This window comes from Silene latifolia, chromosome 1 (assembly GCF_048544455.1).
Source record: "Silene latifolia isolate original U9 population chromosome 1, ASM4854445v1, whole genome shotgun sequence".
Taxonomy (NCBI): domain Eukaryota; kingdom Viridiplantae; phylum Streptophyta; class Magnoliopsida; order Caryophyllales; family Caryophyllaceae; genus Silene; species Silene latifolia.
In genome coordinates this window covers 19,199,994-19,262,584 of record NC_133526.1, presented here as the reverse complement: position 1 = coordinate 19,262,584, position 62,591 = coordinate 19,199,994, and the positions used below count along the sequence as shown (strand labels likewise).

The window sequence follows — 62,591 nt, the reverse complement described above, 5'->3', positions numbered from 1 at the left end:
CTGAGAAGGGGGTCGACAATCAGTCGGGAGTAACTAGATGCTCTCCCAGTCATGTTTACAACAATTGAATACAATCAACAATCATTAACAATTGAAATGTAAAACCAGTAAACATGCGAGATCATCTATACTCATGAAAACCCAACAAAGCTTACCATGTCTTATCAACCTTAGACGAATGCAAACCTAGACCATATGCAATCACTAGACCATGAATACTCACAAGACTAGTAATGACAAACGACCCACAACAACCTAAGGCACAAAGCTAGCATTAAAGCATAGCGAACATGGTGACACACAATCCTCAGCAACAGAAGGCATAAAGCTAGCAATCGAGCATAGCGAATAGAGCGAACGCCCGTTAGAGCGTATAACCACTGCCTCTAACTGATGGAGCGTATAACCACTGCCTCCATCGGTACTATGTATAGCGTATAACCACTGCCTATATGTCTAAGACCTGGCCAGACTCTCGGTGCAATAACTGTACACCGAACGACACTCGGGAACCAGAGCGTATAACCACTGCCTCTGGCTAGTTCCGAACATAGACCCAATAAATCCCGCATCGACGGGTGACGTTAGTTCGTTCCGATAGTATATAACTGATACTACCGCCATCTATTCAAACTAGCAAATCACAAACGCACAGTATAACTGACTGTACTAACATGCGTGAACAACATCACGACTCAACTCGTAGAATAGTATAACCGACCATCGTACTCATCATATGAACAAGAGTAACCAAAGATATATATATGCAAACATAAGGACATAACATGTTGAACACAATACAACATATGAAACAAGTATAAGCAACCAAAGTTATAGTAACTTCAGCTATAACTTTAACAATAACCATTCAATGTTATAGTAATCCTAACCATAACATGGACTCTGGATGCGAGGTTATAGTAACCTCTACTATAACTTCAGCCTTTATAACTTGAAGTTATACTTACCTCAACTATAACCTTGACACGAAACTCAAAGTTATACTAGTTCCAACTATCACCTTGAGCCATAAATCTCAGGGTATGTTAGTTCCAGCTATAACCCTATCTCGTACTTCAATGTTATAGTAGCTTCAGCTATAACCTGGATTCATATTTCCAAGGTTATACCTGTTTCAGCCATAACTAGAGTAACATCCCAAAGTTGTACTAACTTCAGCTTTAACACTTGAATCATCATCAAGGTTATACTAGCTTTAGCTATAACTTTAGAGAGAACTCTTGGCCGCCTATCACGCAGCCACTAGGGTTCACTCGTAAACCCTAATTACGCTCATGACACCCATAATAAACATATAAACAACATACGATATATAATTAATGCATTGAAACATATACAAACATGCGAAACATATTTAATCATGATAACAAATAATCAAACATGTACCAATCATGCAAAACAATCATTAAATCATATTAATTACATCAATTGGCATAAACACAATTAAAAGAAAACACCTAGTTACCTTATTAAGCAAGTAAAACCCTAGAGATCTTCTTCAACGATATAAACGTCTTCTCCAGGAGCAACTTCCACGCCTTCATTGAAATCATCCACGTGCCAAAGATAACGAATCTAATAAATATACTAACTATATATATAAAAACTATAAAAACTATAAAACTATGCGAAAACGTAAAACTTACGAAGAAGATAGATAAATCCAAGAAGGAGGATCGATCTAAGCACGAAAGATGATGAAGAACAAAGGAGGAAGAGGCGCGGCACGAAACCCTAGGTGAGGGGTGGCGCGCGGCACGAGGAGGAAGAGAGGAGGAGAGAATTAGGTTTAGGGTTTTTGTGAGAATTATAAGAAAAGAAGAGCAAGGGTTTGGTTTCCCTTCATATATATAGAGAAGCTCATGGGTTTATTCTAGGTTTAGGCCCAAAACTCACTCATCAACACTAGGATTCACGTGAGACCCAAGAGAGAAACGGGTCTTCACCGTTTTTCGAGGCCAACGAGCCCAAAAGACGACAAACGGATATTTTCCCGAAAATAAAATATAAAATATGGGAAAATAAAATTATAGAATTATATTATGGAAATTAGGGGTGTTACAATCCAACCCCCTAAAAAGAAGTTTCGTCCTCGAAACTTGATAAGAGAACTACCTCACTCGAAAAGATGTGGATGCTTCTCTCGCATAGACGCTTCGGTTTCCCAAGTCTCTTGCTCAAACTTCTGACTCCTCCACAGAACCCTAACCAAAGGTACAACCTTATCCTTAACCTCTTCTCCTGACGTTCCAAAATGCGAACAGGACGTTCCTCATAAGTCAGGTTAGGTTCAACCTCGATAACGTCAGCCTGTAGAACATGAGAAGGATCACTGCGATAACGACGCAACTGCGACACATGGAAAACATCGTGAACCTTCGACAGATTCGGAGGTAAAGCCAACCTATAAGCTACCTCGCCAACTCTCTCGAGCACCTCATACGGTCCAATGTACTTAGGACTAAGCTTGCCCTTAAGTCCAAATCTCTTAACACCTTTCATTGGCGAAACCTTAAGAAAAACCTTATCGCCAACCTCAAACTCAATCGGCCTACGCCGCAAGTCTGCATACGTCTTCTGTCGATCCTGGGCTGCCTTAAGCTTCTCACGGATCAACCTCACTTGCTCAATCGATTCCTGAACCAACTCTGGGCCAAGAATGACAGCCTCACTAGAATCGTCCCAACACAAAGGACTACGACACTTCCTTCCATAGAGTGCCTCAAACGGAGCCATCTGAATACTAGCTTGATAACTGTTGTTGTATGAGAACTCCACAAGCGGTAAACTCTTCTCCCAACTAACTTGAAACTTCAAAGCACAAGCTCGCAACATATCCTCAAGCGCGATCGAATCGTACGCTCGGTCGACCATCGTTGCGGCATGAAAAGCCGTACTCATCTTAAGCTCACTACCCAAAGCTAACTGAAGCTTCTTCCAAAACTGAGAACAAAACCTCGGATCACGGTCAGAGATGATATCCTTAGGAACCCCATGAAGACGAATGATCTCACGCTGATAAGCATTCGCTAGTTCCTCGAGACTCCAAGTCTCCTTCATCGGAATGAAATGCGCGACCTTAGTCAAACGATCAACCACGACCCAAATCGCATTCATTCCCCTCGGCGACCTCGGCAAACCCATAACGAAGTCCATCGAAATAGAATCCCATTTCCACGTGGGAATCTCCAAGGGTTGCAGTAGACCACCAGGTCTCTGATGTTCGAACTTAACCTTCTGACAAACCAAGCAACGACTCACAAACTCGGCGACCTCTTTCTTCATACCCGGCCACCAAAACTTCAGCTTCAGATCCTTATACATCTTATCACCACCGGGATGAACCGAATAGGGAGTACTATGAGCCTCTTTGAGAATCTTACATTTTAAGACCTCACAGCTAGGCACACACCAACGACCATGGAATCGTAGACCATCATCAGGTCCAACGTCGAAGTCTTTGGCGCGCCCTTCGCTTATAGCGACTCGAACTCCTTCTAAGTATTCATCCTCTCTTTGCTTAACTCGGATCTCATGAAGGATCTCGGGTTCAGCAACCATCGCACTCAAATCTAAAGTACCAGGAAGAACTACCTCAAGGCTCATCTTCTGGAACTCTCGACTCAAGTCATCAGGTAACACCAACACAGATCTCATACCATGGCACACCTTGCGACTCAAAGCATCGACAACCACGTTTGCCTTACCCTCATGATACTGCAGTTCAATCTTGTAGTCATTGAGCAACTCCAACCAACGTCTCTGCCTCATGTTAAGATCTTTCTGAGTGAAGATATACTTCAAGCTCTTATGATCCGTATAAAAGTTGCAAGAGACTCCATACAAGTAGTGTCGCCACAGCTTAAGTGCAAACACCACTGCTGCTAACTCAAGATCGTGAGTCGGGTAGTTCGTCTCGTGAACTTTCAACTGTCGGGAAGCATAAGCCACAACTTTACCCTTCTGCATCAAGACACAACCCAACCCAAACTTTGACGCATCGCAGAAAACATCGAACTCAACACCCTCTTCTGGTAGAGTCAACACAGGAGCGGTAGTCAACCTTTTCTTCAACTCCTGAAAGGCAGCTTCACAAGCTTCTGTCCAAATAAACTTGGATTCCTTCTTCATTAACTGAGTCATCGGTCTCGCGATCTTAGAGAAGTCATGAACAAACCGACGATAATACCCAGCTAGACCAAGGAAACTCCGAACCTCGTTCACATTCTTTGGACTTTCCCAATCGACCACGGCTCGAATCTTCGACGGATCAACCATAACTCCATCGCCAGATATCACATGGCCCAAGAAGGTAACTTCCTTTAACCAAAACTCGCACTTCGAGAACTTAGCATACCACTTCTGCTTACGCAAAATTTCCAAGATAACACGAAGGTGATTCTCGTGTTCAGCCTCATCTCTCGAGTAAATCAGTATGTCGTCTATGAACACCACGACACACTTATCCAAGTACTCAGTGAAAGTGCGGTTCATCTGATCCATAAAAACAGCAGGTGCGTTCGTCAACCCAAACGGCATCACCACGAACTCATAGTGGCCATACCTTGAACGAAAAGCAGTCTTAGGAATATCCTCATTCCTAACTGGAATCTGATGGTAACCAGACCTCAGATCGATCTTCGAGAACACACTAGCACCACGGAGCTGATCAAACAAATCCTCAATCCTTGGCAAAGGATACTTATTCTTGATAGTAACCTTGTTCAGCTCACGATAGTCAATGCACAACCGCATACTACCATCTTTCTTCTTGACGAACAAAACAGGAGCACCCCACGGCGAAGCACTCGGTCGGATAAAACCCTTATCGATCATCTCCTCGAGTTGCTTCTTAAGTTCTTGTAGCTCAGCTGGTGCCATACGATAAGGAGCTTTCGAAATGGGACCAGTTCCAGGCAGCAACTCAATCGAGAACTCTACATCTCGCTCAGGAGGAATACCAGGTAGATCCTCAGGAAAGACATCGGAAAACTCCCTAACCACAGGGATATCCTCTAGCTTAGGCTCAGCTAAAACACCATGGACACTACACAGATAGATCTGATGACCCTTTCTACCCATGTTAACCATCTTCATAGCAGAAACCCACTTGACCGTAGGTGTAACCCTAACACCCTGATAAGAAACCCTCGAACCTGTAGGACTCTTAAGCACGATCTTCTGATCACGACACAGGAACCTAGCGTCATAGCGAGATAACCAATCCATACCCAAAATCACATCAAACTCTCCGAGTTTGAATTGTACGAGATCGGCAGGGAGGATCGCCCCTGCGATACTGACAGGTACGTCCTTGAAAAGAACGGAGCAAGAAACAATCTCACCCGTAGGAAGGGATATAGAGGTATGAACGGATGAAGAAGAAGAAAGTCCAGCACGGACGGAAAAAGATTCGGATACGAAAGACATCGATGCACCCGTAACAAAAAGAACAAAAGCAGATAGAGAATGAACGAGAAAGGTACCCGTAACCACATCTGGATTAGCATCTGCTTCGGCACGACTCATAACGAACACTCGTCCAGCCTTTGGAGCTTCAACCTTCGGCGTTTCCACCTTCGGTTTCTGGGGACAATCAACAGCTTTGTGTCCCGGAGCTTTACACGTGTAACATGTGATCGGAGTATCGGAGCACAACTCTTTCCGGATGGTAAGGCTTAGGCATCGAAACAGTCATACCCTCCCTAGCTTGATTCGATCACGCGGGGTATAAGGACGAGCCTCATACTGTTTCTTCCGGGAAGAACGGGAGCAACATAAGGCCTCTTCAAGAACTTATTCTTCGCACTCTCCTCGGCCTCGGTAGCAAGGACAGAATCATAGATGCTAAGAGCACGATCGTAAGCTCTTTGGAAAGAAGTTGAAGGAATGCCGGACATAGCGATCCAGGACCTTAGGAGCTAGATTCTTCTCATAGCGACGAGTCCTCGAAACCTCGTCCATAGCTATGTGAATAACGAAACGTGACAGCTTCACGAACTTGTTGGTGTAGTCCTCAACGGTCATGGAACCTTGCTGTAGACGAAGGAACTCCTGCTCCTTCTGCCAGCGCATCTCTTCAGGATAAAACCTCTTCTTCAGAGCTTCAGAGAAAAGAGCCCAACCATATCCTGGTTGAACTTCCAGACCAGCTCTAGCAAGAGCCCACCAGTTGTCGGCCTCGTCCTTCAGATAATAGGTGGCGATATCCACCTTCTGATCCTCAGGACAACCAGTAGCCAGGAACAACTTCTCGATCTCTCGAATCCAAGCCTCCAAAGCAGTAGGATCATTCGCACCATCATAAGTCGGAGGACGATGACGAGCAAAGCGATCAAACACAGTCTGCTGCGGATGGTTGTGGTTGTTGTTGTTGTTGTTGTTGTTGTTGAGGTGGTTGGTGAAACCTTCGGCCATAGATGCCAAAGCGGCCTCTAGTCTTCTGATGCGGTCAGCATCGGTCTCACCATTAGCGTTACGCACCATCTGCAAGAACGAAGTCTCGTTATAAGTGGTAGAACCTAAGTACCACTCCAAACAACTACTCAACCACTCTACAAACATAAGAAAACCAACGAATCCTATTGGTTTCTACCCCATTTACTCTCACTCATTAACTAGGCCATTTATTTTAGTCATCAACTAAGCGAGAGTTGGGAGCGTGTTCGCTCTGATACCAACTGTAACAACCCGGATTATAAAACAAAGGAAAAACTTATATAAAATAAATATCAGAGTACGATACTGATAAAAGGGTCAAGGTGGCGGAAACACCAAGCCCAAATCCGGTTCGCTACTAACTTCAAAACAAACTAATACATTATTCGAAAGGTTCTTAAAACATAAAGTAAAATCCTAATTTATTATTCATCTCGCCGCACAGAACTTCCCAGCAAGATATCATCCCAAAACAGCAACGAACTGAACAACCTGAGAAGGGGGTCGACAATCAGTCGGGAGTAACTAGATGCTCTCCCAGTCATGTTTACAACAATTGAATACAATCAACAATCATTAACAATTGAAATGTAAAACCAGTAAACATGCGAGATCATCTATACTCATGAAAACCCAACAAAGCTTACCATGTCTTATCAACCTTAGACGAATGCAAACCTAGACCATATGCAATCACTAGACCATGAATACTCACAAGACTAGTAATGACAAACGACCCACAACAACCTAAGGCACAAAGCTAGCATTAAAGCATAGCGAACATGGTGACACACAATCCTCAGCAACAGAAGGCATAAAGCTAGCAATCGAGCATAGCGAATAGAGCGAACGCCCGTTAGAGCGTATAACCACTGCCTCTAACTGATAGAGCGTATAACCACTGCCTCCATCGGTACTATGTATAGCGTATAACCACTGCCTATATGTCTAAGACCTGGCCAGACTCTCGGTGCAATAACTGTACACCGAACGACACTCGGGAACCAGAGCGTATAACCACTGCCTCTGGCTAGTTCCGAACATAGACCCAATAAATCCCGCATCGACGGGTGACGTTAGTTCGTTCCGATAGTATATAACTGATACTACCGCCATCTATTCAAACTAGCAAATCACAAACGCACAGTATAACTGACTGTACTAACATGCGTGAACAACATCACGACTCAACTCGTAGAATAGTATAACCGACCATCATACTCATCATATGAACAAGAGTAACCAAAGATATATATATGCAAACATAAGGACATAACATGTTGAACACAATACAACATATGAAACAAGTATAAGCAACCAAAGTTATAGTAACTTCAGCTATAACTTTAACAATAACCATTCAATGTTATAGTAATCCTAACCATAACATGGACTCTGGATGCGAGGTTATAGTAACCTCTACTATAACTTCAGCCTTTATAACTTGAAGTTATACTTACCTCAACTATAACCTTGACACGAAACTCAAAGTTATACTAGTTCCAACTATCACCTTGAGCCATAAATCTCAGGGTATGTTAGTTCCAGCTATAACCCTATCTCGTACTTCAATGTTATAGTAGCTTCAGCTATAACCTGGATTCATATTTCCAAGGTTATACCTGTTTCAGCCATAACTAGAGTAACATCCCAAAGTTGTACTAACTTCAGCTTTAACACTTGAATCATCATCAAGGTTATACTAGCTTTAGCTATAACTTTAGAGAGAACTCTTGGCCGCCTATCACGCCGCCACTAGGGTTCACTCGTAAACCCTAATTACGCTCATGACACCCATAATAAACATATAAACAACATACGATATATAATTAATGCATTGAAACATATACAAACATGCGAAACATATTTAATCATGATAACAAATAATCAAACATGTACCAATCATGCAAAACAATCATTAAATCATATTAATTACATCAATTGGCATAAACACAATTAAAAGAAAACACCTAGTTACCTTATTAAGCAAGTAAAACCCTAGAGATCTTCTTCAACGATATAAACGTCTTCTCCAGGAGCAACTTCCACGCCTTCATTGAAATCATCCACGTGCCAAAGATAACGAATCTAATAAATATACTAACTATATATATAAAAACTATAAAAACTATAAAACTATGCGAAAACATAAAACTTACGAAGAAGATAGATAAATCCAAGAAGGAGGATCGATCTAAGCACGAAAGATGATGAAGAACAAAGGAGGAAGAGGCGCGGCACGAAACCCTAGGTGAGGGGTGGCGCGCGGCACGAGGAGGAAGAGAGGAGGAGAGAATTAGGTTTAGGGTTTTTGTGAGAATTATAAGAAAAGAAGAGCAAGGGTTTGGTTTCCCTTCATATATATAGAGAAGCTCATGGGTTTATTCTAGGTTTAGGCCCAAAACTCACTCATCAACACTAGGATTCACGTGAGACCCAAGAGAGAAACGGGTCTTCACCGTTTTTTGAGCCCAACGAGCCCAAAAGACGACAAACGGATATTTTCCCGAAAATAAAATATAAAATATGGGAAAATAAAATTATAGAATTATATTATGGAAATTAGGGGTGTTACACCAACGACTGAAATAACCTTATCAAATTTGGCGCCGTTGCCGGGGAGGCAACAATTGTTTTGTTTGTTTATGTTTATTTTTGTCTTTTGGTTCAGGGAACTTCAGTTCCTTGAGACAGTTTTTTCTTTTCTTGTTGTTTTCATGTATGCCCAGGTCTAACAGGTTAGAGATCCTACCGTTTGATCCCGAGCAAGAAAAGACTTTTCGGTACAGACGAAGATTTCAAAGAGAAGTAAGTCAAGTGGAAGACTTGAGTACACTTGACTACGAGCGGTATACTTTCGCAGAAGACTCGTCCTTAGAAGAGGACACACTTATTTCTGCAGCTGTGTCTTCTACAACACCAAAGATGCCTACATTAGCAAGTCACTCCGAACCCACGGTTGATTCTATTCCTAAAGGCTTCAAGCTCTCTACCGCTGATAAGGGAACTTTTGAGATCAAGCCTTCTTACATAAGCTTGATAGAGAGGAATTTATTTGGAGGAAAAGCAGGAGAGGACCCCGCAAAACATATGAAGAAATTCGTTACTTATTGCTGTTCTATTCCTTTAACAAGTTGGGTGGGGTGTCTCAAGATCGGTCAAGCAAACTCTCTTCCCTTTCTCTTTGAGAGATGATGCAGCTGAGTGGTTAAGGGACTTAGACATGGAGACCGACGCGATTACCAACTGGACTTCTCTAGCTCTTGCATTCTACAAAAGGTATTTTCCACCACAGAAGACTAATGCATTGAGAAGTCAGATTACAAGTTTTAAACATGGTCCTACTGAGGCTTTTAATGAAGCTTGGATACGGTTCAAAAGACTAGTGCGGTCCGTCCCTCACCATGGTTTTGAGATTTGGTTCCTTTGCAACCAGTTTTACAACGGGTTGTATGATGATCATAGAGCTCTACTTGATTCTGCTGCTAATGGGAGATTCCAAGATAATACTAATGACACTAATGCTTGGAAGTTGATTGATCAGATAGCTACTCACACAGCTGAGTATGGTAATCCCAGAGGAAGTAAGAGAGGAAGTGGCTCAGATAGTGCGGTGGCGGAACAGTTGGAGGCCATACTTGCTCAAATAGCCGAATTGAAGACTACCCAGTCCTTGGGTAAGCAAGATATGGTTCATATGGTTCAACAAGAAGTGTCCTGCGAGAGATGTGGTATAGATGGCCACACTGCGGCCAAATGTATGAGTACTATTGAGCAAGTTCATGCCTTCCAATCTTTCAAGCAAGGTACACCATATTCTAACTTCTTTCAAGCTCCTCAACAAGGTACCTATATTATTCCTCCAAATCGTGGTAATCAGCCACAAGGAGGTTATCAAAGGCCAAATCAAGGGGGTTTTCAACAATTTCAACCTCCTCCTCAAGCTCCAAGTAATGAAGTATCGGAGTTAAAAGCTCTATTGCAACAAACTTTGATGATGCAGCAAAAGCAAACGGCTCAAATCTCCGAACTTATGGCTCATAATAAGATGTTGGATACTCAAGTTGCTCAAATGGCGGCTCAAAATCCATCAAAACAGTCCGGTCTTCCTCCTCAAGGTAAACAAGCTCATGAGCAAGTTAATGCAATTTCTTTAAGGAGCGGTACTTCTTATAACGGTCCGGACATGCCCATTAAAGATGATGAAGCTCCATACATGCATCCTAAGGGGTTGGGAAATTTGGAGCTAAGTGACGATGAAAAAGAAACTTGCAAAGATGAAACACGAGATTTGACGAAAAGCAAAAAGACGGAGCAAAGCCAGGTTCCTCGATCGAGTAGACACGGGCTCGATCGAGGATATTCCTTACTCGATCGAGTGCACCCCGAGCTCGATCGAGGCACCTCTGTAACTGAAGTTGATGTTTCCAAACGTACTCCTAATGCAAAAGAAGCCGAGCCAATTAAAATTCAACTACCTTTTCCTCAAAGATTGCAGAAATCCAAACTTGAGCAACAGTTTGGAAGGTTTATGGAGGTAGTAAAGAATCTTCAAGTGACAGTGCCATTTACTGAATTGGTAACTCAAGTGCCGGCGTATGCTAAATTTTTAAGAGAAATCTTATCAAAGAAGCGGTCTTTTGATGAAGTGGAGACAATAGCATTTACTCAGGAGTGCGCGGCCGCATTACAAGCTAACTCACCACCAAAGCTTAAGGATCCAGGGAGTTTTTCTATTCCTTGTCATATTGGTAGTATAGCTATTGATAGAGCCCTTTGTGATTTAGGGGCTAGTGTTAGTGTCATGCCGTATTCAATTTGCAAAAATTTAAATATGGGTCAACTCCATATTACTAATATGACCTTACAAATGGCCGACAGATCTTTAAAGAAACCTATGGGTGTCTTAGAGGATGTGCCCGTTAGAGTAGGGAAGTATTTCATTCCAATTGACTTTATTGTTATGGATATGGCTGAGGACTCTCAAGTACCCATCATTCTTGGTAGACCATTCCTTCACACTGCAGGAGCGCTCATAGATGTTAGGGATGGTAGTCTGACACTAAGAGTTGGGGATGACACTATTAGATTTGTTCTTGATAATGCTTTAAAACGTCCTCCTGATTTAAAAGCTTCTTGTCATATGATTAATGCTCTTGATCCTACTTTTGACGATTGCCTTGCTTTATGTTTTGACAGAAATCCACATGACGCCCCTGCTGCTGCGTCATATCCATGGAACAAGGAAGTGGATGAGATAGAGAAGCTTATTTATGGAGAATATCTTCCTCTTGAGATGGTTTACAGCTGTGATGAGAATGTTGATATAAAAGCTGAGTTGGAGGCTTTGGAAGCTGAAATTTTCAGAGAGGAGCCAGTTAGAGTTTTTGATGAAGCTTCTATAATGCATTTAAGTGCCTTATCTCCTTCCTCAAGAGGATGACCTGAAGAACAATGGCCATTGCTCTTATTTTACATTAGATTTTGAGTTTGATGAGCCAGAACATTTTACATTGTTTTTATTCTTTGCTTGGACTTTTTATTGGTGCTACTTATGTTTGTGTGTAGCACATGCGCTACTTTTTGATTTACTGTTACGAGCTTTAACTTGTATTGATTATGACTTGTATGCGCATTTATTTTAAATGCAGAAAATCTGCTCGACATGAAGGTTCCTCGATCGAGTGTCATGGGGCTCGATCGAGTCACCTCGTCTTTTGGGTCAATAACGTAGCCAGACGATGATAGGATTTGCGAGGATGATTATTTACCCCTGTTTTGCAGCTGGTTTGGGGGAATCATAAGCTCTTACCCGGTATTCTCTTCCCTTGTACCTTCTTTTATTGTATTATCTAGTCATTTCCCATTCTTTTTGTTAGTTGTGTCCTTTAGGTTGCTGGATTTATGTGTGATTGCTATGTTGTAGGCGTCACAATGAGGACACTGTGACATTTAGGTTTGGGGGAGGGTCTTTTATTATGTTGTGTGCTTTTTATTTATGTTGTGTGCATTTATATAAAAAAATCCATAAAAATTAAAAATTTTATAAAATACAAAAACATGTTTTTCCTTTGTTTTAGGTCGAGTCTTGGTGAATTGAATAACAATGATGTTAAATTGCATTGTTTTTGCATTTGAATCTCAAATAGTTGTCCATGTACATTGTTTTGACTCGTTAGCCATGAAAACAAAGCTCATAATTCAAGTCTTTACCGTATTGACATGCCTTATATTGATTAGATTTGACATAATTACGTTGGTAAACTACTTAAATTCTGAGGTCTATAGAGTTTCTAAGGCCAGAAACATCAATAAACTGGTCTCATTGTCAATTAGGCTTGAGTGTGGTTTCTCCTTGTGGAATGTGTAATATCAAATTGCATAAGTGTGACATTGATTTCTTGATACTTTTATTGCTTTCATTTGACTAAGTACATGTGGATAGGCGATTCTTATCGTTCAAATAAGCCTTACATTACCTTTTGTTAGCCCGTTTGAACCCATGTAGCCAATATTAATTACATCCTATGAGCTACAATCCAAGAATTTGCCTACCTTTTCGGGACAGTCGCAGTTGCTTGTTTATCATGTTTATTTTGCTATTATGGTTGGGTTGGGACTTATTGTTGTCATGTGGGTATAGCACAATACTTTTAGCGATTGTGTTGTATCCTTGTGTTGGAAAAAGAAAAATATGAAGCAAAAGAAAAAAAAAAAAGAAAAGAAGAAAAAAAAAATCGAAAAAGAGAAAAAGAGGAAAGAAAAGAAAAGAGATTGCTTTATTTGATTTTGTCAAGGATCAAAAAGATGGTTGTTAGAGTCTAATGTATAATTGGAGAGTAGTTTGTTAGCTCTCATATGTTGTAAAGTTGAGATCATTTCTCTAAGTTGGGTTCATTTGTTATTTTAAGATTTAGATTTGGTTTGGGTTAGCGCTACGACTACCGTCTTAGCTCCACATATCCATAACGTGCTTTGGCACAAACCACTTCTATTCCTTTAACCCATTTGTCACCCTTATTGTCCTTGATATATGTACTTTTGTCTACATATGATGATTGCATATTAGTTGGGGAAATCCCTATCACATTAGATTGCATGCATGTTTCATAAGTTGAGTGAGTGTTTCTACTTCTTCCTATCTTCACATATAACTAACCCTATATACTTATGAGTGCATGAGTGAATCCGCGAGAATCCGACTAATTTGTCTTGCAAGATCGAAAGGTATTTGGCATTTGTATCTAGTATGGTGACTTGAGACTTGAGCTACGTTTTCTATTTCCCGTACCTTTGAATTTGTTTTATTGGTACACTTTAGTCATTACTTTGTTACAAATATGGATAGCTTGGGATTTGTATGTGCATTAAACATTAGCTCTGAGTCGTTTATTCGCCATTTGTATGATTGCCTTTTGTATTGTGTGTTGCTTTGCTTGAGGACAAGCAAAGAGATGGTTTGGGGGAGTTTGATGAGTCATAATTATATACATATTTATGCCTCCCCTTAATTACGTTTGATACGGTTTTCGTGCTAGTTTATATCATTTACATGCCTTTTATGTTAGAATGTTGATACTTCCGCCTTTTGATGTTTAATGCAGGAATGATGCATTTGAGGAGCAAAGGAATGAAATGGGCATCACGGAGTGAGCATTAAGGGATACACGAATCATGGCACGAGAATTCATAAGAATGAAGGAAGAGAAGTTAAGAAGAAAACACGAAGAAAAGAGCTTCTTATTATAAGTACCTACTTTGAAGAGCCATATCTCGAGTTCTACAATAGATTTTCAAATGATTCTAATTGGAGGTGAAAGCTTATCTTCTTAGCTTTCCAACGCCGCAAAAATCGCTTGTTTCTGACAAGTAACGAAGAAATGGCGGCCGTTTGAAGTTCAGTGCGCGAAGCAGGAAATTGGTGCCTCGATCGAGTCAAGCTTGGCTCGATCGAGGAACTTCATGCTCGATCGAGTCACCTCTTGACTCGATCGAGGAACCAACCTAATCAATAAACTTTGCAATGTCGAGAGTTGGGGTATCTGGGAATTGGTGCCTCGATCGAGTGCACCTTGGCTCGATCGAGGAACCACTAGTTTCCGCAATATTCGGCAAATTTCCTTAAGTCGGTTATGACTACTATAAATACCAAAACTCGTACTCTAGGTTAGATTATGCCTTATTTTACATAGGTTTAGTATAGCTACCTTAGAAAACTCTCTCAAATACTTAGTTTAGTTTAATTATTGTTCGGATCTATTGCCTTTAATTACGGTATTGTTCTAACCTTTCTTCAATTATTATTTCAATTACTTGTTTATCTTTATTATTGTTCATCATGTTTTTCCATTACTATTATTGTTATTCTTTCTATTATGCGTAGCTAATTTCCTCATCTAGGATGAAGGAGATCTAGGTTAATTATGTTCCGGGTGTAATTCCAGAGCAAGTATTGTTACCACCCGTGGCTTGTAGAATAATGTCTTGGGTTGAACCCTTCTTGTCTTTATCGTTCCTCTCGGCCTCTCCTGCAACAATGAACGAACTGAGGGCTTGGCTTTGTGCCAAGCGTACTCACTCCGACGCTCAAGTCAGTAAACTTATGGGATAAGTTGTTACTAGACTGAATGTATATTGTAGAGAGATAAGGAAGATAATACCAGATGAATAGTGTTTCTTATGTTAAGTTCTGGATCCTTTCCTCAATGAAGGTTGAGGAGTATTTATAGGCTTTCACCTTTTGTCACGTAGTGGCCAAGTGGCCAAGTGGCTAGCAGGTGGAAAGACCGATCTACCCCTCGGCCGAGGGACCTATGTCAGGCCGGCGGGCCCTGTTGACTCGCCGCCGAGGGGTCTTGGATATGAGTACGCGGGTATGTGTCCCGGCTGGCAGGTTGCCATGCCGAGACCCAGGCTGACAGGCCGATGGGCTGCATCGGCTAGGCGGTTTAAGTCGTTGACTTGCTGTGGGTATCTTTGACCTTGCTCGGTATGTTGACTTGGTCAGCGGTGCAGAATATGCCCCATCAATTTGCCCCCAGCGTAGTCTATGCCGTGGTATGGGCTCCGATGTTCGTTTGAGCGTATATTCTGCGCAAGTAATTTGTACAAAATTTTCTGCATCGGCTTCTTCTGCGGCGGCCTCTTTTACCTCGGCTTGGTTCTGCTTAAGCCGTACCATATCCCCCCTCCACATGGATGTGTAAAGGGCATCCGATGTGGAAAAGAAAGTGACGCTGGCCGAGACCAGGGTTGAGAGTGCCGGTTGTTTTTGATTGCCCCCGGCCGGCGCTACCTAGCTTGGTTGATCAAGTGGTCGGCGGAGAACAGATGCTTGGGAATTTGTTGAGGAAGGTGAATAGGCGGAGAGATATGAATGGGCGTGTTGAAGACGCTTGGTCACTGTTGCATTGATTGACGTTCAACTGTTGCAACGATTGACATCCCGTGGTTGCATGTCCGACACGTGTCATTGTCATTCGATTGGATGACGCTTCATGTACATTCTCGATTGGTCCTTCTTTATGGGCTTTTCCCTATAAATAGGGCAGTTATTCCGTGAAATGGGCCACCAATTTCATTCTCCAAAATTTTCTTCTCTCTAAACTTTCAAGGGCTTCTTTGTCTTCTAATTTTCAGAGTTGTTACTCCGGCGAGTGTTTTTCTTCAAGGTAAACAAACAAACTTCCCAATTTCTTAACTTTGTAAGTTTTTATTGTAAACATGTCTTTCACTGCGATGCCGGGCCTAGTAAACCGGCGCCGGGGTTCCCGTCGCGTCTTGATGAGGAGGAGAAGTTGGACGCCCTCCCGATAAGGCACTGGGGGCCCTAGGTCTCCTTCTCCTGAAGTAGATCCTCGAATTTTGGAGGAATGGGAGGATGACGACGATGTCGATGATGACTTGACGATTTTGGTGATGATCTTTGAAAAGGCTCGTCCCAAAGAGAGGAGCGATGCGTTATGGATCACGGTGACGTCTGTAAGGCAAGCGTTGACCGAGCTTGGACCCATAAGTTGGCCAGTTGTTCCGGTGAGAAATTTTTCGAGGGCCATTTCTTCTTTGGCAGGGGATACAAGATTGTCATCCCTGAGGAGGGTCAAAGATACCCACAGCAAGTCAACGACTTAAACCGCCTAGCCGATGCAGCCCATCGGCCTGTCAGCCTGGGTCTCGGCATGGCAACCTGCCAGCCGGGATACATACCCGCGTACTCATATCCAAGACCCCGGCGGCGAGTCAACAGGCCCGCCCGCCCGACATAGGTCCCTCGGCCGAGGGGTAGATCAGTCTTTCCACCTGCTAGCCACTTGGCCACTTGGCCACTACGTGACAAAAGGTGAAAGCCTATAAATACTCCTCAACCTTCATTGAGGAAAGGATCCAGAACTTAACCTAAGAAACACTATTCATCTGGTATTATCTTCCTTATCTCTCTACAATATACATTCAGTCTAGTAACAACTTATCCCATAAGTTTACTGACTTGAGCGTCGGAGTGAGTACGCTTGGCACAAAGCCAAGCCCTCAGTTCGTTCATTGTTGCAGGAGAGGCCGAGAGGAACGATAAAGACAAGAAGGGTTCAACCCAAGACATTATTCTACAAGCCACGGGTGGTAACAATACTTGCTCTGGAATTACACCCGGAACAAATTAAAAGGGGAAAATTGATTAATTGCTAGAGAAATCATATAAGTTGTCGTTTGATTATTGTTCTTATTCTAGTTAATTAACTTAGGCCTGAGTTGTTAATTAGTGTAGCGAATTAATCCTTTCACCGACCGGGTTAGAATTAATATAGGTTGCGATAATCGAATAGATTGTATCTAATTATAGCGACCGCATGTTAGAATCGATCTAAAGGGCATAATAGAGTCGACCGATCTTATGACCTTAGACAACTTGGTAGATCTAGCAATTGATTAATAGACCCCATATAATTGACCTAGTGAACCGGAAATCCTAGACTTTTAATATTATCGTTATTCATCTTTTATTTACTTTGCAATTAGCTGTTAGAAACAAATCAAACAAACCCCCACAATTGGTTACCTTAAGACACTATAAACATCAACAAACTAGATAATCACCGCTTCCCTGTGGATTCGACCCTGACTTACCGCTAGCTATTTTGTTAGTAGTAGTTTAGGTTTACTTTGATTAAGGCCAACGACTGAAATAACCTTATCAATAGGTGTCCGACACGTTTTGGCATGTGTCCGAGAAGTGTCGGTGTCCGACACGAAGCCAGACACGAGACGACTGATTAAGAGAAGTGTGCGTGCTACCTAGCTGGTAAACATGGTCTTTTAAAATTGTACGGAAAAAAGTTGGATATTTCAGACAAAATATCGTGCATTTTCCTTTTTAACTTTTTCCATTTGGAAGATATTCGATATACCTAAACGGGACATTTGGCGCCATATACTCTTCATAATTTGACACATCAAATTCCAATTATACCCTTCACACCCAAAATGCACCAATTTACCATCCACAATTGCAACAATAATCCCCAAAATTGCTTCCTTTAAAAAAATGAGTGATAAAAAACCAGTAGAAGAAGAAATTGAAAAACTAGTGATATGCATAGGAGACATCCATGGATTCTACAAAAAGCTCCAAACTTTATGGTCAAATCTTCAATCCCAAACAAACCCAATTCAATTCAACAACGCATTAATCATATTCCTCGGTGATTACTGCGACAGAGGTCCGGATACTAAACGGGTCATCGAGTTCCTTCTCCAATTACCCGTAAAATACCCGGATCAAACCCATGTGTTTTTGGCGGGTAATCATGATCTTGCTTTTGCCGGGTTCGTCGGGGTTTTACCGGAGCCGTTAAACGGGTTAGGGTTTCAGGCCGGGTGGGAGGAGTATGCGCAAAGTGAGGAGAGGGAAGGGTGGTATAATGGTGAAGGGTTTGAGAATATGTATTTGCAAGGGAGGAGATGGGGTGGGAAGATTAAGGTTAAGTTTAATAGTGTTAAGGGTGTTGATTATCAGGGTTCTATTTATGATGCTGCTCCTACTTTTCAATCTTATGGTGTCCCGCATGGCTCTTCTGGTATGTTACAGTTTCGATTCGATATTATGTTAATATTGTGTAAAATGGATGTTTCTATTTTCGATGGAGCCAACGATTCGTTCTTTTTTGGTCCTGGATTATGATGGAATGATGGAAAGTAGCTTACTAAACTGTTGCGCTTCTTTTTATTGTGAAGTAGCCGTTATTGGACGTGGTTGTTGACTCAATTTTTTATCTTGAGTCATTTAGGGTGTGTTTGGATTGAAGGATTTTGAGGGAAAAGAAAGGGAGGGAGAGTAGAGGATTTAAAATCCCTTGTTTGGATAGCAAATGGAGGGGGAGAGAAATGGAGGGGGATAGAAATGGAGGGATCCAATTTCCCTCCTCCAAGCCTAATCAAAATCTCTCCACAATAGGCAAGATTTGGAGGGAAATTGTCTCCAAACACCCATACTCCATTCCCCCTCCCGTTCCCTTATCACCCTTTCCCTTCCCTCTTTCTCCCTTTCTCTCCACTTTTGCTATCCAAACACACCCTTAGGGTGTGTTTGGATTGAGGGATTTAGAGGGAAAAGAAAGGGAGGGAGAGTAGAGTATTTAAAATCCCTTGTTTGGATAACAAATGAGGTTGGGGGGAAATGGAGGGAGAGAGATTTGGAGGGATCCAATTTCCCTCCTCCAAGCCTAATCAAAATCTCTTCACAATAGGCAAGATTTGGAGGGAAATTGTATCCAAACATCTACACTACATTCCCCCTCCCCTTCCCTTCTCTCCCTTTCCCTTATTAGAAAATTAGAAACAACCTCTTTGTGTTGATACTTGCTAGCATAAGGATAAGGGTAAGACTGCGTACATCCAAACTTCCTACCCTCAATTGGAGGAGTCCTTGACTTGTTGAGGCACTAGGGTAATGTTGCTGTATTGTGTAATGCGGATCTATGCAGAAGGTCATGACCCATTTGAGTGGAAAATAGTTGCCTAAAAATATTAGCTTTAAAGGAAGTTTGTGTAAGGCGGTATTATACAAGAATTTGTGTTTGATTTTGCTGGGTTTATGATGGTTTGCGTTATTTTTGTTGATACATGATGAGCTTGCAACTGTGAGGTGAATTGCAAATTGGTTGTTGTTGTGGTTTGTTGGATTAAATGTTTATTGTGTTGTGATACTTGAAGTACTGTTCTTTGCTTTTGTTTGAAATTTTAGGGTTTTATTGCTTTGATTGGATGTCGCATGGGGTTCGTTTGTTAAGAAGATTTAAATAAGTTGGGTTGGTGGTGATGGAGAGAAGGTTAACTGGAATTATTTTGACAATGACACCATGGTTTGTTGGTGTAGTAGCACTTATACGATGCAATTATTGACCCAATTTTCATTTTAGACTATCTGAAAATATGGTCGTCATCTCACAAGTAAGCTTATGTGCATTACACCCCTTCTCCATCATTTAGGGGGGAGCCCTTTAGGTAATGGGATTGCTCTTGCTTTTGAATGCTATATTGTGCCCCGTGGCTCTTCTGGTATATGTTTGGGGATTACATTGAACTTTTTTGGAGTTGTTATGTTTTGCATTTTTTTGACGATTCATGATGAGTTGCAAAGGTATGGTTAGTATATCTAAGACAGCTACTGAGGAAAGTTTGGAACAGAATGAAAACGGGCCCTGACGCTAATTTGTGGGGACGATTGGCTGACATGTTTGGTTAACAGGCGCACCCAAAGACTCGAAGATGGGTATAGTGAGGTTTTTGAGGAAAATAACCGACGTGGGAGAGCGGTTGTGGAGAAGTTTGGTGGGTAAAATATTATGGAGATAGACAACAGTTGAACAGTGTGAAGGGCCGCAACCCAACACTTTGTTCTCGAATTCGGGACCCATATCACATTGGAAAAATGGAAACTTGTAATGGCACAATTAAATTGCGTACGAACATAAGCATGAAATTGGATGAATTTAGCAAACACTTCAAATGTAGCTCGTAATGGATAAACTCACACAAAGGTGATGTCCACAAATCACTATAATTTCAAATGGCAATTAAGTACCGAGAATTGCATTCAGCAAAAGGTAAACGACGATGTTTACTATTCTGACAAGAATGACATAAAGAAGAATTTTTTTTCTTTAATACAATCTATACTAGAGCATTGCCTAAGATAATCTATGACGACAATGCCACACGTCAGAAGTGAGTGCAGCAAGAGGTGGGGACAAGGCATGTTTAGATGACGTAGGGCTGGTGGACACGGGATACAGCTGGCCGTGGCTATTGCTCCTCAAAATCGTATTGCTCCTCAGTATCGTAGTTCCAGTCCGAAGGTCCTTAACAGAAAAACCAACAAAGGTCAAATTTTTCGACAGACACATTACTGTCCCTTGTAAATTGACGCACAAAAATCAAATTTTTGGTTACATTTGGGGTGTGGAGGACGCGTTTTAAGTGAAGGCTACGGCTAAGGAGGTCAATTCGGGTGTTACCCGATCCCCGAACTGGAATTTGCATACCACTGCCTACATAAATAGAATCGATGGAACTATTATGTAAAGGGTGAGTAAGTGTACCTGCATCGGAAGTCAAGTGAGAGGAGTCCCCGGTGTCCATAAACCACTGTCCATCACCTTGTTCTACGGATGTGGCCTGAAACTCACTGTTCAGTCCCATAAGAGCTCCTAGCTCAGTGATGTATGCCTGTGCTTGCTGCTGTCCAGAGCATGGCCGTGAATGAGTAGATTGCGGGCGAGCCTGTGGTGGTGGGAATGGTGAAGGCCATGGTCCATGCCAAGGTTGAACCCACCCGGATGCAGCAGGGTAGGGATACGGTGGAGGGGGTGACGGTCCCATCCATGAGTTGGGGACCCACTGAGCAGTAGGCGAAGAATCAGGGGCAGCAGGGGCCGTGTTTCCACCTTGATTGTTTCGCCCACCCCTGGAGTTTGATCCCCGCTGGCTGTTCATCCGACCGCCATTGCCACGGTGGTTGTTGCACGAAGTTTCCTTCGGCTGCTCTGACCACTTGGATGTGTCTCTGGTGGGGGAGGAAGGGGCAACAAGCACTTCCGCAGAGGAAGGAGTGTCACGAGCAGCCTTCCTGTGTTGCTCTAACTGGAGCATGCGGTGAGCGGTTTCGAAATTGGGAAGGGTTTGATGGATGTATGAGGCAACTGTGTCATAGGAAGGAGGCAGGCCACGCACAAGTTGTAGGACTAGCCGTTGTTCCGTCATGCTGGCATCGACATCCTTCAATTGCCCAGCCAATTCACTAAGCTTTTGACAGTAAGCGTCAAGAGAAGGCATGGATTCAAGCTTTAGGTTATCGAATTCGTGCTCCAGTGCAGCGCTGCTCTGAGACCCCTTGTTATTGAGGAAAATGTTCTTAACACGAGTCCACGCTTGGAGGGCAGTTGAATTGTCCTCGAGAACACGCGCAAGAAGATCATCAGACAAGGTGCCATAGATCCACTGCAATACGTGCGCATCAATTTCAGACCACGACTCGTAAGTCGGGTCAGTGGTGGCTGGTGGTGGGGCACCATTTATGTGGTCCAACACCTTGTAGCCCTTGGCATGAAGGGTGAAAAGCTTGACCCATTGAGCATAAGTAACCTTTGTGCCATCGAGGACTCGAACTTTATGCTGTATGTTTGAGACTGTATAGACGGGATGAAGGTTCGATTTGGTACTGTTGGTGGCTTGTTTGTCTTCCTCGCCGGCCATGTGGAAGGATGGCAGTGCGCGTAGGCAGGTGGGGTGAGGAGGAGTAGGCACACGAACAGGTTGGAGGCAGAAAAAGAAGAGGAGAGAAAAAAAACCTAGACTCTTGATACCATAAAAGATATTGTGAATTAGGGTGATTGGATTAATCTCATATATATAGTGTTTACAATAGGTTTAACTCTATAAAACTAGTGCTAATTACATAACACTGGAAACTAATTACGGGAATGAATAATTTAAATTATTTACATTCTATTACATACCCCTCACCGGCTTTCACATATTTCGTACGCAGAATTGATGAAGGCCGTTCCTGATGACCACAAGAAATTTCTTGCTGATTTGGTGTGGGTCCATGAAGAGGTTTGGCTTAATCCTTCATTTTCTTATTGTTGAAATCTAAGTGTAGGTGTCTTAGCTAGTTATTTCTAAAAATGGCGTTTCTGGTCCCGCCATTGTGCTTAGTTGGTTGGTCACTTGGTCTTGGACTCACATTTTGTTAACGTGAGACCAGTTCTCAGTAGACTAATTCGACGACATATCCTTTGTTACTTCGACTCTTCACATTACCTCGCGTTCCTGTGTCTGACACTCGACATTGGGCACTCAGACATGGATTTGTCACTTGAGCACCTCTATTTAGGCCAATAACATTGAGTATATGAATTTTTTTTTATATAATAGCAACGTAGGTCATATTGTTTAAATATGGACTGAAAAAATTTGGTACTTTGTGATGTGAGACAATTTTTTTCCCCAGGACAATGTAGCTATAGAGACAGCAGAGGGCCGGAAAATCTGTAAATTAATAGCAGTTCATGGTGGTCTTCAACAAGGCAAACCCGTAAATGAGCAACTGAAGCTTTTGAAAGCAAGAGATACAAGCATTTCAAAGGTGGAGTGTCTAAGTGGCAGGAAAACCGTCTGGGATATGCCAGAGGTACTGATAGTCGCTTGTTTACGCCTCTTTCTAAATCCTACTCCCTATGTCCCAATCATTTGTTTACCTTTGAATAAAATATGAGTGAGGATCCTCTTCCATTACCTCAAAAAGTAATGGATGGTCCATTACTCCTAATACACCATTATAAAATTATTATACTCTCTTCACCTCATCAAAACACTTCACCCCTCGCAAAGAATATAAAAAGGTACGTAAACGAATGATTGGGACTGAGGTAGTATATCACAGAAATCAGTATGTCAAACTGGTTTTAGTTACTGATCTGTCATTATCCTCAGGAATTGAAAGCAAGCTCAACTATTGTGGTTAGTGGTCACCATGGAAAGCTTCATATTGATGGTCTCAGATTGATAATCGATGAAGGCGGTGGCTACACAGACAGACCGGTCGCTGCCATCATTCTGCCATATATGAAAATTGTCCGGGATACTGACTGCGAAAATTGAGCACATTACCCCCATAGGTCCCATTACTTGGACTTGTCTAGTTTAACCGAGGTCTCAAGTTCGAAACCTGGGAATGCAACAGTTTCTCACACCAAATGACTGAATCCATGGAATGCGGTTAGTTGAAAGAAGGTTTTTACCTGGAAGTGAAAAAGTTTCTATTTATGGTAAGGTGCTGAAGGACATGAAACATGAGTCATAAACATATACTGTACCGGTGGCCCTCGGTATCAACCCGATTGTCTTCCACTCATGTGATCAATTCATCTTTTCATTTACTCATGTGAGGGCCTACTTAATTTTTCCATTCTCAGAATTAAATATCTTTAATACAACCCTGTCAAACTATCTTCTTGTTCACTACTGCTCAATTGCCATGCTTAAAACTTTACTGTGCTCTGATTTTGCTAGGGGTAAGTATGCTGGTAAAATATAGGGGCGCTTTAATTACGACCATTTTTTCTTTTGTCCAGTTTGAAAGGAATAACGGATATAATGTCGCGGGTATTGTTGCAGTTTTTTACTGGTTGGATTCGACTTAGGCCAGCCTTTATGACCTAGTTAGTGTACATTTGTACTAACGTGACAATGCGACTCTTACCCCTACCAATTTCATTAATTTTGAAGTCTGTATGAATATGATACGCAACGCTTGGGCGAAATTCAAAAGCTACGTAGTCATTGCTCACTGAGTAGGTTGAAAAAACAAACCAATGGTTTAAACATTGAAGCAATAGAAGAAAATTAGCTCGAACTAAACCGTGGGTTTATAGTCTTATACAACCCATTGTATTATGTGCGGCCGATGATCTGTTTCGGACCCATTGCATTATGTGCTGCTGATGATTACTGTTTCGGTTGATTGCACGAGACCGTCTTATACGACCCATTGTATTTCATTATTTTGTGTTCTGCACGAAATGACGCTTTTAAATAACGAATAAGATCACATTGTGCCGTAAGGGTTTATGCAATGGAAAAGATCCATCTTGTGACATACATGTACGTAAACAACATAATTCCCCTAACAAAACATGAGTGGTTGAGGTCATAGTGAATCAGAAAACACCCAAAAACAAAGCGTACAATTTGTGTCTATATAAAGTGAAGAATCAACGGATGAATGAAGAAATGAAGAGTACTTTAGTCAGAAGATGTGTTGGGGTGTGGGACCCTACCCAGAAATGTTACATGCAAATATGCAATCTACGCAGCAAACGTTTCAACAAATAGTACGTGTACAACCGTCATATACTCGTATGGTGCGAGTGTGACGGACAAACAATAACCACTTTTTGATAAACAGTGATCATTTTACGTTTTCAATATAAAATGATCACTTTGAAGTGGTCGCACCATCTTATAGTATAACTTGCGTTCAGCAAATGTTTTCGTGCTTCACTTCCGTGTGTTTGGCATTTTCCTGGTATTATACTACAACTGTCAGCATTCACTCTTGTTACTGACTGTTATATCACTCACTCAATCACCCTTTTTTCCCTTTTATTGTTGCTGTTTTCTTCTATTTCATTCATTCTTTTTCTTTTAAAAAATTGTGCAGAAATCTTTGTGAAAAACTAGAGAAATTTTAATAGAGATATAAGGGGGAAATGGTGTGTACATTGTCAGGAATTGCATTGCCTTCTTCTGTTCCTTATGTTCATCAGCTTTCCGGGTCGAATTTATTTGGCAGTATCAGAAGTTCTTCCCTTCCTTTCTTTCTTAACAGCAATGTAAACAACACTAGTAAGTCCTTTCTTTCTTGTATTTTTTTAGCTTTTATGATTTAGTTGTTTTTTTTTTTGAATTTGCATGCTGTGATTATACTGAGCAGTATAACTCAAAAAAAATTGTGAAAAGTTCGGATTTTGATGCTCATTTTGATATGGGCTTCAGAAGTAACTGTAAAATGTAATGTGGGATTGATTTCCTATTGATGCTGGTGGATGGTAATCTTTTTTTCAGATGATATAGTCCAGTAGCTTGTCAAAGGCATGCATTTTGATGTTCACTTGTCAGAAAATGGTCCAACATTAGTTGAAAGTTCGAATTATAATACTCATGATAGGCACGAAAGATGATGTCATTTTGGAAATTGTTATAGAGGTTTTGGGGAGCTCGTGTGTACATCTTGATGACCATGCTTAATTGAAATAGTTTTCGTGTTTTTATTTGTTCAGTTGCTTTACGGCTTCAGAATATCGATAATAGAAATAACTTCAAACAGTGTAGTTTTATTGTTTGGGTGCACTCGCGTCAGTGATCTGTAAGTTTTGTAGTAGTGTGCTTTGGAGCCGAAAAAAAAAAAACTTCCACAATGGGACAAGTCGACTGAGTCAAGATATCAGGATTCTACTTTGAATGTAAAATCATTGTTGTTTGAATTTGAACAATCACAAGCACTTTTGGTTCAGAAGTGCCGAGAGTTAATTAACATCTTTGTTGGCAAACATAAAGAAGGATGTAGCATACAGCATATGGTTTGCAAACAGTTGAAATATATCTAGAGGTCACTTTGAGGAAAAATCATAGTTCCATACGTTTAGAGTCTTTGAGGCACATGTGTAATGTTGTTGAACACGTCTAGAAGTCTGTAACTCTGTACTGGTGATTGCCTGAATCTTTGCGGGATTCATTTTGGACGGCTGACTAGCTAAGCACTAAGACCATTGAGGCTCGTTGACTAAATGGTGTATATAATCACCTAAAGTGATGTTGCAAAAGTTGTTGGTTTCGAGTCCTAAACTTGATGAGGACGTGAGGCGCCTGATTGTAGGTGCAAGAAGCTCTTCTCCTGTTAAGTGATCGACAATTACTCAATTAGTAACTGACGTGAGTGCATTTTTTGGCAGACTGTTATTTTAGCCATGGTATCGAAACCAATTTGATTATTTTAGTCTTGATCCCAAATTTTCTTGTCGCGGTCTAATTGTGGTCGTTGTGCCATTAACTGATAAACATGGTCAATAATGGATTAACAGCTAAAAATGTGACCACGATGTGATGCATTTATAACATGGTCCTGTGGTTGTCTTTTCGTGCTTAGGCATATTCTGTAAACTTTAACCCCTGTGGCCTTGTTGTTTGGCCTGCCACTTGTCCTGTTAACAGATGCTATGCTACTCCATGTAAACCTTTTTGCTGTTTGTTACCACTTCTTAACTTCTAATAATTGGCCTGTTTTCCAGGGAAGATCTTTGCTCAAAAGTCCTCGTATGATCCTGATTCTCTGTCAGCAACACTGGCTGAATCTCAAAAAGTACTTGTTCCTGGTGGTGAGGTTGAAGGTCCCTCATTTGATGATACTATGGAATCTAATCCAGTCATCAACGACCTAGAGGTAACGAATATCTCCCACTTTAATCCCAGCTGTTTAGAACTGAATGCCAGTCCGGTCTCAGGGTCATTTGCAGATAACATTATGACTCTGAATGTCGCCAATTTTTGTTTATTGGCTATAATAATAAATCAATAGCTCTGATTGTTTTGTTCACGGCTATCTTGCTCGCGTAAGTAAATTTTGAGGTGCGGTTGTACCAAAAAAAATTCCTTGCAGATGTTCAAACTTTTTTCCTTTAATTTCAAAGTCCCTTTACATTTTGTTTCTCACTGTTTGTGCTCTTTACAGGGCGTCCACACTTTAGATGTACATAGAATGAAAGCTGATCAGACTAGCAAGGGAGAAAAGGAACATCTAAAAGCCAATGTTGTGGTTGAGGAACAGCAAGATTTTGAGGCTGGCTCTTCTATTCCTCAAGTGACAGCAGTGAGAAATTATGTGTCCAAAAGAGAGATTCCTCCAACTGGTGATGGGCAGAGAATATATGAAATTGATTCACGTTTGAAAAATCACCGTACTCACCTTGATTACCGGTAAGATTGCTACCTTGCTGTGCTGCTTTTACGGCACTCGTGACATGTTTCGGATTCCTTCCTTGATTCCGCTTTGAAAATCAGGATAGTTTCTTCTTTATTTTGACAGGAATATTATCAATACTGCTTGCACTAGTTAAAATTTTCTTACCCTCTAAAATAAAAGATCATAACTTTGTCCTTGTCCTGTACTCAACAACATTTGACTACAAACAAACCAATGCCTTAACTATTATTACATATATATCCTCTGATAGCTTTATAATCAATTTTTTTTTTTTTTTTTTTTTTTTTTTTTTTTTTTTTTTTTGGAAAACTAAATGTCATATTTGATTGCGACTCTTTCTGCAGCTATTCAATGTACAGGAGATTGCGCGAAGAAATTAACAGATTTGAAGGTAGCCTGGAGGCATTTTCTCGTGGATATGAAAAACTGGGTTTCACCCGCAGGTAAAGATCCATTCTGCTTGGAGCATATGTGATACATACGACTTATAAAGCCAGAAAGAAATGCATGATAATGACTTTTTTTGGCCTCGACATTAGTCAACTTTGTCTCTGTAGACCTGTCACCTGTCCATGATACGAATGGGTCAAATCACCTAGGCAGCTTATCACAAAGTGAAGATTCCTATAGTTCCTGTTTCTAATATTGTCAATTATGATTTTGCAGTGAAACAGGGATAACATATAGAGAATGGGCCCCGGGAGCAACGGTTAGTGTTCTTTATGTGTCTCATAACCGAATATTCCTAGCATTTTCGATAATTTTTAAGTGTATATTATAAGAAAGATAAATATATTGAATGAATGTATATTACAATGAGCTATGATACATGGTATATATAGGAGAGGAAGAACCTAATTAAGGAGAATATACATAGCTTATTCTAGAGGATATAATATTGCTATATGTACAATAGAATCATATCTTTAATATTTGTTCCTATTTACTTGTTTATATGATTTGATATGGGTATATTGTTAATACGCCCCCGCAAGATGGACGTCGGAGGGAGAAGGCCAATCTTGTCTCGTAGTTCCAGAAAGCAGCGTTTGAGCAGGGGTTTGGTTAGAGCATCTGCCAGCTGGTCTTTGCTTGCGACATGTTGAATTCGAATGTGTCCTTGGTGGAGGTGTTCCCGGACGAAGTGAAAAGATAAGGCCATATGCTTCATTCGTGAGTGGAAGACCGGGTTTTTGGCATAAAGAGTGGTCGACATGTTATCACAAAGTAGAGTGCGGGAGGTTTCGTGATGACTATGTTGAGTTCGGCGAGTAGATTGCGTAGCGAGAGAACCTCGGTGGGTGACGGTTTGCTAAGGCTCGAAACTCGGCCCGGTAGTAGATAGGGCAAGGCCACGTTGCTTTTTAGAAGACCGGGAGATCGGAGTCCGACCAAGATATATGATGTAGCCTGTTGTGGAAATATAATTATCTTTGTCACCGACAAAATCGGCATCGCAAAATGCATGAAGACAGAGAGGAGTGGTGCGATAGAGTTGAATGCCATAGGATTGAGTCCCTTGAAGATAGCGGAGGAGGCGTTTGGCGCGGACGGTGGGTGGAAGTAGGGTGATGTAGAAATTGTGCTAAGCGATTGACCGTGAAAGCAATGTCAGGTCGAGTGAGAGAGAGATATTGAAGGCTCCCAACTATGGTTCGATAGTCGGAGTGGTCTTGGATTGGTTTATTGTCTTCACGACAGAGGTGCACATCCGTAGCAATAGGGGTTGTAGTTGGTTTGGCATCGGCCATTTTATGCTTGACAAGTAAGTCATGTATGTATTTAGCTTGGTTAAGATGAAGACCAAGATTGTTAGGGGTGACTTCAATGCCTAGAAAGTAGGACAATGGACCAAGGTCCTTAATAGAAAAGCGATTTGAGAGGTTGTTAATAAATTGTTGTAATTGATGTTGGTTTGGGCCAGTAATGATAATGTCATCGACATAGACGAGCATGTAGATACAGGTAGTTTTGTTATTAATAATAAATAATGAAGGGTCCGATATTGATTGACGAAAACCATAGGTAATAAGGTATGACTTAAGCTCGGTGTACCACGCTCTTGGAGCTTGTTTTAAGCCGTAGATTGCCTTTTGTAATTTGCAAACATATTCAGGTTTCGAAGCATCAACAAATCCTTGTGGTTGGGCCATGTATACATCATCAGTCAGTGTGCCTTGGAGGAACGCATTATTGACATCGAGCTGACGTAAGGACCAGGACTTGGTGACGGCAAGCGAGAGAATTAAGCGAACAGTTGTGGGTTTTACGACCGGACTGAATGTCTCTGTATAATCTATACCCGGACGTTGGTGAAAGCCTTTGGCAACGAGGCGTGCCTTGTGTTGTTTTAGTGAGCCATCGGGGTTGTATTTGATTCGATAGACCCACTTACATCCAATGACATTTTGAGACGATTGTTTTGGGACTAATGTCCAAGTTTGGTTGCGTTCGAGAGCCTGAAATTCATCTTGCATAGCATTTCGCCATTGAGGAGAAAGGAGGGCTTGTTTGACCGTGGTTGGGAGTGAGTTGGTTGTAGCGGAAGCAAGTGCGAGGTTGGCGTATTTAGGATTGGGTTTTCGTATATTATTAGCAAGCCGAGTGACAATGTTGTGTTGTGGCGGAGGTGGGTGAGGCTCGGGTACAGCCGTGCCCAGAGGGGAATGAAGAGGAGTAGAGTTGCAGTTGGGGGTGTTGTCGGTGGAGGGAATGGACGGTGAGGTGGTGGATGTGGAAGGAGGAATGGGACGGCGTGTATAGACATGGGTGATAGGCGGTCGTGGTCGAGGTATAGGGGTAGTGGGTTTGTCGTTGGGTGAGGTGGCAGGTGATGTGGCAGGTGGGTCTGCCCGTAGGACAGGAATAATAAGACGGCACCAATCATCGGGATTAGTATTGGTGTTGTCATCAGTGGATGGTGTGGTGTTGAGGAGACGTGTGTAAGGGTATTCATCTTCAACAAATTTGACATGGCGAGAGGTATAAAGGCGATTTGTTTTGGGTTCAAGACAGTGAAATGCACTTTGAGTGGTTGAATATCCGACAAAGATGCAAGGAACGGAACGATAATCAAGTTTATGGTTTGTATAGGGTCGCAACCATGGGTAACATAAACATCCAAAATTGTGTAACTTGGTATAATTAGGAGGAACATGGAAAAGCATGGAGTACGGGTTTTGTCCATGTAGTGTAGATGTTGGTAATCTATTAATTAAATAGGTTGCCGTACTAAAGGCGAACGGCCAAAATGTTGTAGGTAGCTTTGCGTGAGAGAGGAGAGCTAGACCGGTTTCAACAATGTGACGGTGTCGGCGCTCAGCATACCCATTGTGTTCAGGGGTATGTGGTGGAGAAGTGAAGTGACTTATACCATTGTCAAGTAAGTATGGGGTTAGTTTCTGAAATTCACCTCCGTTATCGGAGAAAAATTGTCTTACGGGTTTTCGGAAAAAATTTTCAACAAGAGCCTTGAATCTAACGAAGACCTGCATGGTTTCGGATTTTCGTTTTAACGGAAAAAGCCATATGTATTTGCTAAAATGGTCAACGAAAATAACATAATACTTATAATTTTCGCGAGAGTGTACCGGGCTTGTCCATAAATCCGAAAAAATAAGGTCAAGTGGGGCGTTTGTTTTAAACGATGAAGTCGCAAAAGGCAGTTTTGTGCTTTTGCTAATGAGACACGATTCACAGGTTGAGTAATTAGCAATATTAAAAGGTAAATGTTTATTGATAATTCGTATTACATCATGATTCGGATGACCTAATCTATGATGCCACGAGAGAGGAGTTGAGCCTTTCTTTGTAAAGCGAGGACGGTTGGTGGTGACGGACTCAACTCGTAAATGCCATTCCTAGCTCGGCTACTGGAGTATTGTTGCTCCGTCAAGATTTCCTTAATAACAAACGAGGTTGATGAGAAAACGACATATGCATTATTATCTCTACATAATCGAGAGATTGATAAAATATTGCGCGAAATTTGCGGGACATGTAAAACATTATTTAATTTAAGAGAAGAAAGGGTGAAATTACCTATATTAGCAATGTCTAAAGCAGAACCATCACCAATAATAAGATCGTCTTGACCAAAGTAGGGCGAGTGGAAGGCGAGGGTGTCGAGGTCGTGTGTGACATGGTGGGATGCTCCACTGTCGAGCAAGTAATTAGGGTGGGGTTGGCGACACCGAGAGAGCGGCGTGGGCTTGTGGTTGAGGCGGCGGGTTTGTGGCTCGGGAAAGACAATGGTGGGGAAGAGTTTGCGAAACAGAGGACGATCCGCAATGACATGGCCTACCTGTCGACACCACCGGCGGCCTTTGAAGGGTCGTGGGTTCGGGTTAGTGGTAGGTTGTTGGTGGGATTGATAGTGGGGTGAGGAGTTGGTGTTGTGGTGATAACGGTTGGGTTGGTCGGTTGTTGCTTTGTCTGTGGTTGTTGTAGTGGTCTCGGTTTTGGCGGTAAGCCGGGTTGGCAGTGGGTTGAAAAATATTGGTTTCAGATTGTTGAGGTTGTTGTTTGAGAAGGAGTTCATGAGACAGTAGTTTCTCATGGAGTGCTTCGAATGATATAGGGTTGTCTCGAGCACGGACCGTATCTAAGACGGGTTTATAAAGTTTGTAATCAAGGCCTCGTAAAACCTTGGACACAATATCTTCGGGATCGAGAACCTTGCCCATTAAAGCAAGTTGGTCGATACATGCTTTAATGGAGTTCATATAGTCAGTGATCGACTGATCGGTGGTTTTGACTATCGACTCAAGACGGTCTTTTATTTGTAATATGTGTGCACGCGAAGGGTTTGCGTAGGTTTGTGCGAGGATGTCCCAGGCCTCTTTCGAGGTTTTGGCCCGGACTATTAGGGCTTGGACAGCCGAGGATAGGGTCCCCATAAGGGCACCTAAAATCAAGCCATCTTGTTTAAGCCATGTAAAATAAGATGGGTTTGGTTTTTCAACTTTGTCATCACCGACGATAGTCGGAGATGGAGCAGGATAGGATCCGTCAAGGAAACCAAGGAGACTATAGCCAAACAGTATATGGGTAAGTTGGAAATGCCATGAAGTGTAGTTCATGGGGTCGAGTTTCACGCAGTGGTTAAGGTTCAAAGAGGTGAGAGGTGCTGCAGCATCGTGAGGATTGCTGATGGTGGTTTCTTGTGAGTTAGTCATGGTGGAGGCGGGTGGGTATTTGTTTTGTGGGAGGCGTTTGAAGGTGGCTCGGCGGGGTTGCAAAGGGTTTTTGGAGGATCGTTTGAAGCTCCTAGATACCATATAAGAAAGATAAATATATTGAATGAATGTATATTACAATGAGCTATGATACATGGTATATATAGGAGAGGAAGAACCTAATTAAGGAGAATATACATAGCTTATTCTAGAGGATATAATATTGCTATATGTACAATAGAATCATATCTTTAATATTTGTTCCTATTTACTTGTTTATATGATTTGATATGGGTATATTGTTAATATATATATCTATAGTGCAGCATAGAAGCCTTTTTCTAGCATGTATGTTATGGTGTGATCACAAATAGATTCTTCAAGAACTTAAAAGATCTGAGAACTATCCAATCTTCTAGGTCAAAATTTTGAAATATCACTTTTTGGAGGGGGTGCTGGTATTTGGAGTAAAATGCTTATTTGCTGGTTATTGCCTAAGAAATAACCACAGACATGCATACATACCATAAAACCTTCATAAAATTGGAATGACTGCTTCCTTCTTTCTTTTATTTTGTTGTTTTAGAATTTGAGTAACTTACCTGAATATTTCTCTTTCGTTCCCTTTGCGAGGTTTACTCACTGTGATGCATTTTTTCAGACGGCATCATTAATTGGAGATTTCAACAACTGGAACCCGAATGCTGATGTCATGACTCGGGTATGTTCTTCATTTCACCTTTCATGTATTGACTGGTTGTTACATAATTTATTACTCCGTAATACATTATGCTGTTGACATGTTACTTTTCTCGGTAAATTTCCTTGCTTGATATCTATAAAAATTCTGTATTGAAAATATTTTAATCCAAGATCAAGCTACCAAACTTTTCCATGGTTTCCCTTGGGCACCTGTATTATAGTATGCTGATTGCTGAGTAACTATTTCTCATAATTTCGTACACAATTCACTACCGTTTCTGTGAAAATTGGTTGAGGTGGTGCTCTAGTGGTTATTTCAGTGCCGCTTTTTTTGCTTTTTCCTATCATTTTGCAGTATTTGCACCTGGTGGGGTATCCTAAACATTTGCAACTTACACCATTGTTTACTTCTATGCAGAATGAATTTGGCGTTTGGGAGATCTTTTTGCCGAATAGTGCTGATGGTTCACCAGCTATTCCCCATGGCTCACGTGTAAAGGTAAAGTAAGGGAAATTTATATTTACGTTGCAGACAACGAACATTACGGGGCATAAATTTTTCGCATCATCTAGGTGTCTTATTAAATCTTGCATGGATCTTTGATGGAGCTACCCGACTTCCTCTATAAGAAGATTAAGAACACTAATCATTACGTAGTATATGTCAAAAAGGTAATTAACGTCCTACTGTTTGGGAGTTATCGCCTGATGAAGTTGCTAATAGATGAACCATCTCAACCAAAACCTTAAGGTGATGATTGAGGCTCAACTGTTATAGTTATTCCTATTACGCTCCCTCACTCAAATGCCCGTTGGGCTTGAAGAGTGGTTAGTTGTGCACCGGCTCCCCCGTACCGTGTGCTGGGTTTCCACTTCGAGTTTTTGAGGAGTTTTGAGGTTGCCAGGATTTGAACCCGTGACCTTCGGTCACACTGGCTCTGATACCATGATAGATGAACCATCTCAACCATCACCTTAAGGTTTTGGTCGAGATGGTTCATCTATCAGTTGCCAGCAACCAGATATAAATTGCTAGATAGAGTAATATTTTCCACTATAAATATAATTTGTAACTGACTTAATGCTTTTGCCTACATGAGAGTATATAACTTGCTTTTGACTAATTAACATTATTTTTATTTTTGAGTTTCAATTAATTAACTTTCTTATAGTTCACACTCCATATTAAATTTTACCTTGTGCTAATGGTCACTGATCTTGATTATGTGTGACGCGTCTTTTTATTTTTAGTTCTTCGTTCTCTTGTTTTCTCTGAAATCACTTCTCGCGTTTTCCTTCTAGTTTTTTTTTTTTTTTTTTTTTCAATGTGCTTTTATGTGAGTGCCTTCAGTTATTTATTCTCGAATGTAGTGGACTACTCATTAGTGAGTCTGAATGTGTTTGATAAGTTATCTGAGCGCGTTTGTGTATTAAATTTTCAAATATCTGCATCTGTAGATTCGTATGGATACTCCTTCCGGGATCAAAGACTCCATTCCAGCTTGGATCAAATTTGCTGTACAGCCACCTGGTGAAATCCCGTACGATGGGATATATTATGATCCGCCAGATGAGGTATAAATGTCTAGTTTAAGTAGCTTCTGCTTCATTATACGTATCCATATGACTGCCCTTTGGTTTCTTTCTAATCGTATAATCCCGGCTGGTTATTTGACAGGAGAAGTACGTTTTCAAACATCCTCAGCCCAATAGACCAAAATCACTAAGGATTTATGAGTGCCACATTGGCATGAGTAGTACGGTGTGCATTTCTCCTATTCCACTATCGAGATGGCTTCCTACAGTTCACTGTTTCCAAAGCTTCATTGACTGGAATATGTGTATTCTATTGTTTCTCCGGACGTCATTGAAGCTTTGGAATTCGTACAGTGTCTTTCCAGCGTTTTATGGGTTCCCTGGTCATGTCATGCTATGATGTCTTCGCTTTGGTATTCAGGAACCCAAGATTAATACATATGCCAATTTTAGAGATGACGTGCTTCCGAGAATAAAAAAGCTGGGCTACAATGCCGTTCAGATAATGGCTATTCAAGAGCACGCTTATTACGCTAGCTTTGGGTATTTCTTATACTTGACTGTTTTTTTTAGTTGTATTGATTTTGTTGCTGAGATATCATACTTTTGTGTCGAAGGTATCATGTGACGAATTTTTTTGCACCGAGTAGCCGTTTTGGTACTCCAGAAGATCTCAAATCGTTGATTGACAAAGCTCATGAGCTCGGTTTAGTTGTTCTTATGGATGTTGTGCACAGGTAATATTCATTTGTGACAATTTGAGCTTGAGTTTGTGAGTGCAAGAGGCATTTGTCAACCCTTTTCTGTATTTCATCGCATTCCTTTCCTGGGTTTATCTTTCTCTGTACGTGTCTGTATGTGTAGCATGACTAGTACTGAACTGTAAAAAAGACAATCTCACGCCTTAATAGGCGTATGCCCCTCTTCTCGAGCAATTGTAGACCCATCAATTGTGCAATAATTTTTGGGGCTCTGGCATTTCCGTATCATGTGTTGTGGTTGATGATAATAACAAGTCTTGTGTTTCAATTTGATCCTAGACATACTTAGAGACCAATCTGTATTTGATAAACTACAGCCTCAAGTGGTTTTGTATTGCTTCTGATGCCTTGACTACTCCCTCTGTCCATGAATAAACTTCGTAATTTTTTTTCATGGATACCAAAAAATGTAAAGCAGGAAGTTTATCATGGACAGATGGATTATTGTTTCTCGGGTGGATTTTGGCATTCTTTGTTACGGATAATTTACCGGCTTCTTTTATCCAGTGGTAAATTGTTGCCTGGACTAGTTCACTGATATTTGCCTAAATGCAGCCATGCATCAAACAATACTCTCGATGGGCTGAACATGTTCGACGGCACTGACAGCCACTACTTCCACTCTGGCCCTCGAGGTTACCATTGGATGTGGGATTCTCGCCTTTTTAATTACGGAAACTGGGAAGTACGTAATATTATGCATCATGAAGGAACACACACATCAAATTCTTGTTCAACATCTACTTCTTGGAAACTAATTTGTCACTTCATTTTAGGTGCTCAGGTATCTTCTCTCTAACGCGAGATGGTGGCTAGAAGAATATAAGTTTGATGGCTTTCGATTTGATGGTGTAACTTCAATGATGTACACACATCATGGACTGCAGGTAACATTTAAATTCTCTCTTGTCCATTGCGGCATGAGTTTGAAACTCAGAATTTCCGGGATAGGGTTGCTTGTCTCCTTGTTTGTTTATGGAAAAAAAGTTTTCTATCTTCATTGTTCAGTATCTTTTGGACATCATGTTCCTATAATCCTATGTTATGCTTGGTTGGGTTTAGTCATAATTTCAAAATGTTCGAAATGCATGAGGATCAAGAACAGGAGCTTTTAATTCTCTAACAAAATCCATCATCACTTTTCCATTGTGTTCAGATGGCATTTACAGGAAATTACGAGGAGTATTTTGGTTTTGCAAGCGATGTTGATGCTGTCATATACTTGATGCTTGTGAATGACATGATTCACGGATTGTACCCCGAGGCCATAAGCATAGGCGAAGATGTATGTAATTTATCATCCTCTCTTTTCTTTTTATTGTCACATAGTGCTATACCTTATTATCCCCATGAATTATCATCAAATACACATTTAACACATCTGATTCCATTATGTGAACAGGTTAGTGGAATGCCAACTTTTTGCCTCCCTACACGAGATGGCGGTGTCGGGTTTGATTATCGTCTTCATATGGCTATTGCTGATAAGTGGATAGAGCTTCTCCAGTATGCTCATTCTAATTTTTTTTCTTCCCTCTCCTCCTTCCTCTTTTTAATGGAAATCATATTAATCAGTGGTTTAAGAGAAGTGACGATATTGACTCTGTTTGACAACCTTGGTTAAAACATGTTATTTCCAAAAAAGACGTGTGACGGTGTGAGTCATGTATGCAACTCAATTTTTGGTGTCTAGAGTTATCGGAACCATAATTACAAACTTACTTATGTCGAAAACAGAAAGCCATATGTTTCAGTTTCAGTTTAGATCTAATTTATTTGGTTGAAAGAACAAGAATATGTGAAATTCTAACTTACCAAAGTCACAACTTATTTTCGATACTTCAACTTTGTCTTTACTACTAACTTCAGTATAAAAAAAGGGGAGAATCTAGATTGTCTTACGAAAGTTTTAATGTTTTCATTAGTGTGTCTATCTATTCTATTTGATTTCAGATTCTAAGAACCGACCAATAATGTTGCTCATTATGTTTGGTTACTATAGATTAAGAGACGAGGATTGGAGAATGGGTGATATTGTTTTCACTCTGACAAACAGAAGGTGGGGTGAAAACTGTGTGTCTTATGCTGAAAGTCATGACCAGGCTCTTGTTGGTGATAAAACAATTGCTTTTTGGTTGATGGACAAGGTTAGAAACAGTTTGTTCTTGCATGGTTGCATTTTTTTGTGGCGTATTTTTTATTTTCCTTGTTCTTCTGTTTGTATATCTGCAAGCTGACGATATTTTAGGTTTATCTGATGAGATAATATCTTTGTTCAAATCTGATAACTTTGTCAGGATATGTATGATTTTATGGCTCTGGATAGACCATCAACTCCACGCATAGATCGTGGAATTGCGCTGCACAAAATGATCAGACTAATTACAATGGCTTTGGGTGGAGAAGGCTATTTGAATTTCATGGGAAATGAATTTGGCCACCCAGGTAATCCTGTCACTCGGGTTTTTGCTTGTATTCAGTATTTGTATAAATCTAGCAGTTTTCTCTCTGGTTGATATAGCTCTGACTTTATTGATATATTCGTGTCAGAATGGATTGATTTTCCTCGATGCGATCAGCGTCTTCCAACTGGTAAATTTGTAACTGGTAACAATAACAGCTATGATAAATGTCGCCGGCGATTTGATCTGGTAAGTTTCCGAGCTCTGCCCAATAGGCTTCATTCTTGGGCGCAATGGTTTTTCTTGGAAGTCTCAGGCATAATGTTAAAAGTGGAGTAAAGGCGAATGATCTTATCAATGTTGACAATAGCTATAGCTGTCACTTAGATTCTAATTTCTTTTGTGGGGGGTTTGGGGAGATCCGTCCACCATGTCTTCCCTATTATGCGTCGATCACACTGTGCGCCTCCCATAGTTTACAGTTTCGGTATTCAATTAGTTGTCTAATTTCTTTTGTGGGCGTTTGGGGAAACCTACTTTTTGTTCTCAGGGAGATGCCGACTACCTAAGATATCATGGACTGCAAGAATTCGATAGGGCAATGCAGCATCTTGAAGGAACGTATGGGGTACGTCTTCCCGTGCTTTTGAAGATGATTAATTCCCTCAGTTATTTTGCCCCTTCTTTTTCTCTGTACTAACAATGACAACCTTATAGTATAATGAAAACAGTAATGTTTTTTACTTTTCTGCATGTTTTGCAGTTCATGACTTCAGAACACCAGTACATATCACGTAAAGATGAAGGTGATAGGATCATAGTCTTTGAAAGGGGGAACCTGGTCTTTGTTTTCAATTTCCATTGGTCGAACAGCTACTTTGATTACCGTGTTGGTTGCTTAAAGCCGGGAAAGTATAAGGTATGTGTCTGAATTTCACTGCTAAATGTCTAGATTTCGACTTTCTTTATTTGTTTTATGAGCTAGAAAATTAAATATGTTGGCTCTTTCAAAATAACGTCTTCCACGTAGTTCAGAACCAATATATGTTCTTTGCTCAGCTTAGTTATAAAGATCATTAATTTCTAACAATCGGAGTAACTTGAATCTATGCTTCAACATCATAGTTTATGATTTTCTCTTGCAGATTGTGTTGGATTCAGACGATTCTCTGTTTGGCGGATTCAACCGACTCGACCACAGTGCAGAATACTTCACATTTGTAAGATTGGACTTTGACTTTCTTTACAACTGTACAAGCTAGTATTTGTTTGCATTTCGTTGACTAGCTCATAGGTACATGCATCCATGATTCAGACGATTCTACGGAAGACTGGATCTGCTGAGTTTTGGCGTACTAAGGTTTAGTAACATGTCAAATTTGATTTACAGGAAGGACATTATGACAACCGGCCCCGCTCCTTCTTAGTGTACACACCTAGCAGGTCTGCTGTCGTGTACGCGTTGGTTGAAGATGAAGTGAAGCCAGCCGAAATTTAACAACCATATATACTTGTGAATTAAAGCCTCGGCAGCTGGCAGTGGTTCTTGTAAATCATGAGAAAACTTGAGTTGTTCTGATTGAATGTCGGAGTTATTGCATTATCGTTAATGGACATGATATCCCGCCTCTTAATGCGAGTTCTGTTGGTAGGTAACTAGGTATCGCAGCCGTACGTATAGGTCAATAGACATAGTACACAACCTAAGTTATCGGGGCTATTACTATGTATGTGAATATGTGATTACATATCATAACCTTTGCGACCGTCTTGAAGAGAATATTATGGTCATTCCAAAATGATGTCATGTTCAATAGTTGATCACTTGATCCGAAAAGTACAAGGACATGGCTTGGAAAGGACATCGTCGTTAGAATTGGTGCTTGGGAGACCAAGCTTGTATCAAACACAGATGCTGAAGCCTCAGAGGGGCGTAGCGAGGTGAGGATTAAGAAGCATCACTGATGCTATGTTACTGAGAATATAGGATGTTTAAACTTGTGTCCCAAAGTAGTAGGGAGTAACTAGTAAGTAGCCTATCAGTGGCTATCACATAGAATAAACTAGTCTTAGATCGAACCTGCCCGAACCCGACAATTTTGGTTTGGTTGAGTGTTAGATTGAAATGAACAGAAGACCAAGATTTGTCATTCTTAAGCATATGATAATTAAAATCTACTCGTAGTTCCCTTAAATCAAAATGACAAATTAATCCAGGAATTGTTTAGCTATTTAAATAATCGCTAATATTGAGTTTACAATCTTCTATCTATATTCTATATATAAATGTATAATAGAGTAATTACTAGAGTACTAGACACGTGACAGCCTCACATTTACTCTTAATACTGATTTTCCCGCTTATTATACCAGGGAATCTTTGGATATTCTTTAATAATAAATTAATATATTCACTAAAAAAACGCCAAATGTGAATGATTTTCCATTTCCTTTTCTGCCAACTATGAAATCTTTTTATAATCTTTATGCTCAATCTGAAAAAATAAAATAAAATTGGAAACTAATCTTTGATCAATCAATAAATTAAATATAAAATTATCTTCCAATCCTACGTAGATAAAAAAAAATGGAGATGGTTGAAAATGAAGAATGAAAAACACTACTACAGCAAAAATTAGTTGCATAAGGATGAATATAAATTAATCTTTTATGGAGACCAATCCAATTTGTTAATGATCTTTGAATATATAAGACAAAATAATAAAATATACAATATACTCTGTACAATATTAAAAGAATGTTGTATCATACAATATATTTTATGAGCATGCTTACATTTTCAGAATATTCGTTTCCTTAATTCAGAATGAAAAATGAAAAATATATTATATGATACGGCAAAGATTACATTTTCAGAATATCAAGCACACCGATTAAGATGTATTATAGATCACTTATAAATACGACTAAACATTACAATCGATTATTTAAAAAAAGGATAAATGTAAATTGTAGGTTTTAATATGATTTTGCCACCCTACTTCATGCTGATCTTTTAATAAATTCTCTACTTTGTAATATAATTTCACGCAGTTTACTGTAGAAAAGTTCTTTTGGTGCTCAAGTTTGAGTTTATTGACTATTGGACACGCCAATTACGTACCCTACTTTTTCTTAAGTACATATTACCGACAACTTTTGTGATTTTTTTTTAAATATTTTGTATTGAATCGGATCGGCAAAAGATATGAAAATTTTACATAAGAGATCTTCAATGTAAAAAATGAAGATTAATTTTTGGGAGTATGTCTAGCTTAATACCGTCTTACCTTAAGACGTTCTACATTTTATTAAAAAAATGACATAGATGTTTGATTAAGTTGGTATAGTCATTTTCATATAAGGGTAAATTATGACGGTCTTAATGAGAAAAAGGAACATACATCGGATGTACTACCTCCATTTTTTTTTGTTTTTTGAGCATATATGTATTTTTTTTTGAGCTTATTATCTCAAACTTTATTTGTTTTTGAGCATATGTGTATTTTTTTGAGCATATTAAAGTTTATAAGTTAGATTTTAATATTTTTTCCGTCAAAACTCAAATTTAACTTAAAGTAATTTTTTTGAGTTTTATTGTAATTTTTTAGAGCTTAATGTTTAAGTGAATAAATTCAGAAACTTCATAGTAAAACTCATAAACTTTAAAATAAAACTCAAAAACTTTATTAGAATGCTCATAAACTATAGAATTGGAGGTATTACATCAGATGTATAATCCTCTTACTACGGTCTTAATACCAGGATAGTGTTAATAATTAATATTGTTCGTAAAGTTTTTGATTTTCTAATACCAACTTTCATTTTATTAAAAAAATGATATATATGTATGATTAAGTTGGTATATCCATTTTCATATAAGGCTAAAAGATTGATGATTATGCACACTTGACATTTTTTTATTGGTCTTCTCAGTCCTTTTATTTCCCCGAAACATCGGATTTAATAATACATCCTTAAATTATTTGTTCGCATCCTACATTTATGATCTTGGGTTTAATTTGATTTTGGAAGCGCGTGTATATACCTACCAGTTTTTATGAGGCGATCCTAAATTCGCAGGCTAAAACTGTTTATAAGGGAATGTTAGGCCCAAAATCTGGATATGGGCTGACTTGGGGGCAGCAGGCCTGGAGGCATTACGGGATGCAGGATGTCAGGGAGCCAGGGTAGCAGTATCAGCGGGCAACATAGGAAGTGGGCTTTGATCTGCGCGGAAGAAGCTTGTGAGAGTCCAACCTGTTGCCAGATCCGAAGAAGGAAAGTCCAACCAAGTGTCAAATTAGGAATAACTTGGAGAGCAAGCAAGAAACCCTAGCCCATCGAGCTCTCCTATATAAAGAGCCTCAATGCAAAGAAGAAGGGGGATCGAAAGAATACAAGAAAGAACCCTAGCACTCATAGCAAACAAGCAAACTGTACTTCCTCTCGAATTATAGTGAAAATATTGGTAGGATTCCGTCTCCCCCCGCGGTTGTTTCCCACATCGGGTTTTCCGCGTCACCAAAATTGCTTGTGTTCTTTGTTTACGTCGCTCATACAGGATAACATACAACAATCATTCAAATCGAAACATAGACCTAACGCTAAGACCGCTTTAACCCTAAATTGGTAGAAATTTACCAAAACAGTTTGGCGCCCACCGTGGGGCATAGTGGTCGTCTTCGTTAGTCAGTCTACTCCACAGTCAAAACATGTCTGGACACAAGGAAACCACCCCAGGCAGCGTCGGCGGTGTACCAGCAACACAGGTACCGCCCCCCTCAGCAGCGACACAGGTACCATCTCCCTCGGTAGCAGCGGCAGCACATACAACTTCGGTTCGGACCACCACTGCTGCTCAGATACCAGCAGCCAAGCAAAGTCAGAATTCCCAGGCAGCAGCAAGCCCATCTTCGGGAAGGGCTCAGACTAGAGATCCAGGAGTCGTCCAGGGACAGCAGGGAGTCATGCAGTCTGAAAGAGGAGCACAACCCAGGCAATAGATTCAGGCTCCTCCGAGTCCCACCAGCATCATGATAAGCGGGTTGGACACATTAGCTAGGACCATCAGGACTATGCAGAGCGAAAATAGAAGCATGAGATCCCAGATGGAAGAGGACAACAATCTCCTCCGAGTGCAGATCAACGAGTTAAGGAGCCAGGCTGCTAGTTCGGCCCCTTGGGTGCAGGAAGACAGATCTGGAAGGCCGCCAGAAGAAAGTGGGGATCGAAGGCAGACACGGGTATTACCACGCGAAGTAGCACTCAGGCTGGACATGGATGGAACACCACAGCCAAGAGGAGGTCTGGTCCCAACAGGACTGGGGGCATTAACACCAGACGAGGAACTAGCACGCCAAGAGCCTACACCCACATCAGGCACGGTGGGACAACAGAGAAGCAGGGCTACAGCTGCGGTCCCAATAACCAGGATGCTAGTTACGGATCAAGTTGAATATACCTGGGAAGGCACTCCGACGGCAGCAACATCGCAGGCACGTCAAACAGAAGTCCTGGAACAGCAAAACTTCGTACGAGGAGCAGAACGTCAGGAGCATCTGCGACCCACCGGGAGAGAAACATACATAGAACAACAGTACCAGGAATTACGGAGCCTCCTCCGGAGGGTCCCAGGAATGCCTCTGCCTATGGAGATGGCTGCACCAGAAAGCTACGCTGACTCACCGTTTACTGACGATATAGCTACAGTGGCCTTACCAAAAGGATTTAGCGTCCCAACGATGACCCTCTTTGATGGAACCACAGACCTCTGTGATCACATCAGTCAATTCAAGCAGAAGATGATGGTTACTACCGCCACGAGAGCCTCAAAGGAGGCATGTATGTGTAAAGGATTCGGTTCAACCCTAACCGGAGCAGCACTACAATGGTTCGTTGGCTTGCCTAACGGGACCATAAGCTCATTCGCTGATCTAGTCAACGCATTTAACCAACAGTTCTCCAGCAGCCGAAGAACACCCAAGCAGCCAAGCGACCTGTACAGGATCGTCCAGGAAATAGGTGAATCAATCAAAGATTATGTCACCAGGTTCAATGCAGAGAAAGTCTCAATACGAGGCTGCGATATGTCCACTGCCATCAACGCCTTCAGGCAGGGCCTAGATAAGGAATCCAGCCTCTACAAAGAATTAACAATGTACCCTTGTGAAAGATTCGATGAAGTCCAGCAGAGAGCTACAGCGGCATTAAGGTTAGAAGAAGACATACAGGCTCGAAAGGGAGTAACAAACTTCGACAAGACAAGCAGGAAATTTGCAGCAGAAAAGAAAGACGAACGAGCTAAGCCATACAGCAGACCCAACATCAGTAGAATAACAGAAAAAACTCAGCAAATTGACGACTCTCCGCATCCTCCTAAACTATCTGAATACGGATTCAACACGGGAATGGAAGGACTGCTGAAAGCACTTAGAAGCCTGGGTGATCAGGTGAGGTGGCCGAAGCATCCCACTCAGGACCGACCCAACGGCGACAGAGACAACAACAAGAGATGCGAATGGCACCAGGACATAGGTCACAAGACAGAAGACTGCTACAGGTTGCGAAAGGAAGTAAAGTTTCAGGTACGCAAGGGTAACTTGGATCACCTGCTATCACGTGGGGAAAAGCAGGACAGGAGGGAAGCAGCAAATCAGGTGCTTCCTTCTGCTCCACTCATATGCACGAAAATTATTAACGTGATAACAGGCGGATCCGAGCTATCAGGTTTGACATATTCCGCCGCTAAGAGGAAAGCTACCGGAAGTAAAGGGGATCATCCGGAAACTTCATATAGGGTAAGCCAGAGTAATTTGCCCCCGATAACTTTCGATGAGACTGACATAGAAAGCGGTGCAGAGCAACATGACGATGCCCTAACTATAACGTTATCTGTTGGCAATTGCACCGTACGAAAAGCATTAGTGGACACAGGGAGCTCTGTGAATCTCATCATGCTCGAAACCCTCAAAACTGTGGGTTTTGATAAAGAGAACCTGATAAAGAAATCTGTGCCCCTGGTAGGATTCAGTGGTGAAACCGCACACTCAGTGGGTGAGATAACCATCCCAACATATATTGAAAGAGTTAACAAACTAGTAAGATACCTAGTCATTGAGAGTCCAACCACCTACAACGTGATACTAGGAAGACCATGGCTGCATCAGATGAAGGCGGTGCCCTCAACATATCACCAATGTCTCAAGTTCCCAACACCATGGGGCACGGTCACAGTAAAAGGAGATCGAGAGGAATCCAGAAACTGCTACGCTCAAGCCCTCAAGGCTACAACCAAGCTTCCTTCATAGCAATTACAGAACCGGGGCACCTTGACAGAATATAAGGAGCCTTCCTCAGAGGAACTGGACCGGATACACTTGGACGAGGCACACCTGGATAGGACAGTATTGATTGGGGCAACTTGCAGTGAAGAGCTGCGCAGCCAGCTGATTCAATTTCTCAAGAACAACATGGACTGCTTCGCTTGGTCCCACAGTGATATGGTAGGCATAGACCCATCCGTTATTTCGCATAAATTAAGCGTGAACCCAAGCTGCTGTGGGGTAATATCCGTATAAAACCCTTAAAATTTAGGACTATAACGTAAATTTAACATGCAATTTATGGTCATAAACGAAAAACAATAGAGAAACGATAAAGAACAAGAATCAACCTCGGGTCCTTTGAAATGTGGCCTAAGAACAGAAATCAAAGTAGATTTCCTCCTAATCGTTGCACCCAAGACCGTCTGAGACTATGCCCCTTGTGCTAGAATTGCTCTCTAATTGCCTTGCAATATTGAGAGAGCTTTTGTGAGATTTTTCGATGAGAGATCTAGGTTTTCAGAGAAAAATGCCTCCAAAACCTAATTTTGTGTGCAAATGAATTACCTTAGGTAAAAAAGAGGAGAAGCTCTCTTTTGTTCCTTCATTCGGCCGTGAGTTTCATGAAGGGGGAAGTGGGCTTTCCACTTTCTCCTTATTTTTAACTCGTGGTCCGACTCAATTTTTTGCTAAATGTATATATCGGGATTTTATTATAAATCGTCATCGGTTATCGGTTATTAAAATATCAACTAGTAACATGACTCAGTCGATATCTTAATACATGTCCGACAAAGACAATATTGTATAATTAATTCAATATACATCAATTAAATATAATCGTTTATATTCAATTTACGAATTAACCGCTTAATTCGTTTTAGCCATTATTATTTAATCCGTATTAAATAATTATCTCAACATCGCATTTGACTAATTATTAGTCAATAACTCCGACTAACTGTTTAGTCATATTAGGCATCAACATGACTGTATTTTCATACCGTCACATCTCTCAAACGTATCCTATAGGTGTGACTTTTAGGGACCAGTTGGTCACCGCCATCTGTATGACAATAACGTCAAACTTATCTAGCAAGCCAACCGTTATTGATAAACGTGGACCAACTGATAATAATACAAAAGTATACCCTTTGATCCTTTTAGAGATTTAAATGTTATTGCACTAACTGTAGAGGACACCAGCCCCAACAAGCTCCCACTTGTCCGTACAAGTGTATGTGCAATAACGTTATCCGCACTAACTGGAGGACACGGCTCCAACAAACTCCCACTTGTCCGTACAAGTGTATGTGCGATAACCGATTCTCATATTCATTTAAAATTTCTCCCACTCAATGTAAAACAATTTGCAGATCCGGATCCGCAAAGGTCGTATTTTACAATCGATCCGTATCTAGAGTGGTTTCCCGACTAGAGAGTCACTAAGCGATAAAACGAATTCGTATTCGAGCATGGCCATGCATTTCGATTCTGACTCCTCGAGTGGCCCCGAGAAATATCGAGCACGATAAAGGCTGAATATTTCCTTCAACTCGACTCCGCCGATCTAAGCACGGCATGAAATGACCAGAAAAAATCTACTTGGCCCTCTCATTACGGATGACCGTGAGAAAGAAACCAAAGTCACCCAAAATCTGCCTTAGTCTCAAGAGACAGTCGATAGTCAAAAGAATCGACTCTTAGGATCACCATGGAGGTCCTATCCACAACCTGGCACCGAATGTTATAAAACATTTAGGACTCCACGTCGTTGTCACAATTGTGTCCTACGAGATATCCGTATAACTCTTTGTGTGATTGGTGGTCAACCGTTTGACTTATGGCTCGTTGAACCCACCATCAACCAACGTCACAAAATAATTGCCAGAGTTATCAGCTCACTTGGGCAATTAAGGACTAAAAATATAATGTTTGTTCAGTTCACTTTGTGGTGTTCAAAAATTGTCGTACAAATCCACATGAAAAACAAAATATATAAATATTAAAACGATGATGTCGTATAGAGTACAAAAGAGAATGAATCTAATCCATAAAAGAGTACTACAACTCAGGAACACGTTTAATTCCCTTGGAATTAACATGCCCTTCATGCTTATCTTGTCGTAATGGTTTAGTGAGAGGATCTGCTATGTTATCATCTGTAGCAATCTTTTCTATCACTACTTCCTTTTGCTCCACGTAATCTCGGATTAGATGAGCTTTCCGTTGTACATGTCTAGACTTGTTGCTAGACTTAGGCTCCTTAGCTTGGAAGATGGCACCTCTATTGTCGCAATAGATGGTGATCGGGTCATTCGAACTAGGCACTACAGATAGTCCTTGTAAGAATTGACGCATCCATATCGCTTCCTTTTTGCGGCTTCAGACGCGGCATAGTACTCGGACTCGATCGTAGAATCTCTTTGTAACACTTTGTTTGGAACTCTTCCGGTGATTGCAGCGCCATTAAGAGTAAAAACGAATCCAGACCGAGATTTCGAGTCATCTCGATCCGTTTGGAAGCTAGCATCTGCAGAATCGGTTGCGCATAGCTTTTGTTCGCCTCCATAAGTCAATGCCCAATCTTTAGTCCTCCGTAGGTACTTAAGAATGTTCTTGATAGCCATCCAATGTGATTCACCTGGATCTTTGTTGGAATCGACTTGTCATACTCAATGCATATGCCACGTCCGGACGTGTGCATATCATGGCATACATGATTGATCCTATAGCCGAGGCATAAGGAATCCGTGTCATGCGCTCTTTCTCTTCCGGTGTCTCGGGTGCCCGAGACTTGCTCAAATGCACCCCTGGAGCCATAGGAAGAAACCCCTTTTTGGAGTTAGTCATGCTTAATCTCTCTAGTATCTTGTCTATATAAGACTCGATCGAGAGATAACATCCGACGTGATCTATCTCGATAGATACGGATGCCCAAAATTCTTTGTGCCTCACCCAGATCTTTCATCCGGAAATGGTTCTTCAACCATACTTTTACCGAAGTTAAGAGAGGTATGTCATTCCCAATCGGGAGTATGTCATCGACATACAATATTAGGAAGACAATCTTGCTCCCACTCGACTTGATATATAGACATGGTTCCTCGACCGATCGAGTAAATCCATTTTCTTTTATCACTTGGTCGAAACGATGATTCCAACTCCTAGAAGCTTGCTTAAGTCCATAAATGGAACGCTTAAGCTTGCATACTTTCTTAGGATGTTCAGGATCGATGAAACCTTCGGGTTGTACCATGTACAACTCTTCCTCCAAAAAACCGTTTAAGAAGGCGGTTTTCACATCCATCTGCCAAATTTCATAGTCATGAAAAGCGGCAATCGCTAAGATAATCCGAATGGAACGCAAAGATGACTACGGGTGCAAAAATTTCATCGTAGTGCAAACCTGGCACTTGGGTGAAACCTTTAGCAACTAGTCGTGCTTTATAGATATCTTGTTGACCTTCCACAGAATGCTTTATCTTGTAAAGCCATTTGCATTGAAGGGGACGAACCTTAGCAGGTAAGTCAACAAGATCCCATACGTTGTTCTCATACATAGAGTCCCTCTCGGATTGCATGGCCTCAAGCCATAGCTTTGAGTCGGAACTGGTCATGGCACCTTTATAGGTTGCGGGTTCACTACTTCGTTAAGAGTAGAATGTCATCTATGTCATGTTCCTCGACCATACCAATGTATCTGTCCGGAGGAATATAGACTCTTCCCGACCTCCTAGGTTCCTCAGAATATTAACGCAATAGGGATTGAAGAAACCGGTTCCTCCAATGGTTGCTCGGTATTTGGTTCTGGAATCTCCGACAGCTCGAAGGTTCTATCACTCTTTGCATTCTCGAGAAACTCCTTCTCTAAGAATGTCGCACTAGCCGCAACAAATACACGTTGTTCGGTTGGCGAATAAAAGTAATGACCAAGTGTTCCTTTAGGATAACCTATAAAGTATGTCTTGAACGATCGCGGGCCGAGCTTATCCTCGTGTCTCCACTTGACATAAGCCTCGCTGCCCCAAACCCGTATAAAGGACAAGTTAGGGACCGTTCCCTTCCATAGTTCATATGGAGTCTTGTCAACGGCTTTAGACGGACTTTGTTAAGTATTAGAGCGGTGACGATGAAGAGCATAACCCCACAATGAGTCAGGCAACACGGTGTGACTCATCATGGATCGAACCATATCAAGTAGTGTTCGATTTCTCCGTTCGGACACACCATTCAACTGAGGTGTTCCAGGTGGAGTTAACTGCAAGGCAATCCCACAGTCCTTAAGGTGTTGATCAAACTCGTGAGAAAGATACTCGCCACCATGGTCTGATCGCAGTGTTTTAATCTTTCTACCCAGTAGGTTCTGTACCCGATTCTGGTATTCTTTGAATTTCTCAAAGGATTCACTTTTGTGCTTCATTAAGTAGTGTGGACAAGGCCCTCGGGAACTGCGTCCGCGGGATCCACACTAGGCATAATCGACTCGAGGTTCTTTCGAATCGAATTAAGACATGTTAGAGTCGCCACCAAGTTTTTTGGGAACTTGGAACCGTTCAAGTCAACTTTACACCTTTCATCGAAAAGCATAAAGCCAATCGACTACGAGTGATTAAAGATAAAGACTTGTACCCTATATCACTCGATTTGAATGACTCTCGTAATCCAATGGTATTTAGACGGATCCACAAACCATAGATCTTGAGTAAGGGGTGAGGGTACGTGTTGGGAAGCCCATAAGGACACCCAACCCCGCCCGTCAATAACGGCCTCTACTAAGTCAAGTATGGATTTCAAACAAGGTCATAGCTACTACGATATATGAAATGCAAACATCGTTTTAACCCTAACATGTGAAGTTTCTATGTCGATTTAGATGCAACTAAACTAACTTTGTCAAAGTTGTAATTTAGCATGTGGGTTGATTGATCTAAGCAACATATAAACGAAAGCAAACAAGGCTTAGGGGGAATGGGGGAGCCGTTGGGATCTACCTATTACAAACCAGGCATTTCATGCCGACACAACAATAAATTAAAGATACAACTCGATCTAAATACAATTGCTACATACAGAACCGTACACGACACATTACACGGCCAATCGGCCTAGGAAACCGTGCACAAGAGGGGTGGCCCACGGCTTACATGACTCACGGCCCTGGGGTCAACTTAGGTCAAATTCGCTAATTAATTTAACTCATCGAGTGTCAATAAGAAGGTGCTAATCACGCACTCTCATACTAGCGAGAAATTATGTGAAAGAGAGATGCATTCGATTGAATTACGGAATTGTTAGTTGATTTTAAAGCTTATGTCGAAGCCACCTATCGTGTCTAATTAGGTTATTAAATTGATCTAATGTCATCTAAATAAGTTATATGTTAACAATCAGAGGTCATACTAACATGCGACGGGTCCTAAGATGGGTCGAATCACACGAGAGAAGAGGAGATGTCAAAAGCGAAGAACGAAGTTAAAATTTGTTTTATTAATGCCCTACCTTGAACACGAGGATATGTAAATGAGACGGGGGTGTACGACCGACTGGTGTAGCGGTTTCTTTCCCATCTCAAGTCAACGCGGGTGTTCATGGTGGTACTTTAACTCATACTCGGACTAAACTAGTTTCGTAGTTAATTAGAACAATCGATAAACAAAAAACGATAAACAAACAAAAACAAACTATAAAAAACAAACATAAAAAAACGAAATAAAAGGGAGAAAGAAAAGGATTTGATGCACCCTCAACCTACATGTATCGTTGACACCGTCTTGGGTCATAATCGATGGTAGATTTTATCTCGAGAGGCCGTCGTCGACGAAGAAACAAAGCAAACACGCGTTTTTATCGAATCTGGACAGCAACTTTCAAACAGCGATTTCTCCCTCGTTTCACGATGAAAATTCGATTTAAAAGATGTTTTGAAAACTAGAAAGAGAGGAGAACAGATATCTTAAAGCAAACCCTGCTCGTTTTGAGTTATTGGGCACGAAAAACGAGCACAAACAGAACCGGACAGCAGGAATAAATCACAAAAAACAGAGTGTATAACACTCTGTTTTTCGAGGGATTTCGTGTACTCTCAAGGGCAATTTGGCTCGTAAATCTTTATCTAATGTGTAGATGGATGTTATATGGTTAATTAGGAACAAGAAACTCGAGTTTTGATGGAGGTTTGAAGGAGGAACGAATTTTTTTTCGAAGAGGACACACAAACTGTTTCAGTTTGGATGTCGGTTTTGTGGAGGGTTTTTGAGAGGCAATTAGGGTTTGTTTCTGAGGTTTAAAGCTTGTGAGTGAAGGTAGGATGTATGGAGAACTTAGAGGAATGAATGTATGATGAAGGGTGGGTATTTATAAGGAGTTAAAGTAGGGTAAAAGGGAGGAGAGGCAGACGGGCTCGGCTGAACATAGCTGCTGTCCAGCAGCTTTTGGGGGGTTTTCTAGGGTTCGTATGGGGGGTTTTCTTGGTGATTAAGGTAAGGTAATATGGTTAGGATATTAGGGTATGGGTTAGGGTTAATGGGCACGGGTTTTGGTGGTATTTGGAGCGGGTTTTGGGCTCGGGATTGAGCTGCAAAACAGGGGGCTGTTCGGTGTATTTGCGGGCTGTTTGGGGGGTGTTTGGGACGAGAATTTGGGCCGTGGATAGGGGGTTCGAACTGGGGTGGATGGGTAGAGGCTTAGGTTGGTTAGTGTACTCGAGATTCGTGCCAATTCGTAAAGAAAACGGGCTCAAAAACCGAGCTAAAATCGAGCTCAAAAACACATGTTCAAAACGAGTTCTTTTCAATTTTCAAATCGATTTTTCAAATCAATTAACACATTAAAATAAATGATTTTTCAAACCAAATATACTCATAAAATGATTTTTCAAATCAAATATTTATTTTATTTTCAATAAAATAAACTTGGGAAAATAAATTCAAAATAAAATAAAATAAATTGAATTCACCTAAAAAAGCTATAATTTAAATATCATTTAAATTAATAAAATGAGCTCACTTAAAAAAAAACATTAATTTAAATATCATTTAAATTAATAAAATACTTCATCGACGACGCCCATTCTACATCGTAAAACGAGCTCCAAATAATGACAATGACAACTAAAGAATACTTGTGTCCTATCATCATCGGGTGTTTGTCGGGTTCTCTATAAATTCCAATATCGACGGATACGGGTATCTACAGAGCCCCCACTTTGACTGAGGCTTGGACAAGGCGAAAGTCAAAGTATACCCCAGGTCCCTTTCGACCTGAGGATTCTTCGGGTCGTTTATAGTCCATTAGACTTGCGTATATAAGCTCTACTTGACCATAAGTAGAGATCATACCTGAAACTTCGTTGGGGATTGACTCTTGCTTCTGTTGTGTCATAAATTGCATATATGGTGGATTGAGCCTTATCCTTAGGCGCCTACGTATCCGTTTCTGACGGAATCAAACCCGCGTCGTAGTTCGGCCACTGCTGACACATGCCCAAAGTTTATCATCGGCTGGCACTTGTCCAAAATTCATCATCTGCTGACATTTGCCCAAAATTTATCATCCGCTGGCAGGTGTCCAAATGGGACGGGACTTTCCGAGGAGGTTGCCGCCGCTTTCATCATTTGCTTTCAGCTAAGGAATTCCTCCATTTCATACTCTTGTATTGAATTGAATTCTTGGTGGATGTCATCCTTTACATCTTGATAATGGTCTCTGAAGCCAACGGCTTCAGAGCCCCCAGTTTGCAATGGCTCTAAAGTCGAAGACTTTAGAGCCCCCAGTTGAAGCATATCCTGCTACATTTGAAACACAACAACGTACTAGCAATAATCATCACATAAGCACATTTGGATCATCGATCTTCAAATTGGATTATTTGAAAGATTGGGTCATCGACCCGAAAATTGAATTTGAAAATTTTGAATAATTGGGTCATCGACCCGAAGTTTGAATTTTGACATCATTTATGATGTTGGGCCATCGACCCGAAATTTGAATTTGAAACGAATCATTTGGGTGTTGGGTCATCGACCCAAAATTTGGTTTTGAACTCTGAGGTTTGAACCTTGACTTGGATCATCTATCCATAACAAAAAGTTTTTGAAATTTTGAAATTTTGAAATATTTGAGATCGAACCTTGATGGGTGAGCATGAAATACGACACAGACACTCTGTATGACTCGTAAACAACGTGGGCGTAGCCCGCTACCGTAAAACAAAAAAGGAAAATAAAACCCTAAGTGTGCACGGGTTTTAATTCAATTATGGACTTGTTGGGGGGTAGAAATGTAAATTGGCCGTTCCGGCGCCAAAATATGGCAAATGGGAATCACAAGGTCGTCGAACTTGGGACGGAGATATCTTATGGCATGGTCGTGCTCCCGAGGGCACATGGGAATCAAGATCACTTGGCATTGACAAGGAGGATTAAACTCACAGAGCAACAACGTTGGCTTCGCCCTAGACACTAAACACAGGCTGATTTTATGAGAACAGATGGACATCACACATCACTCTTGTTGGGAACATTCTGCAACTCTTATCCTCGCATCCTTTCTTTTCAGCGAGTATTCATCATTTCTTGCCACCGCCTTCTTTCTTTTCAGCGGGCTTTTACTATTTTTTCTTCCACGCCTTCTTTCTTTTCAACGGGTTTTTCATATTTTCTGTTCCCAACACAAACCTACATTTATATAACTCGGCATCTTTGCCTAAACCGTCCGATAAAGCTCATTCTGAGACTTGATACTATTCATCCGAACCTATATCCTTATCCTAGCCTACATCGAGTGCTAAGACCGACTCAAATAAAGGTGGCTTCATTTGGACTTGGTTAAGACCCGTAAGAAACCGACAAGATGACAACTTGGTTGATGAGTGGATTGAATCCCTTATTCTGAAGGACTGCCTACGTATTCGCGTGGAGCGAAATCAAATCCGACGTAGTTCGATCAAGGTGCATTAAATTGACATTTTGATTGTGTGTACACACTCAAAGGTTTCACCTAAGTTATCATGTCGTATCCCATTCTAGCCTGTAAGGTACCGTTGTATCCCGTGTCTAGGGTTGGTACAAAAGGTTTTGATTCTTTGGGATGTGGAGCTTGGTAATAACAAGTTGGAATGGTTAACCATCATTCTGAAGGTTTTTTTTATGGTGCTAAGGCTAACGGGTTATGGCTTACATCGTGGTTGAAAAGGGTGTCTCGAGTTTGATGAAACCCGAGTGCAAATGGGTTGGAAAATGATGTGGGTTCAAATTTCCATGTCTGGTTCCTAAAGGCTGGGTGTAACAGCACAAGTGGAATGATTCTCAAAATTCCCGACTATCCCTTGTAACTGTCTCAGGAAGGACTTAGGGGTATGGATGACTGCTGATGGCACTACCTGACCATTTTGGCTTCGCCTTTGAACTCCGATCAATATTTCGACATTTCTTTTCTTCTTTTCTTTTCTTCTTCTTTTCTTTTTTCTTGTCTCTTTTTTCTTTTTGTTTTTTTCTCTTTTCTTTTTCCATTTTTCATTTTTTTTCTTTTGCTTTTTTTTTTCGTCTTTTTTTTCATCTTTTCATTCTTTTTCATCTTTTTTCTTCTCTTCTTGAAAATGGTCTTCTATTCATTCCCTTAGCCACAAATGGATACACCTTAAAAACTGGGCTTCGCCAACTAAATTGGGTTAGAATTAACAATTCCTTGTTAGAACGGGTTGATATCTTCTCTCTTCGAGATGAGATGATTATGTGGGAAAAAGGCTTGCCTTCCGTCATCGATATGGAACAAAGAGCTAGTTCGGGTTCGTCATAGAATCATCTAAAAGCTTCTCATAAACATTGGTTCAGATGGAGGTTTTCTACCGCCAGACATGGAATAGGTAAAGGAATCAAACACGGGATCCTAGTGTACCTTACATTTTGAAACATGACATATTTCTAACCCAGGGATGCCTTTTAGTGTGTTGTGCATTTTATCATGCTTTCGGAATGATGAGGATTGAAAACAAGACAAATTTAGAAACGAAACTGCGACTTTTTATTGGAACGACAAATGCTTAACTGACTCGAGGGAACGATTCCTAGGACACACCCTAGGACATCGCGGAACAAACGACTCAACTTCAAAAAAAGAAAGTCCTAGACTCGACTCGACTAAGATAAGAAAACAGATCCCGACTCATAATTTTCAAATCTGGTCTTGAGCTTTCTCTTGTTCAGCTATCAACTTAGATGCTCGGCTCTAGTCTTTGATCCCTTTGATGGTCTGCCTCCATCACGAGGTAGTCCTCTGAGGATCTACGCTAGTGATGAAGGTTGGTGAATTGAATTGTCCTTTATTAACTTCGTTAACGAGAGGAGTACATTCTAGAGCAAGACTCCCGACTTGAATTTCATTCTTCGGGTTCGGCAAAAATTCAGAGCAATCCACAAATATTTTGCCGATAAACACTCCTTTCCAGTGACATGGGCGGATAAGATGGGAATAATCGACATTGTCTTCGACAGAAACAAAGTTGGCATGATCGCCAAATGGATTGGTGATGTTATTGGGTTTTATGGCTGGGATTGGGAGCGTTCCGTTCTCAATCATGTCTTGAATTTCGTGCTTCAGTCGATAGCACCTTTCAGTATCATGGCCTTTCCCTTGATGAAAGGCACGAAGAGGCATTTGGTTTATACCATTTACCTTGTTGATCAGCGGGAGGGTCCGGAGTTGGACCAATAGGCTTCAGCTTTCCTTGGGCTATGAGCCTTTGGAGAGCATATGTATAAGTGCATCCGATATCGGTGAATGCCCTAGGTGTTTGGCGCTGCGACTTCTTCGATTGCCCTTCTAAGAGATTGATGGCTTCATCAACATGGGCCGCTGCTTGAGCCTTGCCCTTAGACGATGACGCCCCTTGGTACCCTTTCGGCTTTTCAGCCTCAGCCCTTATGACATCATCTTCTACCTTTATCCCGATTCTTATCAATTCTTTGAAAGAGCCAAAATTCTGGTATTTAAGAGCATTGCGATAAACAGGTCGTAGATTCTTTACAAACTTATCTACCATTTCAACTTCGTCGGGCTTCTTGGCTAACTTCACGCTTTCAGCGCGCCATCTTGCAAGGAATTCAGTAAAGCCTTCTTTTTCTTTCTGTGTCATCACCTCCAATGTTCTTATGTTGGTTTGAATCTCGACATTATCAGCATAGTGCTTGCAGAACTCCACCGTAATATCTTCGAAAGTGGGAAAGTTCTTAAGGTCAAGATTGTAGAACCACGCCTTCGGGTGTTCATCCAGAGATTGAGCGAAAATTTCAGAGAGCATTTCAGCAGGTACTCCTTTCAGTGCTAAGTACCCTTTATAGGCCTTAACATGGTGGACCGGATCTTCTGTGCCCTTAAACTTTGGGATATCAGTGAGTACCATGTTTGTGGGCAACTTATCCTGAACTGGGGCATAGGCCCTAGCATTTTCATAGTGGATGTTCTTCCCCTGGGAGAGCTTCAGACGGTCTTCAATGAACTTGAACCGTTTCTCCAGATCAGTCACAGGTGGGGTAGATGAAGAGTAATATTCACCCAGCTTAGATTCGATCACATCCATTCGGGTCATCATGAGGTTCACGGCCTCAGTGAGCTTGTTAACAGCATCTTCCATTGCTTGACGTCGGGTTTTTGGCGGCCTTTCTACAAGAAAACCCCGTACTGAGTCAATATTTAAAGTAAGAGCCCCTGCACACTTAAGGACACGACACCAACTTGACTCAAACAAAGACTCGACTTGAGACTGACTAACCAAAGGTTCGACTCACGGTAGGATTTAGACCTTGGTTCATTTTAGACTCGGCAAAACGACATGACTCAAACTGTCATAGCACGATTCTAAACTGGACTCGGTGTGACTAAACCCGTGATTGGACTAACATAGCCCATAGGTTCGGGTGAAACGCCCTAAATGGCCTAGCTTGGGCATTTTTGTGGACTATCCTAGACCAAATGGTCGACCAACACGACTCAAGGCCCAAGAGGTGAGCTTGGGTGACCCAACAAGGTCGTGTTCTAGACTCTTAGAACGAAACACACCCGGCCTAACACGGCCATGACCCGGACACGACTTGACGCATTTCATGCTTGGTTGAGGTTCGAGAGGCACTTTGGATTGATTTTGAAAAACGAAAGATTGATTCGAAAATGAGATTTGAAATGGGCGGCATGCCGGCTATAAAAGCTCATTTTGGGCCGAAAATTCTAGTCCTATTTGGGCAGCATTCCGCGTTTTTAAAACCATGCTATTTTGAAAGTAAGTTGTTCAAAAGTTCGGTTTTGAAAAGGACATGGAAAATTTCGAAAAGACTCGGGAAAACAATTTGCACATTGTCATTCTCATGTTACAAGGATGTATGCTCCTAGACATCTCTAAGTCTCGGCAAGTCTTCTACAAGAAGGTCTATGCCCTCCATCCTTTTGCGGTCTTATAGAGCAAGGTGTCTTAAGGTAGAGTACCTAGAAGATCGTCCCCACCATCAAGAACCACGCGAGGTGAAGTGGAAGCGAGCAATGTGCAGCTTCCTAGCATAGTGGGACGTCGCCCCCACGCATCACGAAGAAACGCTGGGACGGCCCGGGAAGTCCTTAAGGGTTTATGCATGAATCGTAGCACTATGAGTAATGTTTTACTTTCCAACACTTTCTTTTCAAGTTTCACCTCGGAGGAAAAGACCCTAGAAACAAAGTGTAACTAGTCCTCTTTTCCCAGTGAGTCGCCAAATCGTGGACAAGGCCCTCGGAAGCTGCGTCCGCGGGATCCACACTAGGCATAATCGACTCGAGGTTCTTTCGAATCGAATTAAGACATGTTAGAGTCGCCACCAAGTTTTTTGGGAACTTGGAACCGTTCAAGTCAACTTTACACCTTTCATCGAAAAGCATAAAGCCAATCGACTACGAGTGATTAAAGATAAAGACTTGTACCCTATATCACTCGATTTGAATGACTCTCGTAATCCAATGGTATTTAGACGGATCCACAAACCATAGATCTTGAGTAAGGGGTGAGGGTACGTGTTGGGAAGCCCATAAGGACACCCAACCCCGCCCGTCAATAACGGCCTCTACTAAGTCAAGTATGGATTTCAAACAAGGTCATAGCTACTACGATATATGAAATGCAAACATCGTTTTAACCCTAACATGTGAAGTTTCTATGTCGATTTAGATGCAACTAAACTAACTTTGTCAAAGTTGTAATTTAGCATGTGGGTTGATTGATCCAAGCAACATATAAACGAAAGCAAACAAGGCTTAGGGGGAATGGGGGAGCCGTTGGGATCTACCTATTACAAACCAGGCATTTCATGCCGACACAACAATAAATTAAAGATACAACTCGATCTAAATACAATTGCTACATACAGAACCGTACACGACACATTACACGGCCAATCGGCCTAGGAAACCGTGCACAAGAGGGGTGGCCCACGGCTTACATGACTCACGGCCCTGGGGTCAACTTAGGTCAAATTCGCTAATTAATTTAACTCATCGAGTGTCAATAAGAAGGTGCTAATCACGCACTCTCATACTAGCGAGAAATTATGTGAAAGAGAGATGCATTCGATTGAATTACGGAATTGTTAGTTGATTTTAAAGCTTATGTCGAAGCCACCTATCGTGTCTAATTAGGTTATTAAATTGATCTAATGTCATCTAAATAAGTTATATGTTAACAATCAGAGGTCATACTAACATGCGACGGGTCCTAAGATGGGTCGAATCACACGAGAGAAGAGGAGATGTCAAAAGCGAAGAACGAAGTTAAAATTTGTTTTATTAATGCCCTACCTTGAACACGAGGATATGTAAATGAGACGGGGTGTACGACCGACTGATGTAGCGGTTTCTTTCCCATCTCAAGTCAACGCGGGTGTTCATGGTGGTACTTTAACTCATACTCGGACTAAACTAGTTTCGTAGTTAATTAGAACAATCGATAAACAAAAAACGATAAACAAACAAAAACAAACTATAAAAAACAAACATAAAAAAACGAAATAAAAGGGAGAAAGAAAAGGATTTGATGCACCCTCAACCTACATGTATCGTTGACACCGTCTTGGGTCATAATCGATGGTAGATTTTATCTCGAGAGGCCGTCGTCGACGAAGAAACAAAGCAAACACGCGTTTTTATCGAATCTGGACAGCAACTTTCAAACAGCGATTTCTCCCTCGTTTCACGATGAAAATTCGATTTAAAAGATGTTTTGAAAACTAGAAAGAGAGGAGAACAGATATCTTAAAGCAAACCCTGCTCGTTTTGAGTTATTGGGCACGAAAAACGAGCACAAACAGAACCGGACAGCAGGAATAAACCGCGAAAACAGAGTGTATAACACTCTGTTTTTCGAGGGATTTCGTGTACTCTCAAGGGCAATTTGGCTCGTAAATCTTTATCTAATGTGTAGATGGATGTTATATGGTTAATTAGGAACAAGAAACTCGAGTTTTGATGGAGGTTTGAAGGAGGAACGAATTTTTTTTCGAAGAGGACACACAAACTGTTTCAGTTTGGATGTCGGTTTTGTGGAGGGTTTTTGAGAGGCAATTAGGGTTTGTTTCTGAGGTTTAAAGCTTGTGAGTGAAGGTAGGATGTATGGAGAACTTAGAGGAATGAATGTATGATGAAGGGTGGGTATTTATAAGGAGTTAAAGTAGGGTAAAAGGGAGGAGAGGCAGACGGGCTCGGCTGAACATAGCTGCTGTCCAGCAGCTTTTGGGGGGTTTTCTAGGGTTCGTATGGGGGGTTTTCTTGGTGATTAAGGTAAGGTAATATGGTTAGGATATTAGGGTATGGGTTAGGGTTAATGGGCACGGGTTTTGGTGGTATTTGGAGCGGGTTTTGGGCTCGGGATTGAGCTGCAAAACAGGGGGCTGTTCGGTGTATTTGCGGGCTGTTTGGGGGGTGTTTGGGACGAGAATTTGGGCCGTGGATAGGGGGTTCGAACTGGGGTGGATGGGTAGAGGCTTAGGTTGGTTAGTGTACTCGAGATTCGTGCCAATTCGTAAAGAAAACGGGCTCAAAAACCGAGCTAAAATCGAGCTCAAAAACACATGTTCAAAACGAGTTCTTTTCAATTTTCAAATCGATTTTTCAAATCAATTAACACATTAAAATAAATGATTTTTCAAACCAAATATACTCATAAAATGATTTTTCAAATCAAATATTTATTTTATTTTCAATAAAATAAACTTGGGAAAATAAATTCAAAATAAAATAAAATAAATTGAATTCACCTAAAAAAGCTATAATTTAAATATCATTTAAATTAATAAAATGAGCTCACTTAAAAAAAACATTAATTTAAATATCATTTAAATTAATAAAATACTTCATCGACGACGCCCATTCTACATCGTAAAACGAGCTCCAAATAATGACAATGACAACTAAAGAATACATGTGTCCTATCATCATCGGGTGTTTGTCGGGTTCTCTATAAATTCCAATATCGACGGATACGGGTATCTACAAGTAGACATAGCCATATCTACTTAAATCGTCCGTGAAAGTGATGAAATACCTATAGCCTTCTCGTGCGGTGATTGACATAGGTCCACACACATCCGTATGTATGAGTCCTAATAGGTCAGCAGCGCGCATTCCAACACCTTTGAAGGAAATCCGAGTCATCTTGCCAATGAGACATGATTTACATGTGCCAAATGATTGAAAATCAAAGGCCGATATAGCTCCATTCTTTATGAGCTGTTTTACGCGTTTCTCATTAATGTGTCCCATACGGCAGTGCCATAGATACGTTTGATCTTTGTCTCCAACCTTTAACTTTTTATTCATTACGTGCAATATTTCGGTGGTCTGATCTAAAACATAGATTCCGTTCATGGAGACTGCCTTGCCATAAATCATATCGTGTAATGAGAAAATGCAAGTATTATTCTCTATTACAAATGAAAAACCAAGTTTGTCAAGTGCAGAAACTGAAATAATATTTTTAGAAAGACTGGGTACATAATAGCAGTTATATAAAAATAACTCAAATCATTGGGAAGTCGGATCACGTATGTTCCCCTCGAGACGGCAACCACTCGTGCTCCATTCCCGACACGCAGGTCCACCTCACCCTTTACGAGGGGTTCGATGTTTCGGAGCCCCTGCACATGATTACACAGATGAGAACCACAACCAGTATCTAGTACCCAAGTTTCGTAACTTGTGTGGTTAATCTCAATCATATGAATAAAAGTAGAAGAGGAAGAAGACATACCAACAGGTTTAACGCGACCTGCTTTTATGTCCTCATGGTAAACAGGACATGTACGCCTCCAATGCCCAGTCTTGTGGCAGTGATGGCATTCCATGTTTTCGGTCTTGCTCTCTGATACCACTTGTGGGGTAATATCCGTATAAAACCCTTAAAATTTAGGACTATAACGTAAATTTAACATGCGATTTATGGTCATAAACGAAAAACAATAGAGAAACGATAAAGAACAAGAATCAACCTCGGGTCCTTTGAAATGCGGCCTAAGAACAAAAATCAAAGTAGATTTCCTCCTAATCGTTGCACCCAAGACCGTCTGAGACTATGCCCCTTGTGCTAGAATTGCTCTCTAATTGCCTTGCAATATTGAGAGAGCTTTTGTGAGATTTTTCGATGAGAGATCTAGGTTTTCAGAGAAAAATGCCTCCAAAACCTAATTTTGTGTGCAAATGAATTACCTTAGGTAAAAAAGAGGAGAAGCTCTCTTTTGTTCCTTCATTCGGCCGTGAGTTTCATGAAGGGGGAAGTGGGCTTTCCACTTTCTTCTTATTTTTAACTCGTGGTCCGACTCAATTTTTTGCTAAATGTATATATCGGGATTTTATTATAAATCGTCATCGGTTATCGGTTATTAAAATATCAACTAGTAACATGACTCAGTCGATATATTAATACATGTCCGACAAAGACAATATTGTATAATTAATTCAATATACATCAATTAAATATAATCGTTTATATTCAATTTACGAATTAACCGCTTAATTCGTTTTAGCCATTATTATTTAATCCGTATTAAATAATTATCTCAACATCGCATTTGACTAATTATTAGTCAATAACTCCGACTAACTGTTTAGTCATATTAGGCATCAACATGACTGTATTTTCATACCGTCACATCTCTCAAACGTATCCTATAGGTGTGACTTTT

At 41.0% G+C, this 62,591-nt stretch overlaps 3 protein-coding genes across 3 annotated transcripts; 2 read left to right on the top strand and 1 right to left on the bottom strand.

Moving 5' to 3' along the window:
* Positions 1-17,913: 17,913 nt before the first annotated feature.
* LOC141600567 (tyrosine-protein phosphatase RLPH2-like) lies at positions 17,914-24,002 on the top strand. Its single transcript, XM_074420810.1, has 4 exons — positions 17,914-18,530; positions 22,502-22,569; positions 22,967-23,146; positions 23,449-24,002. The coding sequence occupies exons 1-4, from the start codon at positions 17,999-18,001 to the stop codon at positions 23,614-23,616; spliced, it is 948 nt and encodes a 315-aa protein (XP_074276911.1). The 5' UTR covers positions 17,914-17,998; the 3' UTR covers positions 23,617-24,002.
* LOC141600563 (uncharacterized) lies at positions 20,432-22,495 on the bottom strand. Its single transcript, XM_074420806.1, has 2 exons — positions 21,054-22,495; positions 20,432-20,813 (listed from the first exon to the last, which is right to left on the bottom strand). Exons 1-2 carry the CDS (start codon positions 22,204-22,206, stop codon positions 20,758-20,760), a joined length of 1,209 nt encoding a protein of 402 aa, XP_074276907.1. The 5' UTR covers positions 22,207-22,495; the 3' UTR covers positions 20,432-20,757.
* A 1,142-nt stretch (positions 24,003-25,144) lies between the features above and the next one.
* LOC141600556 (1,4-alpha-glucan-branching enzyme 2-2, chloroplastic/amyloplastic-like) lies at positions 25,145-39,873 on the top strand. Its single transcript, XM_074420802.1, has 22 exons — positions 25,145-25,362; positions 26,805-26,956; positions 27,245-27,489; positions 27,841-27,939; positions 28,163-28,205; positions 33,335-33,394; positions 33,794-33,874; positions 34,834-34,950; positions 35,054-35,137; positions 35,333-35,454; positions 35,529-35,648; positions 36,228-36,357; positions 36,449-36,559; positions 36,829-36,957; positions 37,075-37,178; positions 37,675-37,819; positions 37,970-38,117; positions 38,223-38,323; positions 38,625-38,702; positions 38,838-38,993; positions 39,220-39,294; positions 39,465-39,873. Exons 1-22 carry the CDS (start codon positions 25,227-25,229, stop codon positions 39,570-39,572), a joined length of 2,544 nt encoding a protein of 847 aa, XP_074276903.1. The 5' UTR covers positions 25,145-25,226; the 3' UTR covers positions 39,573-39,873.
* The last annotated feature ends 22,718 nt before the right edge of the window (positions 39,874-62,591 follow it).

Bases quoted from the DNA above. Each gene is read 5' to 3' on its own strand.
- LOC141600567 (XM_074420810.1), top strand. From the start codon at position 17,999: ATGAGTGATAAAAAACCAGTAGAAGAAGAAATTGAAAAACTAGTGATA. The intron at 18,531-22,501 runs GTATGTTACAGT...TTTCGTACGCAG, and splicing joins TGTCCCGCATGGCTCTTCTG to AATTGATGAAGGCCGTTCCT. The intron at 22,570-22,966 runs GTTTGGCTTAAT...TTTTTTCCCCAG, and splicing joins TGGTGTGGGTCCATGAAGAG to GACAATGTAGCTATAGAGAC.
- LOC141600556 (XM_074420802.1), top strand. From the start codon at position 25,227: ATGGTGTGTACATTGTCAGGAATTGCATTGCCTTCTTCTGTTCCTTAT. The intron at 25,363-26,804 runs GTAAGTCCTTTC...CCTGTTTTCCAG, and splicing joins CAGCAATGTAAACAACACTA to GGAAGATCTTTGCTCAAAAG. The intron at 39,295-39,464 runs GTAAGATTGGAC...TTTGATTTACAG, and splicing joins GTGCAGAATACTTCACATTT to GAAGGACATTATGACAACCG.
- LOC141600563 (XM_074420806.1), bottom strand. From the start codon at position 22,206: ATGGCCGGCGAGGAAGACAAACAAGCCACCAACAGTACCAAATCGAAC. The intron at 20,814-21,053 runs GTACACTTACTC...TTTTCTGTTAAG, and splicing joins TCACTTGACTTCCGATGCAG to GACCTTCGGACTGGAACTAC.